The sequence below is a fragment of the Taudactylus pleione genome, unplaced genomic scaffold, assembly GCF_031769625.1.
Source record: "Taudactylus pleione unplaced genomic scaffold, aTauple2 ptg000223l, whole genome shotgun sequence".
Lineage (NCBI taxonomy): Eukaryota > Metazoa > Chordata > Amphibia > Anura > Myobatrachidae > Taudactylus > Taudactylus pleione.
The window spans coordinates 1205640-1277728 of NW_028284625.1; positions in this window are offsets into that span (position 1 = coordinate 1205640).

Below are 72089 nucleotides of genomic sequence, written 5' to 3' on the forward strand. Positions count from 1 at the left end.
TTATCCACAAAGAACAAATCCCAAACTAATTCACTATTTACTATTGAGATTCAGTTCTCAACAGGTAATAAGAATCTAATTAAACCCAGAACTAATCTAAAAGAAGACACCATAGTTTAATACATCATTAAGGCCCCTTGGTTTAATGGTGTCCAAATGATGTATCCATTTTGCCTCTAATTTCAAAAGTTTCTTATTTCTATCTCCTGCCCTGCCATCATCAGGTGTATGGCCTATTATCATGTGTCTAAAACTAGAAAGATTATGTTTAGAATCAGCGAAATGGCGAGCAATAGGCTGATCGGGACCTTTTCCATTTGATGCCGATCTAATAGCTGATCTGTGCAGTGCCACGCGCTCCCTAAAAGAACGCATGGTCTTACCCACATAGCATAGTCCACATGGACATTTCACTAAATAGACAACATGAGTGCTGGTACAGGACAATCTGAATCTAATTTCATATTTCCGTCCTGAATGTGGATGTAAAAAATACTTTCCCACGATCATATGGCTACATGTCAGGCAGCCAGTACATTTGTAGCATCCATTTGTTGGTCTACAAGTAATTCCAAGTGTTTTAGAATGTCCCGTAAAATCAGAGTGTACTACCCAGTCCCGCAAGTTCTTTCCTCTCTTATAACACGATCTGATCTTAGTTCTTTTTAAACTCTGAAGATCACGGTCATTCCGTATTATCGGCCAATGATTATCACTGGTCGGATGTATCGTATTGTGGGCAGTATTGTACGTATAAACCCAATTTAGAGTGTTAGTCTGTACTGATTTCTTCCTCTGTACCAAAGTTGCTTCCCTCGGAATCGTATCCACCTTCTGACGAGCCATTAAGAGGGATTTCTCTGTATATCCTCTCTGTCTGAACTTGTGCATCATCTTATCAAGTTCTTCATCAAGAACTTCTGTTTCGCTTGTTATCCTCTTGACACTCAGTAGTTGTGAATAGTGTAAGCTGTTAATCATTGGTTGTGGGTGAAAGCTATCTGCCCGTAATAGGGTGTTTCTGTCCGTTGGCTTAGTATACATCTTGGTGGACAGCTTATTCTCTATCACTCTGATATGTACATCCAAAAAGGAAACCTCCTCCTTACTGGCTTGATAGGTGAACTTAATGGGATGATCTAATTTGTTAATATCCTCAACAAGCTCAATTAGATCCTCATATTTGCCACTCCAGAAGAGAATAACATCGTCAATGTATCTTCTATAAAATATTTTTTTTTCTCTGGATTCTCTGTTAAAGAAGAAATCTCTCTCGACCTTCGCCCTATAGGCATTGGCATACGTGGGTGCCACATGTGAGCCCATGGCACAACCACTTTTCTGGGCATAATAGTGACCGTCAAAGTAAAAATAATTCCTCCTAAGGGTAAGCTCAAGTATCCAAATGAAGAATTCTACCGATGGACCAAGATACAAATCATTATTCGTAATCAGCTCTCGTACTGCCTGTATACCTCCTTCATGTGGAATGTTGGTATACAGGCTAGATATATCCAACGTACATAGCCAAATGTTTGAGGGAATATCTCCCAACTCCATCAAACAATTTAACAGATCCGTTGTGTCTTTCAGATATGTGTTTCCAGACTGTACACATGGCTGGAGAAAGTGATCTAGAAATTTAGAGATGTTAATATATAGAGATTCCCTTTACGAAACTATAGGGCGATCGGGCGGGTGGGTAAGGCTCTTGTGGATCTTCGGTAAGGTGTAAAACAATGGAACCCTTGGATAATCAGTTTTAAGATAGTTGAAAATCTATTCATCTATAGTGCCTCCATTTAGAGCAATCACAAGAAGATGATCCAATTCTGCTTTGAATTTATTTGTAGGGTCACTCTTCAATTTTTCATATACAGATATATCAGATAATTCGTTGTATATTTCACCGTGGTATTTTTCCACATCAAGAACAATAATCCCACCCCCCTTATCTGCCAGTCTGATAATGATATCCTTATAGGAGCTTAAATTCCTCAAGGCTCTCCATTCATCCTTCATCAGATTGTTATGATAAGGCTTATTATTTTTAATTTGTTCAATTACACCAACATCTAGCGATCTCATAAATCTGTGATAGCCATATTAGTAGATGGTGGGTCAAAGTTAGATCTGCGTTTGAATGGATTAACTGTATCTGAACATGAATCCATCTTCTTTTTATCAAGAAATCTTTTAGTTTGAGTTGTCTGTTGAGGAAGTATTGGTCGATTTTCCATTCAAGGGAATTGAAGTTGTTTGTTGGTACATAACCCAGTCCCTTATTTAGGACCTTATTCTCTGTTGTTGTCAAGATCCTGTTAGAGAGATTATAGATAATATTTACCTCCTCCGGCTTCTGCCCTTGCCTCCTTTTGTGGCACCTCTGCCCTCCCCTCCTAGTGTAACTCCTGTGGCTCCACGTCCTGCGCGGGTACTGACCCCTAAAGGGGGTCTTTGCATTGTTGCAGCAGTAATCTGGCTAACATTAGATTCATCTCCAGACGTTGAGGGTAGTTCACTAGAGGAGTAATCATTTTTAGAGTTCCTAGGTCTACGCTGAAATTGGTGGTGTGTTTTGCGGTCTGAAGCATCAGTACCCCCTGACAGCCACTTGTAAACCTTACGTTCCTCTTAATCTCTATTAACAATATCAAACTTGTGTTTCTTGAATAGAACCAGATTTTTTTTGTAAGCTTCCACCTGTGATTGAAGTTTATCTTGCCAATCAGTGGTATTATTGGCTAGAAATAATTCCTTATTGGAAGTTTCAAAATTAGTGATTTTCTGTTTAATCAAAGTCAGTTCTCTTGCTGCTTCTTCAACCACTAAGGTCATGAGGTCTAGAGAGCATTTGTTGAGAACGGCTATCCAACGTCTCACAAATTCTTTGTTAAATCTTCCTATAGTGGGAGTATTACGCACTATAAACCTCTAGGTATTTTTCTCTCTCTTAGATACTCAGATAGGGTCACTCCATGGAGTAAAAAATCCACTTCCTTTTTCTTGTACCTAAATAATAAGTTCAAAGCTTCTTCCATGGTAGTTTCTCCTAGTGTATCTAATAATCTTTCCTTAAACAGGACTGACTCCATTTCAGTTTCTGAAAAGCTTAAGGTTTCACCAATCAGAACCTCTGTCCAGGTGAATCCACTAGCATCATCCATGATGTCAAATCAATGAGTAAATAAATCCGTTACTCTATGTCTATTCTGGGTACTGTAATAAAAACACAATGTGCTGTCTCCAATGCTGTATGTCCCAAAAGTGAAAGAAGATACTGTCTTAGCATAGACAAGCTAATGTCCACATGTGGATATTATACAACACCACCTTATCCTTCATGGATTTTATTCCAACAGCATGTGTACAACACATAAAAAGGGTATCCAGAGGTTGTACTACGGGAGGTGCTGTATACCACTAAGATGTGCAGTCTGTGTAACACAGCCACGCCATCCATATATGTAATGTCCAAGGTAAAAGCACACTCCTTCCAAAATGTAGTATGCTGTGGTGCCCGCTACAGGGTAAATCAACAAAAGGCAGTACCTGGAATAGACATAGAGTAACGGATTTATTTACTCATTGATTTGACATCATGGTAAAACCTTAAGCTTTTCAGAAATTGAAATGGAGTCAGTCCTGTTTAAGGAAAGATTATTAGATACACTAGGAGAAACTACCAGGGAAGAAGCTTTGAACTTATTATTGAGGTACAATAAAAAGGAAGTGGATTTTTTACTCCATGGAGTGACCCTATCTGAGTATCTAAGAGAGAGAAAAATACCTAGAGTTTTAGAGTGCATAATACTCCCACTATAGGAAGATTTAACAAAGAATTTGTGAGATGGTGGATAGCCGTTCTCAACAAATGCTCTCTAGTCCTCATGACCTTAGTGGTTGAAGAAGCAGCAAGAGAACTGACTTTGATTAAACAGAAAATCTCTCATTTTGAAACTTCCAATAAGGAATTATTTCTAGCCAATAATACCACTGATTGGCAAGATAAACTTCAATCACAGGTGGAAGCTTACAAAAAAGATCTGGTTCTATTCAAGAAACACAAGTTTGATATTGTTAATAGAGATTATGAGGAACGTAAGGTTTACAAGTGGCTTTCAGGAGGTACTGACGCTTCAGACCGCAAAACACACCACCAATTTCAGCGTAGACCTAGGAACTCTAAAAATGATTACTCCTCTAGTGAACTACCCTCAACGTCTGGAGATGAATCTAATGTTAGCCAGATTACTGCTGCAACAACGCAAGGACCCCCTTTGGGGTCAGTACCCATGCAGGATGCGGAGCCACAGGAGTTACACTAGGAGGGGAGGGCAGAGGTGCCACAAAAGGAGGCAAGGGCAGAAGCCGGAGGAGGAAAATATTATCGATAATCTCTCTAACAGGATCTTGACAACAACAGAGATTAAGTTCCTAAATAACGGACTGGGTTATGTACCAACAAACAACTTCAATTCCCTTGAATGGAAAATTGACCAATACTTCCTCAACAGACAACTCAAACTAAAAGATTTCTTTGTTAAAAGAAGATGGATTCGTGTTCAGATACAGTTAATCCATTCAAACGCAGATCTAACTTTGACCCACCATCTACTAATATGGCTATTCACAGTTTTATGAGATCGCTAGATGTTGGTGTAATTGAACAAATTAAAAATAATAAGCCTTATCATAACAATCTGATGAAGGATGAATGGAGAGCCTTGAGGAATTTAAGCTCCTATAAGGATATCATTATCAGACTGGCAGATAAGGGGGGTGGGATTGTTGTTCTTGATGTGGAAAAATACTGCGGTGAAATATACAACCAATTATCTGATATATCTGTATATGAAAAATTGAAAAGTGACCCTACAAATAAATTCAAAGCAGAATTGGATCATCTTCTTGTGATTGCTCTAAATGGAGGCACTATAGATGAAGAGATTTTCAACTATCTTAAAACTGATTATCAAAGGGTTCCATTGTTTTACACCTTACCGAAGATCCACAAGAGCCTCACCCACCCGCCCGGTCACCTTATAGTTTCGGCAAGGGAATCTCTATATATTAACGTCTCTAAATTTCTAGATCACTTTCTCTAGCCATGTGTACAGTCTGGAAACACACATCTGAAAGACACAACGGATCTGTTAAATTGTTTGATGGAGTTAGGAGATATTCCCTCAAACATTTGGCTATGTACATTGGTGATATCTAGCCTGTATACCAACATTCCGCATGAAGGAGGTATACAGGCAGTACGAGAGCTGATTATGAATAATGATTTGAATCTTAGTCCATCGGTAGAATTCTTCATTTGGATACTTGAGCTTACCCTTAGGAGGAATTATTTTTACTTTGACGGTCACTATTATGCCCAGAAAAGTGGTTGTGTCATGGGCTCACATGTGGCACCCACGTATGCCAATGCCTATATGGCGAATGTCGAGAGAGATTTCTTCTTTAACAGAGAATCCAGAGAAAAAATGTTCTTTTATAGAAGATACATTGACGATGTTATTCTCTTCTGGAGTGGCAAATATGAGGATCTATTTGAGCTTTTTGAGGATATTAACAAATTAGATCATCCCATTAAGTTCACCTATCAAGCCAGTAAGGAGGAGGTTTCCTTTTTGGATGTACATATCAGAGTGATAGAGAATAAGCTGTCCACCAAGATGTATACTAAGCCAACGGACAGAAACACCCTATTATGGGCAGATAGTTTTCACCCACAACCAATGATTAACAGCTTACCCTATTCACAACTACTGAGGGTCAAGAGGATAACAAGCGAAACAGAAGTTCTTGATGAAGAACTTGATAAGATGATGCACAAGTTCAGACAGAGAGGATATACAGAGAAATCCCTCTTAATTGCTCATCAGAAGGTGGATTTGATTCCGAGGGAAGCAACTTTGGTACAGAGGAAGAAATCAGTACAGATTAACACTCTAAATTGGGTTTATACGTACAATAGAGCTCACAATACGATACGTCAGACCAGTAATAATCTATGGCCGATAATACGGAATGACCGTGATCTTCAGAGTTTAAAGAGAACTAAGATCAGATCGTGTTATAAGAGAGGAAAGAACTTGCGGGACTGGGTAGTACACTCTGATGTTACGGGACATTCTAAAACACTTGGAATTACTTGTAGACCAACAAATGGATGCTACAAATGTACTGGCTGCCTGACATGTAGCCATATGATCGTGGGAAAGTATTTTTTACATCCACATTCAGGACGGAAATATGAAATTAGATTCAGATTGTCCTGTACCAGCACTCATGTTGTCTATTTAGTGAAATGTCCATGTGGACTATGCTATGTGGGTAAGACCATGCATTCTTTTAGGGAGCGCATAGCACTGCACAGATCAGCTATTAGATCGGCATCAAATGGAAAAGGGCCCGATCAACCTATTGCTCGCCATTTCGCTGATTCTAAACATAATCTTTCTAGTTTTAGACACATGATAATAGACCATATACCTGATGATGGCAGGGGAGGAGATAGAAATAACAAACTTTTGAAATTAGAGGCAAAATGGATACATCATTTGGACACCATTAAAATAAGGGGCCTTAATGTTGTATTAAACTATGGTGTCTTCTTTTAGATTAGTTCTGGGTTTAATTAGATTCATATTACCTGTTGAGAACTGAATCTCAATAGTATATAGTGAATTAGTTTGGGATTTGTTCTTTGAGGATAACTAGATTTTGATATACTTAGAGTTTTTGAGCATTTATTGCTGCTAATATGTAGAGAGGGGTACTGTTTTTAATGTCTTTCGCAACACAATTTTTTGTATGTTGTGTTTTTTTGATTTATATACATTTTTGTATTTTTCCAGTTTTCCTTTGCAGTCGTCTGGTTGCTATGGTTACAACCTGACAGCAGTGTGATGAACTCCAACTTCACCGGATGTTCCTCGTGTTGCTGGAGAGAAGACCGAGTGTGCCAGGCATAGTAGAGGTGATTCATTCTCCTATACAGATGCTTGGTAACCATGGTTTCAGCCTGAACAACAATGAGGTGAGTTCCGGTTTTGCCAGAAGTCCACTGTGCGGTGGGGGAGGTGACCGGAGGTACCCGATGCGGCAATGGAGACTTCATGGGTATTTAAGGTAATTTGTGTATGTATTGTTTTTGATACATGTAGCCTGAGGACGGGCCATTAAAGCCCGAAAGCTTGCTTAAGAAATCTTGAATCGTGTTGATTAGACCACCGAGTGCCGCACTTTGCCTTTTGTTGATTTACCCTGTAGTGGGCACCGCGGCATACTACATTTTGGAAGGAGTGTGCTTTTACCTTGGACATTACATATATATATTTATATATATATATATATATATATACACACACATACACTGTATATACATTATATATATACACACATCTATATATATATATATATATATATATACACATAATTATGCAAACTTGGCACTCACTTGCTTTTCAAACTGCAACTCCTTTGAATACAGGGAATATTGGTTCCAAAATATTGCAACAATTTGTCAAGCTGACCACCACCTCATGGTCATTCCCATCTGGCCAGTCCCTAAACTGACTCTCAGATATATGATCTTGGTCTGCCACCTTTGGCTCAAGCTTGCACACATTTTAAACATGAATATGGGTCCTTGCATAAAGAGACAGGACCACACCCAGGGATATCAGTTAATAAACACCTGGGGATAGGCAGAAAAAGTTTGTCTTATATTTGAAAAACAGGGTGCCCAAGCAAGTGTGAACACAAAATTTAAATAAATGACAGGCTTAATCCACGGCACTCAACCATCTGGAATGCCCTTGGTATGTGACCACACCATCTACATAAAAAATATCATACAAACTCGGCACTTGCTTGCTTTTCAAACTGCAACTCCTTCGAATACAGGGAATGTTGGTTCCAAAATATTGCATTGTGTTTATTTTAGCAGCCAATGAGAGTCAGATAGACTCTCATTAGCCACTTTATTCATTGAGGGAGCCAGACGGAGCTCATCCATGAGCTCCACCTTCCGGCTCCCGCAGTGGTAATGGCAGAGATGTCATGATGTTTCTCCCATAGTGCTGTGCGAGAGAGGACAGTGGAGCAGATGTGGCAGGTGCAGGAATGGGGATTCAGGTAAGTAAGGGGCACTGCATAGGGGGGACCAACTACTGGGTGCATTACATAATGGGGCACAGCATAGGGGAAACCCACTACTGGGGGCACTACATAATGAGGCATTGCATAGGGCGGACCAACTACTGGGGGCATTACATAATGGGGCACTGTATAGGGGGGACCAACTACTGGGGGCACTACATAACGGGGCACTGCATAGGTAGGACCAGCTACTGGGGCATTACATAATGGGACACTGTATAAGGGGCACTGCATAGGAAGGGCCACTACTGAGGGCACTACATGGGGGACCACTACTGGGGGCACTGCTGGAGGTACTTCATAGGGGGACCACTACTGGGGGCACTTTATAAAGGGCACTACTAGAGGCACTGCTCAGGGGGACCATTACTGGGGGGCACTGTATAAGGGGCACTGCATAGAGAGACCACTACTGGGGCACTGAATATGGGGACCACTACTGGGGGCACTGCATAGGGGACCACTACTGGGGGTACTGCATAGGGGGACCACTACTGGGAGCACTGCATAGAGGGACCACTACTGGAGGCACTGCATAGGGGGACCATTACTGGAGAGCATTACATAGGCAGGCACTGCATAAGAGGCACTGCATAGGGGGACCACTACTGGGGGCACTGTATAAAATGAACTGAATAGGGGGGTGGCAGCAGCTGGGGCTGGCATAGGTGGTGGGAGGAGGTACATTTTTTATTTGTGGGGGACACCAACATTTATCTTGCCTCCGGGCACCTGGGAAGAAGTTATGCCACTGGGGAGACATGATCAATGATGATGGCTCAAATGGTTGCCACACCATGTTTAGCCTGAACTCAGTGTCTGGCTATAAGCTGATCACTGTGACCCAATTTCAAGGTTGATATAATGGTGCTACGTTGAAGTGTCATGCGTTCCTTGAATTGCCTCTAGGTTTTGCCGACATAACCCAAACTGCAGGGGCAACTCAACATGTTCACCACATATGTGGTCGTGCAGGTGACTGCATAAGGCATTTTGTAGCGTTTACCAGTATGTGGATGACTGAAGGTGTCCCCAGCCAATAGAGACCAGCAAGTGTAATATGTGTTTAATGTATCTATGTTTGTAGATATTTATAGACGCTCTTAGTAGCATTTGTCACGTATGTATCTCTGAAGTTGGGGGTTGGCCCCGAAACGTTGGATTAAAGGATTCTTATTATTACTAACAAGTCTGCTGAGTACCACCTCTTCTACCTCTATATATATATACAGTATATATATATATATATATATATATACAGTATATATATATATATATATATATATATATATATATGGATAGATAGATAGATACACCCAAAGCTATAGGACTCAGTGCCTTTAATTACATTTTACTCGGTACCAAATAAAAAAATTGTTCAATACTCTTACTTTTTTTCTCTTGTGATACTGACAGACAGGCTCAGCCTCACCCACCCTTAGCTGCAACGCTGTATGTTCCTCTCTCTCTCTCTTTCCGTATATTGCTGTGCTCACTGTGCCTGTACATGGCAACTGTCCCTCCCTTCCAACTTTCAAGTCCTTCCCTTTTCTTCAGTCACTGGGAGCTGCAGGCTGCAACCTGGAAACTCACTGGTCCACCAGCCCAGCAATCCAACCCTGCTCTGTGGCGCTGGCAGTGGGAGTGAAGACTGTTTAAGATAGTGGCTGCTACTGGGCTGGCTGTGCTGTGGATCGATTTGCGGCAGGTGGCCCTCTTGGAATGGTGGGCCCGGTGGTACTTGCCTCCAGTGCCACCCCTTAATCTGGGCCTGCTGGCGGCCCCAAAACACAGAAATTGTACCGGCCCTGCCCGCCCTTGCTTATGTCCTCATACTAAAAGATATGTGTCAGTAGATACAACCAGTTCTGCATCAGTTCCAAATGTACCAGGTCTACAGTATATAAGGTAAACATATACCCATATACACTTATACACTTATAGTAAACACATAACCAGGCCATAAGCATAAAAAAAAGTATTACATGTTTTAGAGCAAAAATGCTTTTATTGTTTGATTTTAATTAAAAACCTTTTATAAAACAGCAAATATATAATTCCATCATTTAAACTAATGAGAGTAGCATTAAAACTCATCTTAACACACGGTATGCACATAAAATCCATGATGAATAAAATAACACATTGTTGCCGTACCAAACCTATGATAAAATTATTTTTCTTACCAGCCTCCCCCACTAATAGTTATCATGGGAAACTGTGATTAGCTGTCATTGATGGAGAGTCTTAGGAATCACAGCTGTTATAAATATAGATGTGCTGTGTGAAGGAAGCATGTTTTAACAAGCATAAAGATCATTTGTACGTATACCCTGCTCCATGTGATGATTACATTACATGTAATGTAGCAAAAATAAATTTTTACTTTCTTAAAGCTCCTTCTGTGGTGCAGAAATTACAGAACACTGGGAATTGTTTCCATAAAGCTGCATATGGGTATATTGTCATTTAGAATGAACAATTTCTCCCACATTGTTGACTGCACTGGTAACTTTATATTTTTCAGATTGGACATCAGTTCATGCATACAGTAGATTAACATGATGTGTCATGATAAAATTAATCTCCTGGTCTCATTTAATCAGAGCCAAAGCAGGGTGCAAGGGCAACTTGGGCTAACACCTCTCATAATGTCTCAGAACTGGAGACGGGGGAGTGAAGGAGGATTCGTGCTGGGCACTTTCTTTCTTACATACCTTGTTCCTTTCTAGGTAGCAAAAGGCCACTCCAGGCTGCTGCATGCTACAAAGGGTACCAGCAGTGCAACAACTTGCTGTCTCCTTAGCCTTGCATCCTGGGCAGCAGCAACAGTCACACACCCCTAGTTATGGCCCTGCATTTATTCATAGTATGGATTAGGCAATTGAATTAATGTAGTGAAAAAGCATATACAGTAATAGTGATCCTCTCCAAAACACCACCCTGCCTCACCTGTATCCTTCAAATATGGCTCATTTAACAGAAAATCTTTTATCAGCATAATTAACTGAGAAACATTTTGTGAGAGAGCTGTGTGATACTTTCCAGTGAACTGTCTTGCAGCAGTAAATGTCCAAGTTCACAAATGCACAGTAGTATTCCAGTTCCACTTTCAATGGAAAAAAAAGTTTTAAAAAAGGTTATAAAAAATTAACAATAGATTTGTGTGCAATACAGTCTGCATATGGAACTCCATTGTCACTGATGTACATTACCGAGCGATAACTGGTCATTTGCACATAAGGAAATTCCATGTCGTAGAAGTGCTGTCAGAAGTGCAAGCTACTGTATTTAGAAATAAGCTTATACAGAGATCCCACTGCTGTCAGTTGGATCTCCTGCACCAAGAAAAGGGCTGGTGTAATTGTGTATTGATGATAATGATGATTAGGACTGCTTTACCAGATGGGGATAATACAGTTGCATAAATATGGAGATCCACAGTGTTTTCCGAACATGTAAAGCTGCTGAAATTGCTGCTAGTTAATGTTCAACTCTAAATTAGGTCCTCGTTGTAAAAAAAATGCTTAAATCAGATTTTTCTGTTACCTCTCCTATTATCGCCATCCCGAGATGATGATTGCAATAACAATATTGCAGTGATACATTTACTTAGTATTCAGAAACATTTCACCAGAGAATTGCTTCTCTGGCAGGTTGCCATGGGATAGAATCACTTTAGTAGAAAATGTATAGCCTTAATTGGTTAAAGGTTTCTAAATATAACCCCTATCATCTTGGTTGGACAGAATAACACCTGTTGTCATATCTGCTTAAACTTTGATCTTAAATAATTCATTATAAATAGAAATGTCGAGCTCCAATCTGGTGAGACCCCCACTATTACCTTGTTTGTTATGCATTGCTAACCCTATTTACAGAGCAATTATATCTATATGTACTGCATCCATGACTGCTTAAATAATTACAATTAGAGCTGTATCAATTACATTCAGTGAATTAGCATGACAACACCCGATGTGCTGACTCTGCAATGTGACACTTTAGCTTTGCCCTGGTCTTGATTTGTAAAGACTATTATGAAATTTCTAATGACTGTTATGAGAAACTAGATCTAGACTTCACTTAGATAACAATTCAATCTACATGTGTTGTATCCATGACTGCTTAAATACTCACCAATAGAGCAGCATAATTTGAATGTAGAGAATCAGCACTGCAATGACTGATTTTCTGGTGCTGCACTAATAATAAACCTTTGATTCTACTTGGTCTCTATTTATAACATGTAGTACAGCAATGACTTATATACTTAAATCAGATGTATGTACAAAGGTGTGTGATTGAGTTCTACTGAAAACTGAACACACATGAAAATTAGGGTTCAGAGTCGAATCTGGTCCCGGCTTGGATCACTTTTGAGATTTTGAGTAGAACAGAGTCCTGGCTGGGTCTGTTGTAAGTTTCAAACTCCGATTTAAAAAAACTGAATCTCGGTTTTTGGATTGCATGTTAACGGGTCCAAAATACATGATTAAAAAAAAAAAAAAAACAAAGCAGAAAATAACCAAAACACTTGAGGGTGGTTTTACCAAAACAAAAAAACAGGGGTCCGCGCACATCTCTAGTATGCACATGCTAATACTACATTAATGAAACATTCACTGTCGCAATCTAATGATTTATAAATGTGTTCATCTGGTTAAAACTTAAACATGGCAATATATATATACAGAGTAATCAACTAACATTTGGGTCATCTGCTAATATATAAATTATTGTTATGAATCAACCACTTTCCAAGCTAAAGTTAAATTTACTAATAGGTGAAACTATATCCACTCTACTTGTCCAATGGATCTTTGCTCTCATTAATATGAAACTACTATAACAGTGATAATTATTATACTTAATAATTAATCTTTGTATAAAGAGTACATCAAATCACTCAACATTACTTTTTATCTGATGCAATAAACTTACTCTATTTGAACAAAAATTACATTCATAATTTAGCTATGTACCATCTACTGTATGTCTAGCATGTTAACTCAGCACAAATACTGTATTTACCTACTAAGGGCATTTTTTATTCCCCTTATTTCTGATAGCTATACTTGCTATTTACATTATGGATAATTAGATCTGAATTAACTTGTCTTAAGAGTTTTCACTTGAGAATAAATACATTTTGGTAAAATACAAAAGGAAAAGAACTCTCAATAGGTGCTAAAAATCAAAACAGATCTGTAGCAGCTGTGAGGAGAGATGTCAAGTCTCCTATTAATTCACAAAGGAAAAATAGGCTAATGGGGAAGGAACACGGCGCTTGGATGTCAACAATAAATAACAAATGATTAATCCTGAACTCAGGTATTTTAATTAAAACATATAAAATATAAATCATACATATATAAAAAAATTGGAGTATTGCATCAATAAGTAATGTGATTCAACACACATTGGCAAAAGAAAACAATGTAACAACAATCAGTATAGAGCCAAAAAGAGAAATCACTAATAGCTGTAGTCCAGAATCGTTGCCCTCTAGACTGGAGGTCTCCTATTATGCTTAGTGAATAAAAAAAAAACTGATAGTAATAAGAACCGGATCCACGGTTACTATAATGAAGTCAATGATAATGGCTCTGTATTGACGGTGATAATTCCAGTGGAAAATGACTAATAATTAGCTCACCCTCTGTTGGGAGTCCCGCGTCATGAGAAAAGCTGGAAAGTGAATGATGCAGGCTGGTGGGAACCCCAAACAGGGAAGCCTGTCTGTATCTGTTTAGGAGAGTTCGGCATGCAGCTAGGGAACTCCGACAGGATGTCTGACTCACACGGCAAGTGAGTATGGTAATATATGAGAGCTCACCGTGTGATCAATGATGCTCTGACAGGACGTCCAACTCACACAGCAAGTGAGTGATGATTCAGATGGGCAGGTGGAAGATCGGTTAGCCCTCACTGGGGACACAATAATGCAGCCAGGTGGCTGAATCCATACTGTTGGGAACTCCAAATAGATAGCAGCAAGAGAGTAGGAAAGTCTGACGCGTTTCCCTGTGGCTCAACCCACGGTTTCATCAGAGGCTAATGCCACTCTCTCAGATAAACAGTTGTATATAGGGCTTCCCATTAAGTCAAAGGTTTTCAGTTGATACTTTGTAATTGATCAAATAGAAACAATATAAAAAAGCCTTAGATGGCAATTAACAGCAATAGGAAATACCAATATATCTAAATAGAAGGCAATCTATTGTATTAAAAACAGCCATTTATGGCTTGACAAACGATAATTATTATATACTGTATATAAGAATAAAATTTATTCTATAAACCTGTATACAATTTATAATCACAGAGTACAAGTCATATTCAATCGGCAGACATAAAAGAAAGCAAAGGAGCTAGAGAGCAAGGAAGTGTAAATAAAAATCTTATTAGTATCAGAAAAAATATTTTTTTATTAATTAAATGATTTAAATAATATAATTAAGTTCTACATTTTCATTCAATCCTTCTGGATGTTCAAAACCAAGTCTAACCAGCCACATCACTTCAAGTTTACATAGTTTCTGGAATTTCGTACCCCCATGTGAATTGGGGGGGACGGATTCCAAGCCTATTAGCTTTAGGCAATTGGAATCCGCCCCATGTACCTCACAGAAGTGACTGGACAAACTATGTTTAGGGAACTTTTTTAAGATTTTCCAACGATGTTCCATAAAACATAGTTTTAAAGATCTAGTGGTGCGTCCAACATAAATGAGATTACAATCGCATTTTAACATGTAAATTACATATCTTGAATCGCAATTAATAAACGTTTCAATTTCATATGGTTTGAGGGCCTGATTCAGAGCCGGATGCTATTTGCGCTAACTCGTTCAGATAAAGGGGCCAGATATTTAAATTGAGCTCTCGCTCTTTGCGGTCTGTTGACGCCTCTATGTCTGAGCGAGCAAACGAAACATGCGCTCGCTATTTTGTAAAGACGCCCCCTGGCCGCTTGCATCCTATGTCATCTCCGCTATTTATTAGATTAATCGAGTACATTGAAAGGCGTCTGAACTGCTCGCAGTGCTTGTGGTAGGATTTTCCTACCGCAATCATGTGAACAGTTCAGGCTAAGAGACAACCAAGTGACGTGGCCGATGACGCTGCTTTGTTAATTATGTACACCCTTAAAATGCCCATTTTGACCGTTTGGCATGCCTACGTTCGGATCACCACTCCCCGTTTTGAATCACCTTCCCCTATTACCACCCACAAACGCCTCATCCTGTCACTCAAATAAGCTGGCCCTTTGCTATTTTGCGAGCGCTCGATTTCCGACCGCACTGACTGGCGCATGCGCATTACGACCCATATGCATGCGCAGTTGTGCGAACATCGCTCGGAGCGAACGAGCGGCTGCTTACGAGCGGCTCTGAATCAGGCCCTGAGTTCATTAGGACATTGGATAAACTTTGTTTTATTCAGAACAAATTGACAAGTAGTGCATCTCATTTTGCCACATTTAAAAAAACCTTTTGGTCTTGTCGTTAACCAATTTGTGCCACTTGGACTAGATTCTTTAAAAGGTCTCAAAAAACTTGGGGCCAGAAGAGTTTTAAGTGATCTGTTCTTTTTATATATTACTGAAGGTTTCTTTGGAATGAGTTTTCTTAAAATACTACCATGCTTCAGAATTTCATAGTTTTTATAAATGATTTTCTTAATATCCAAAGAGCATGTATTATATTTAGAGATAAATGCTAAATCATGTTTGGTGTTATGGCTTTTATTCAAATCCCTTTTCTTTATGGAAAAATTATTATTATCACTAGTTAGAAGGGACTTTCTATCCAAACATCTAACCTACTGTACAGCTTTGGATAGAAGATCCTCAGGGTAGACCCTTGTTCTAAAGGAGTCTAGGAGCGTCGATGCTTGGGTCTCAAAAGTGGCTAATGATAAACAATTGCGTCTAAGTCTCAACAGCTGACCCTTGGGGATATTGTTCTTCCATGGAAGGTAGTGTGCACTAGAATAGTGCAAATAGGAATTAGTATTGATCTCTTTCTGGTAATTAGAACAGACGATGTGGGACCCATCCATCTGGAGGGTCAGATCCAGATAGGATATGGTGTCCTCGTGATATGTGTGAGTGAAAGAAAGATTGAAAGTGTTAAAATTGAATTTTTATATATGTATGATTTATATTATATATTTTTATTAAAATACCTGAGTTCAGGATTAATCATTTGTTATTTATTGTTGATATCTAAGCGCTGTGTTCATTCCCCATTTTGGTAAAATAGTATATCTGACATATTCCTACACTCCAAATAACTACTTGAAGTGATTGCTCCTTTTTCAACTGGAAGTGTTTCCAATTTGTCTTATGCAATTTATACTCAATAATCATCTGGGGGAGATGTATTATAGCGGGATGTTATGTGCTACTATAACTCTTCCTGCTTCACCCCTTTACCGAGGTGAAGCAGGAAGCAATGCCAATGAGATGTAATAACATCTCATCTTTCAGAGTGGGGGAGTAATTCTCCACCATCCAGTGATCCCTTCCAGAGCCCCTAGTGCAGATGTGCTGTGTATTACCTTCCAGCCGGCTATACTGGGTATGCGCAAGAACTTGCAAGCATTGCAAGATCTCATGTGCAGCCCAAAGCAGGGCAGCCACCACAGCCAGGGACAGTGCTGTCTCTGCTGTGGTTATAGGGCAATGACAGCTGCAGTTATTGAAATCGATAGCTGCAGCTGTCGGAACAGTCAGTGTCACTGACCATTCATACATTGCCTAGCATATCTTGTAGATAGCAGCACCTATAATGACAAGGGCGAACAGCACCCTGGTCATCTAATACCCATCCCCACATTAATACATGAGGGAGAAGTAGTATCAGTGCCCATAATGGGCACTGATACCGCTAAACCCATATCACTGGGTGATACATTTTCCCCTGGTTACATAACATTCCCTGACAATTTAAGCAATACACCCTATTCAACTGTATTTCTCAATGTCTATTTCATGATAATTGGCAAAACATTTTTATGCTTAACTTGGATTTGGTACTATTACATCTATTTGACTTAGTTACTAATATTAGTATTTGAATAATGACTATTCAAGTCTGTGGTTTTAATTACTTTTCTGTTTATAAATTTTGATTTTAATTTACACTCATATTTAATTTGATTTTGCACCGTTTCAATCACAATTAGTATTTTGGTTATTTTTTATAGATATGTTTTAAATGTATATTAATAAATAATCTGTTTTTAGGGGGATCCCTTATATGTAATTAACCAATCAGAGGGCCTAATACAGAGTTGGGAATAGAGTAACGCTGTGCATACACTATACAATTATCTGTCAGATATCTGTCCAATCTGGCTGGTTGGAATGAAAACCTGGTAATGTATGGGAACAAATGACAGTCGATAATATGGTCTTAAACACTGGAAAATGGACAAAAACAATTATTCAAATTGGTTAAATTTGTGTGTTTTAACCAGTTTGTCTGAACGACCATTTTTGTCTGTTTTCCAGTGTTTGTGAGCAAATGGTCAATTGTTATTTGCTCCCATACATCACCAGGTTTTCAACCCAAATAGCCAGATTGGACAGATATCTAACAGATAATTGTATAGTGTATGCCCAGCATAAGAAAGACCAAGGAATTGTGCATCTTGGTAAAACCATGCTGCACTGCAGGTGGGGCAGATGTAAAATGTGCAGAGAGAGTTCGACTTGGGAAGGATGTGTTCAAACTGAAATCTAAATTACAGTGCAAAAACTAAACTGTCCAGCATTTGTGGGCTACATGCAAAAGCAGCCAGTAATTAACCCACATGAAAAAAATATTTTTATGTATTTGCACCCCTTGAATTGCAATATGGTTTGATGAGGTACACAAATTACTTGCTATTTATTACTCTATTCCCAACTCTGATTCAGGCACAGCGTGTGCTTTTTTTGGAGCACTTTTATTTTAGATTCTTTCCAGAATTTGTTCCTAGTCCTTCAATAATGGTTAATTTCACATTAAAAAACATAGACAATCTTTATTCCCTCAACAAAGTTGGCCACCACACATTATGTATTGACTGAATACAGCTGATACCTATAATGATACATACGCCACATCCAAGATGGCGCCTGTTAGAACTTCCCTATATATAGGGACACCACATGCAAGATGGCACACACTATCACTTCTTGAGAAAGGCCCGGAAGGCCGATACGCGTCAGAGTCACATACCTAGAGATCTAACACGGACCGCAGAAACCAACAGACGCCTAATAAGGAATCCGGTAGTCTCCTCGCGATAGAGATGACAATAGTGCTAAGAGAACTGCAGTGTTACATGTGCTTAGTATTGAGTTGTTTTTCCCCAGAGAATTGCTTCTCTGGCAGGTTGTTATTCGGTAGAGTCACTTTGGTAGAAAAGGTATAGCCTTAATGGGTTAAAGGTTTCTGAATATAACCCCTGTCACCTTGACTGGGAATAATACCACCTGCTATAACATGTGAAAACTTTCATCTTACATATTTACTGTGATTATAAATAGAAGTTTTCAGTTCCAAACTTGTCCCATTATAAAACTAATATGTAACAAACCACATTTTTTAATAATGTATACAAGCAAATTTACTTAATTTTATTAAGTAGGTTTCTGTCTTTTGGAATCAGTATATCAACATATTTAACCTTTACTAAACTGTATTTTAAAGTACAGATAACATTGTTAAGCAAATGACTTGTACAGGAGGATACTGTACAACTCCTTAATGCTTTTGATGGCCATTTAGCGGAATGCAGATGACTAGTTAAATAATGAAATTGGACTTGTCATGGATCAGAGGACACAAGTAGTGCTATTTGATGGACCACACAATAATTGCTCTGACAGATTTAATTTTGAGGTCATTCCCTATTCACATTCTTGCATTGTTTTTAGTTTAGCGTGGGGCAGGACTCACGTAATAAATATACTGTGCAGTATGAGTAAACATGTGCTGCATAATATATTAATGTTGTGTAATTTGATAACCAATTTAGGTTTACTGTATACATTATTTTTAATATTCTATTATTAGGACTTCTTACTCACTTTTTTTTCATATTTTCCTACATTTATATATACATACATATATATATATAGAGAGAGAGAGAGAGAGAGAGAGAGAGAGAGAGAGAGATCCTGTTTATAGACACTTAAGTTTTCCCTCAATACATTTGTTTAGAAAGTAACTTTCTAAGATTAGATACATACCCTCACACTTTCCATTACATACATTTCCATGTACTGTGACATCAAATACTAAGGGGGAGCTGTACTAAGCTCTGGAAAGTGATAAGCTACCAGTCAGTCAGTTCCCAATAGTCAAGTTACAGGCTGTTTTTGAAAAATGACAGTTAGGAACTGATTGGCTGGTAGTTTATTACTATCCAGTTTATCACTTTCCAGAGCTTAGTACATCTGCCCCCAATTGACATATTACTAGCAAAAGATGGTACAATAATATGTCACAGTAAGTAATCCACTCTAGTCTATTTCCCCTATGTGGTACACATACTGTAATATCAAAACAGTTCCATATCGATCAAGATAAATGTTGTCTATTCCTTTATGTACAGAACTAGAGATGTGCGCCGGGCCATTTTTGCTGGTTTTGGATCTGGATTTGTGTTTTGGTTTTGGATATGTTTTTTTTTTTCAAAAAAATAATTAAAACAGCTGAAATAAAATAATTTGGGCCTGTTTTTGTTCTTACTGTATTACTAACCTCAATAACATTTATTTCCAATCACTTTTGACCACATCACAGCTCACAATATTGATGACAGCAGTGGGCATCACAAACATGTGGCAGTTCAGCTTCCAAAATTGCACATCTAGGAAAAAGAGTAGCACTGCAGTGGCAGATAGGATGGCAGTTAATAAACTACTAAAACACACTAAGGTACGGCCTGTGGCATCACAGTACTTATATGGAATCTGGATACACTGGGGTATGACCAGCAGCATCACAGTACTTATATGGATACATTGGGATACAGCCTGCAGTGTTACAGTGCTTATATGGAATCTGGATACACTGGGGTACGGCCAGCAGCATCACAATACTTATATGGATACACTGGATAATGTCCTACAGCATCACAGGGCTTATATGGATACACTGGGGTATGGCCAGCAGAGTCACAGTACTTATGTGGGTACACAGGGGTATGGAAGCATACACTGGAGTATGGCCTGCAGCGGCAAAGTGCTTATACGATTACACTGGGGTATGGCCTACAGTGTTTCAGTGCTTATATGGACACACAGGGGTATGGAAGCTTACACTGAGGTAAGGCCTGCAGCACCACAGTGCTTATATGGATACACTGGGGTATGGCCTGCAGCACCACAGTGCTTATATGGATACACTTGGGTATGGTCTGCAGCATCACAGTGCTTATATGGATACACTAGGGTACAGAAGCATACACTTGGGTACGGCCTGCAGCATCACAGTGCTCACATGGATACACTGGGGGTATGGCCTGCAGCGTCATAGTGCTAATATGGATACACTGAGCGGGGTATGTCCTACAGCGTCACAGAGTTTATATATGGGACACTGTGTTACAGCACAAAAAAAATCTACTTTTTTTTTTTATTATTATTTAAAAACATTTTTTTCAAACTTTTCTTGAATTTTTTTTACAGCCCCTGGATGGATAGCACACTCCTGGGTGGACAGCACACTTGATAGCAGCACACCCCTGGATGGACAGTACAGCCCACCCCTGGATGGACAGCACAGCCCTCCCCTTGAAGGAAAGCACACCCCTGGATGGACAGCACGGCACACTGGATGGCAGCACACCCCTGGATGGACAGCACAGCCCACACCTGTATGGACAACACAGCCCACTCCTTGAAGGACAGCACACCCCTGGATGGACAGCACAGCACACTGGATGGACAGCACACCCTTGGATGAACAGTGCAGCACACCCCTGGATAGACAGCACACTGAATGGACAGCACACATCTGGATGGACACCACATCACTGGATGGACAGCACACCCCTGGATTTACAGCAGAGCACACCCCTGGATGGATGGACGGATGAATGGATGGAGGATGGATGGATGGATGGATGGACAGCACACTGAATGGATGGATAGCACACCCTGAATGACAGCAGCCCCTGGATGGGCAGCACAGCCCTCCCTGCATGGACACAGCAATATAAATGTCACCAATCACTAAAGGGTGGGACAATCCAAAACCAGCGAGAATCCAACACAGGATTGATGACGTTTTGCCTCGTATTGGATTCTGAGTCAGGTGGGAAAACCCAAACCGGACGTGGTTCCGGCTTGGAATACCGATGTTCGGGCAGGTCCTGTTATCTGAGAACCGGACCTGCTCATCTCTATACAGAACATTTTATGTATGTCACAATACATTAAATGCAAAGTAAGTGTAATAACTGTCTACTTCTACATCTTATAGCCCAAAATTCATATGTCTCCATTTATACTTGAGGTTCACTAGTGCTATTTCAATTATTTTAGCATTCTTGGTGGCTAACACTGACCAGTGACTTGAAACAAAGGGCCTGATTCAGACCCGCTTGCAAGCGCTATGCGCTTGCAAGCGGGTCGATGGCCGGGCAGTGCGCATGTGCGGCATGCACACTGTGCCTGCGCGAGCCCTGGAGTGAGCGAGATATCACTCGCTCCGGTGCTCGAATTCAAAAGGGGCAGCTGTCGATGTTGATCGACAGCTCGCCCCGTTTGGTAGGTGGTTCGGGGGGGTGGCCTGAAGGAAAGCCTGCCATTTGAGGGTGGCTCCACTGACATCACGAGTGATGTCACTGGTGAGCTTGTGGCAGACAAGATCCTACCACAAGGGTCTCGTCGCAAGCCCCAATGGTCGCGATGGTTGCTACCATCACCTGGCCACTCGCTAAAGCTGTGGGTGGTCACCCACAGCTTAGCAAGCGGCCAGGAGACCGGACTGGAAAAAAGAAATGCCCTTCAGACCTGTGAGCTGCCTCTTGGTCTGAATCAGGTCCAAAAGCCCATATTTTGTTTTTGTGATTTTCACTGGTCAACATGAAGTATGAATTATACAAGCAGTTTACTGTGTGCTTCAAATGTACAATTATTTTTATGACGGCTATTATGGAGAAACTATATCAACTAATACCACAAAACATCTTCGCCACCTGTGATTGGCTGTGGTGAATCATCTGTAGCTCCATGCTGGATACAGGACTAGATCAGAGTCTTGATAAAGTTTCCATCATTGAGGACATCACTCTCTTATAATTTCTGTATCCAGCATGCAACTACTGTACTAAGGGCTCACTGCTGCCTATCATCGGTGAAATCACATGTCTGGACCTGCATCTCAGGTGACCATCTATAACACTGTGCACTGTAAACTCCACACCGATATCATCAGACTGCATGGCAGTCAGAATCCTTCATTACAAGCTAAAGGCAAGCTCGCATTTGGACTTTCTAACAACTTTGGAGGATTTCTACTTCCTCAAATTGCATAATTTCCTATACAGTTGTTGAAGTCAAATAATTGGATGTAGTCTTTTCCAATTAATATTCATTAATACTGTTGTCTTTGTCTAAAAATATGCGAATAGCACGATACGGCATGGAAGGACATATTTAACCACAACACATGCAAACACTTCTACATACATGTACACTTCCACATTCAATTATAAAATAGTTCACCTTAACTAGTTCCAACACACAGTCATTTATAACCAAGGTTAATAGAGTTTGTAGTTAAATATAATAATGTTAAATATACTTTAGGGAGATCTAAGGTTCAGAATACAGAGAACATATGTTTGGTATCATTCTAATCCCCTATTTATCCTCAGAGATCCATTCCTAACGGTTAAGAGATCGCACCTTGCGTATGCGAGTTATGGATGATAGGGAATTAATGATCAGAATGGTGTTGTGTGTGTAATGTAAATATACCAGTTTGAACTAGCTTTTCGGCGGGAAGATATGTACAGTATGCAGCTGTTGGAGAGCTGACCCCCACCCTTGGAGGGCATCGTTTGAACTGACCTATGTCCTGCATTATACCAGACTGACCTGAAGCCTGAACCAATAGAAACATGCCCAATCGTCTCTACTGTTTTCAATGTAACACCAACTGTATATAAACTGAGCTCTGGGACTAGCATACAGTCTTTTTGTTGACCACAGAATTCAGGATTGAATGACTTTATGCTGGATCCAGAGCGCCTGCGTTTGTTACTCTGCTACCTTTTGCTATTAAATTTCTTTATGAGCTGGAACCACACTATTGGAATTGGAAAGCAGTCACTGAATAGTGACTAAACGGTCATAATACAGTATATGCTTCTTAATTACCGTATATACTTGAGTATAAGCCGAGTTTTTCAGCACATTTTTTGTGCTGAAAAAGCACCCCCTCTGCTTATACTCGAGTCATGCCCGCATGGTACGCTGCTGAGTAGCGTACCATGCGGGCCGCGGTGCAGACTGTGTCATTGTGACACAGCCTGCACCGCGTGTGTAGCGCTGACCGGACGGAGTTCGGTCAGCACTACACACTGCTAAACACACAGCCACCGGAGCCGGCAGCTATGTGTTTGGTGTAATCAGCAGCCGATGAGAGTCTGTCAGACTCTCAGCGGCTACTGCTGCTCCTGCTGCGGGAGCCATCTTCCGGCTCCCGCAGTGGGTAATGGGAGAGACGTTGTCATGACGACGTCTCTCCTATTATGCAAAGCGGCGGAGGAGCCTGTAGCAGCGTCGGGACCAGGAGCGGGGTTACAGGTAAGTGTTTGGTTTTTTTTACATTTCTTTCTACTGGGGGGGCAACTACCGGGGGGTACTACCAGGGGGGAAATCGCTACTGGGGGCACTACCAGAGGGGGGGATTAATAATGGGGGAACTACCAGGGGGGATGTTGCTACTGGGGGCACTACCAGGGAGGGGGGGAATACTGGGGGCACTACCAGGGGGGATGTTGCTACTGGGGGCACTACCAGGGGGGGTTAATACTGGGGGCACTACCAGGGGGGGATATTGCTACTGGGGGCACTACCAGGGGGGGGATTAATATTGGGGGCACTACCAGGGGGGATGTTGCTGCTGGGGGCACTACCAGGGGGGGATTAATACTGGGGGCACTACCAGGGGGGGATATTGCTACTGGGGGCACTACCAGGGGGGGATATTACTACTGGGGGCACTACCAGGGGGGGATATTACTACTGGGGGCACTGCCAGGGGGGGATAGTACTACTGGGGGCACTACCAGGGGGGGATTACTACTGGGGGCACTACCAGGGGGGGATTACTACTGGGGACAGTACCAGAGGGGGGATTACTACCAGTAGCTGCTGCATTTCCCACCCTAGGCTTATACTCGAGTCAATAAGTTTTCCCATTTTTTTGTGGTAAAATTAGGTACCTCGGCTTATATTCGGGTCGACTTATACTCGAGTATATACGGTATATTATCCAAGTTGAGTCAGTCATAATCTGCTACTATACAACAACTAAGGCCGGGTACACATCAGAAGCATCTGTTCCAGGACGGTCCGCTGGCCAAGTAGCGCAATGTACAATGTTATGCTGTATTTAGCCGCATGGCATCATACACAATATCTTCTGATTGACAGTGCTGCATGGTCAACCAGAAAATATTGCAAAGGACCCGTTTGGGTACACACTGTGTGATCAACACGATATGTCATTCCAATTTGCCTGGAAACAACATATCGTGCTGATATTGTTCAAGTGTGCACCCAGATTAACTTTGTTATAATTGGCTGGCATATAAATGCTTTTTCTAAACTAATATCTGCCATATTAACATCTTAGCTTTACTCCAACTACTGTGAACCATCTATACAGTTTGTTTCCATTAACCCACCTGCATGCAGAAACATTATAAGAAACTAATATCAGCTGGTGCTTACAGAAACTTATAAATCTTTTTTAGATTTGCTTCTTTTTATCTTTTTAATGCATTATATTGCTCAATTAATGTTTTTCCATATTTTTCTTTTAGTTTAGAACATTTGTGTTACTGTATTTGTTTTTTATATGTATTTAAATTGTAAATAAAAATGTGTCCCACAGTGGTGCATACACAAGTTCACACAACAGATATTGTTTGCCAAAATTCTTACACAAAAAACTGTTAAAAGAAGAAAAATCCTCCAATAATGCTTGTATCTCAAAGAAGAAGATAATAAAACAAATAGTGCAATATTGCCATATAACAAATACAAATTTATTTCACAACTTGCATTCATATTTAAAAAAAAGAAAACAGCATATATCACCATAACCAAAGGTGAAGTCTTTAGGCAGTCATCAGCATACAGGGAAATTACTGGATACCTATTCGTGTTGGTAATTTGGAGTCCACTGCCAGAGATATAGTGCAGGTAGATCTGCAATACTGCCCTCTATTAAAATTTCACCTCCAGATATCACTGGGAATATATATCCTGATTGAGTATATTCTCACGGCCATGTCCAAAACTGGGAGAACTTAATAACCATTCCCACCTATACCCGACACCGGAAATCAATTTTTTGCATTCCATATACAGATGTGTCCTGCTAAATCTTTGCTGATCATGCTACAAATTTGCGCACGTATCGTGACATCCGATTATCCGCAGCAGCATTCCTACGGTGGCACGGGTGCAAATGCAGTATGCATATGCGCTCGCGAGCACACAACTTGCACCATGCATGGCGCTATTTGCACCGTACGCAGCAAAGATGTAGCAGGACACATCTGTAACTAAAGATCCTTCCTTGTTGTGCATTCCAAAGGGTAAAAGTCACATGGGAAATCCAATAAATATTGTTCTCCATTTACATCGAATAAATCCATTTTGTAAAAGAGTCCAACAGAGTCCAGGCACCATAAAATATAAATAGACATGAATAACATTTAAAAGAACATAAAACAAATTACAATAAACCTTTGGTTATGGTGGTATATGCTATTTTCTCTTTTTGAAATATGAGTGCAAGATGTGAAATACATTTTTATTTGTTATATGGCAATATTGCACTATTTGTTTTATCACCTTCTTTGAGATACAAGCATTATTGGAGGATTTTTCTTCTTTTCAACAAATGAAAATTAAAGTGTACAGGTATATTGAATATAGTACAAGGAGAAAGATTGGTATACAATATCTGCGGTGTGAACTCGTGTATGCGCCAATGTGGGACACATTTTTATTTATAATTTTGACTTTAGAAATGTGGTGAAAGCATTTAAGTGTCACACGGGCAGCTGACAACAAGAGTTTTGCACACTCCGGATCATTTCAATTTAATTATTTATATTTAAAATATTTTGTGATTTAGGGTCCTGATTCACTATGGATCACAACTGTGAATGCAATTGTGGTTACGCATGCAGTTTAACTGTGACAGTATGCTAATTCTTTGTGATTGCAATGCCGCTGCAGCACAACACAAGGATGCCCACTTTACCTTGCACACATCCATAAGGTTTAGAAAGACTGCGAAAACATCGGTACAATCGAGTACCATTGCAGCCTCACGCACACTTGCACAAGCTCTCACCTTACTCATAAATTGCTAACTTCATCACACACTATGATTCCCTCCAGCTACTTATGTTGTCGCAGTGGCTAATTTATGCACGCCCATGTCACAGCATTCAAATGCACTGGCACGTTTGCATTTCTCCGACCACCCCCATCACCACCCACAAACGGCACTTCCTGCCAATCACTCTGCGATGTTTCTGTGTAGCCACTGTGATTGCAGTCTTGATCACAGCAGAGCGTTCACGCATGCAAACTGCAACATATACGCATGCGCAGTGCGTAACAATCGGCCAATTGCATGCATATTCGCAGTTACGATCTTTGCTGAATCAGGGCCTAGAATCCTTCTTATTTGTCATGTCAAGAAGCACACAGACCAATAGGTTTATTTAATAATGACAATTTTATTGGTTATAATTTAATGTACTGATTACCATTTATATTCATACAGTTTCCTTTCTTGCGTAAGTTCCTTCAATTGAGTGGTTGATACCACTTCTTCAAAATAAATTGTTTATTGATGATTTGTAGTATGGCATTCATACTAATGTGTCTTCATTGTCTGGTACAGCATGTAAAAAACTGCAGAAATCTGGTTACGTGTCTCAATGGACTGCTGCCAATAGATAGTTTATGCCTATTTTTTTCAGACAGTCCTATTGCTGGTAAATAAACATTCTAATTTTCCTTGCAGAGTGCCAGCATCTAGCTTGTTCTGCGTTGGGGATTTTTAGCTTAGCGACTCACTCTGCTAGAAAAGACATTGGGCCTTTATAATTACGGATCTCAATTGCAATCGCAGCTGCGATTACGCACACAGACCCACCGGAAAATATGCTAATGTTTGCAATTGCAGTGCCGTTGCAGCCCAATATAAGGATGCCAACTTTCCCTTACTCACATCCGTAATACTTAGCAAAACAGCAAAACCATCGATAACATCGAGTACTATCGGAGCCTCTTGATCAATTGCACAAAGTCAGACCGTTCTCAGAATTTGTTAACCTCATCGCACACAGTGGGAGCTCAAGCTGCGTATGCTCTCGCAGTGGGTAATTTATACACGCCCTTGTAACAGTGTTCCAATGCACTGACATGTCTGCATTTTGCTGACCATCCCCCGTCACCATCCCCAAATGGGTCACTTCCTGTCAATCACTCTGTGATGGGTCTGCTTAGTGTCTGTGGTCGCAGTGAGACCTTTGCGTACATGCAATGCGATCCATAAGCATGTGCAGAACACAAACATCGTCCGCCTGTATTCGTAATCGCAGTTGCGATCCATAATGAATCAGGCCCATTATTTCCATTTGGATTCTGTTGGAGAATTTCTGTAACATTATTCTCCTTTCATGGCAGCAGAAACCACCAATTGTTTGGACCTAATTCCCCATTTAGAGCGCTGGTCCACATATTTTCACTCATTACCATTTATATACCTACCTTTAGATTTTTTTCCCTTATTTGAGGCATTTTCATTATTGGCCTGATTCTGATTTTCATTCAGTTGAGTGAACTTTTTCTAGTCACTAATAAGTCACACTGCATATGTGTCCCATGCTGTGTATGAACACCTCACAGCTCATAATATTGGTTTCGCCAATAATAGCCAAACGGCATCAGCGAGTAGGCTGGCTAGATTAAGCAACAGATCAGCAGCACAAACACCTGGCAATTTAAAACAATATATGAAACATAGTGGCACAGCAGTGGCAGACAACATGGAAGTTTAATAAACTATACAACCATATAGAATGTTTTAATTAATTAAGATCTAAAAGTTTAAATGTAAAAGCCTAGTAGAAAATAATATATTACCAAAACACTTCTCCAAAGCCGCTAGTTTAGATGCTGCTAGTAGCAGTCAAATATTTTTTTTTTTTAAATGCATCAGTACCCTCAAAATCAATTTTCCAGCCATGAAACTCTGAAGTCTTGTATTGAAATATTGAGGAACAAAATGGAGTTAGGTGCCCCCTATTTTCCAATAACCAGCACCATCCTGAACCAGCCTGAGGGTTAATTTAATAGCAGAAAGACACACAGCATGGGGTTCACCTGCCATAATATTAACCAGCCCCAAACTCAGCCGGCAGGAAACCCTCAGAAAGTTGGAACCCCAAATAAAATAGGGTCTCCCTCTTGAGAGACAACCCTGGGATTTGGGTACATGGGTAATAGTTATTTAATAGTTAATAATATTGTACTTTACAAGTGGACTACACTTTTAGAACAGCAAGTGCCAGCATGCCTAGACATTAAGGGCCACTGGCACCTATAGTCTACCTGTACAAAAAATATTAAATATAATACATGATACACACACATTGAATATTGTATACTTTTATTAAAAAACACTCCCACTCACATCCCTCTTTTACCAATTTATTACTTTCAAAATGCATAAATCACATCTTCTTCAGGGCATGTAGCATCTGACACTTGACAATAGGAAAATATCCCATAGGACTGGCCTGCTGTACAGCGTGCAGCAGACTGCAGTAAAGTGTAACCAGGTCACTCCCCATCACTCCAAAGAAATTAATGGGGAAGCACTGATTGGCTGAGAGTGAATGACTGCTATGGCAGTGTCCGCTCTTAGCCAATCGGCGATTCCCCATTAATTTATATGGCAGTGTCCACAAATGACCTGTTGGGATGGCTGTGCTAGCAGCCTGTCCAGTGAGCTCTGTGTAGTTTGTTACTTTGCTAATATCCTTGGATGCCTTTTTGGAATTAAGAGGAGCCCATCCAAGGATTTCGTCAGTATTAAATTTGTTGGAATTAGGATGTGTGTGTGGGATTTTTTTTAGTAAAGAATTACAATATGCAGTGTTTATTTTTATATTTTGGTGGACTACAGGTGCCAGTGGGCTTTAATATCTAGTGCATGGAATCCTGGGTGCATGGAAACCAAAAGCTGGTTGTCCCTTCTCCAAAGGGATGCCATTTTTTTGGAGGTGCTGACTCTGAGTGATTCCAGCCCTGGGCTAACCAGTCTGGGGCTTGTTGCTGTTATAGCAGGGGGACCCCATGCAGTGTAACCTCCTGCCATAGAGACAGCCTTCCTCCTAGTACAGCCTGGTGCTGGTTATTGGAAAATAGGGTAACCCCACAATGATTTTCCTCCTATTTTTCCATACCAAACTAGGCTCAGAGGTCCAGGGCTGGTCACTGATTTTGGTGGGGAACCCACACATTCTATTTAAATTAACCTTTATTAAACTTTTCCACATAATGAAGTCTGTACAGATCGAACTGATCTGTACAGGGCTTTTAGCCCACCCACAAAGGTGAACCTGCTTCAATGAGGAATAGCAACTAGGAAGTAAAATTGAAATATGACAGAGAGGGACTTATATGCAATGCAAAACATAAAAGATCAGATATTTCCAGAATGATTACATTTGGCCTAGTTTTGAAACCCAAATTTGGCGGGGAAACCGAGACATAATTTTATGGGTAAGCACAGATGGTGTAATGGTTAGCATTACAGCCTCACAGCATTGAGGTCATGGGTTTGATTCCCATTATGGCTCTAACTGTGAGGAGTTTGTATATTCTCCCTGTGCTTGTTTGGGTTTCCTCTGGGTACTCTGATTTCCTCACACACTCAGGGGAGTATCTGGAATGGGTGCAGGGTGTGTGGGGCACACAGGCCCCCAAGTCCAGGGGGGTCCTGCACTGCACACACTGCACTCTTATCATTTAAAACTCACCTGTCCGTGGTTCTAAGTCGGGTGCCAGCGCTGCACAGAACATGGAAAAATGGTCGGCGCGGCCATATTTTTGGTGATCTGCGCATGCGCAGTAGACTCTGGGCACACTCGAGTGCCCAGAGTCTACTGCTTCTGCGGTGGCCGGCCAGCAGTGTCAGTCGGCTGCTGGCCACTGGGGAGAAAGGAGGGGGCCATGCACAGAGAATGCATATGAGCCCCCTCTTCTCTTAAGATGCCCCTGCCCACACTCCAAAAATATACTGGTAGGTTAATTGGCTCCCAACGAAAATTACCCCTAGTGTGTATGTGTGCGATGTGTGTGTACATGTGATAGAGAATATAGATTGTAAGCTCCATTGGGCCAGGGACTGATGTGAATGGACAAATTATTATTTTTAATTTGTTCCTTACTCAAGGTATTGTTCCAGGTTGTTCTAAGACTACCAAAATTATTCCAGTCCCTAGAACCATGTCTATTTCTGGTTTAAATGATTTTCACCCTATATTGCCCTTACTTCATTAATTATGAAGTGCTTTGAGCATTTGATTGTAGTACGCCTTAGGGGTCGCATCCCAGATGCTTTTGATCATTATCAATTTGCATATAGATCTAATAGATCTACCTAAGATGCGGCTCTTATGGTTCTTCATAAAGTACTGTGTCATCTAGAGAACAAAGATTTGTATGTCAGACTGTTGTTCATAGACTACAGTTCTGCTTTTAACACTGTAGTACCATCTTTACTCATTGCAAAACTCCTAGCAATCGGTTTTGATGTGTCTATCTGCAATTGGTTGTTGGATTTTTTGTCTGACCGTTCGCAGTCGGTTAGGTTGGGAGATCTGTTTTCATCACCAATTGTTGTGAATAAAGGAGTACCTCAAGGTTGCGTTCTTAGTCTATTCCTTTACTCCTTGTATACTTCAGACTGTGTTTCCAGTTCTGAATCTAATTCAATCGTGAAATTTGCTGACGATACCACAATTGTGGGTTAGATTACTAATGAGGATGAGGATAGCTATATCAACTTCTTAGATGGGGTGAGGATAAAAAGTTACTGTTAAACAGCAAAAAAACTAAAGAGGTGGTGGATGATTTTAGAAGGTCCAGGAAAAGTGCTCCCCGTCCCTTATTTTTGGATGGTGTCGAAGTGGAGAGGGTAGGTGGTTTTAAGTTTCTTGGTATTAATTTCTCAGAGGACCTGTCATGGTCGTCACATGTTTTTTCAGTGGTAGGAAAGGCACAGTAATGCCTGTATTTCCTTAGGAAATTAAAAGCAAGTGGATTATCTAGGCCGTTGCTGGTAAATTTCTACCACGGTATAACTGAGAGCCTTTTAACTAATTCGATCACTGTTTGGTATGGGAATTCTACATGTTTGTAGCATAGATCGTTGTCTAGAGTGATTAGGGAAACTGAAATAATTATTGGTCAGTCTTTACCTAGGCTTGAAGACATTTATATTAAAAGGTGTGCTTCTAAAGCAAATAAGATGGTTGTCGATCATAGCCATCCTTGCCATTCTCTGTTCTCTCTTTTGCCTTTTGGAAAGTGTTTTAGATGTCTCAGGTGTCGTACTAGTAGGATGTGGAATAGTTTCTTCCCTGCTGCTATAGTTTAAACATTTTAAACTGTTTTATGTCATTTTCATTGTGAGTATCTTGCATTTCATTTACGCTGACGCATTTATGTGGATGTGACAATAAAATTGATTTAATTTGAAATACTACGTAAAGTTCTGCAGAATATGTGTGCACTATATAAATAACTGGTAATAAACAAATTAAAAAATTTGACTCTGTGTTTGCAAGTTTGGGTGTGTTTATTTTTTTTTAAAAACAGAATCACTCATCTCTATTAAAAGTACAGTAATGTTACTTCATATAGGACAGGTGCTTGATGGATATCTACACCAGCAATTGTGAAAAATAAAAAAAAATACAAATGACACATTTGTCAAAATAAGATTTATTCTGCCTGTTGAATTATATTGTATGAAACATGCGCAAAACCAGTATACAACATTTGGCGTACCTTTACAAAATTTATTGTTTGTCGGGTTTACATATTTTTCACAGAACCAACAAATAAACATTTTAATGGTAAGTATACTGTTATGTAAACTTAATGTCAGCAAATAAATGGACATTATTGTTTCCTTTTAGGAAATGAGTCTGGGGATGGTTCCTCAGGGTTAGTGTGTGTGGGTCTTCTCTGCTCCTTCTACTGTCATCCTCCACCTAAATGAGTAACAAAGAACATAATGAAGATAGATAAGACAAACAAATACTGAAAAATAATCCTACACTAACACTATGTTCCTCACAAACACACCACATGCACACACAAACACTGACTAGATGGAAAATAAAAATGACACCAGACAAAAAATAATACAAGCTTTAAGCTCAGGCAAGACTAGTCAGAAAACATTAAGACTACTTTTAGAAATTGCAGCAATACTCACCAATTTCTGTAACAAATAACCTCTCACCTACTAAAAATATTAGCTAGTTAAATGGTTAAATGAAAAGATGTCAGAGCCAAAAGCCGATCCCTGTGATGTGTTAGTAGTGAAGTGATCACTAATGTAATCACTTCATTTCTTCTTTGGAAGCCAGACATGGTACAATGCATGAATGGCTTGCTGGCCATGCATCTGTGAGTGCCTTGCAGAGTGTAGTCCATAGGAGGGTGGCCATTGCAGAGTGTAGACCATAGGCAGTAGCTACAAGCAGGGCCAGATTAAGGTCTGTGGGGGCCCCTGGGCAACAAATGTGTGGGGCCCCTATCAATAAAAGTTTATATATATATATATATATATATATATATTTTTTTTTTTTTTTTTTTTTATTATTTTTTTCAAAAAGTGGCTGGCACTCAGTACTTTACATGTCCATCTCACCTGTGTGCCTCCCAAACTTGCATAATACAATATCAGTCCAAAATGGTGGCACTCACAGGGTTTGTTAAACAGATAAAGGATTGTGTAAATACACCTAACTCACAGCATGAACCTTACTCAGGTCAACGTTTCATTCGTCCTGACGAAATTTTTCAATAAATAAAACGTTGACCTGAGTAGGTTCCTGCTGTGAGTTAGGTGTATTTACACCACCCTTTATCTGTTTAACAAACCCTGTGAGAGCCACCATTTTGGACTGATTATATATATATATATATATATATACACATGCATATATGTATATATATAATATATATATATATATATATATATATATATATATAGTAAGACATATACACACACATATACAATGGGCTGCCTGCCTGATGTGTGTATGTGTATATATATACTTATACATATATATATATATATATATATATATATATACATACGATGTCAATGATGTGGCACTCACGGCATATTAGAGAAGAATAAATGCCACACACAGAAGATGTGTCTCCAACGTTTCATTCTGTATTAACAATTTTGTCAGGAAGTATAAACAAAATACTTAATCGCATCCCGCGGAAGGCAGCTCCGATAAAAAAACCTGTTCATCTTGGGGAAGGGGCCAGCCGGGGACAGTGTGTGGGGGCCCCAGGACGACCGCCCCAGTCACCCTCCCTATAATCCGGCCCTGGCTACAAGGGCAAAGCTCTGCATTTTTTTGCATTCCAGATATTGGTAAATTAAGAAGCCCTCTTAGAAGCCTATGTGGGCTGCTTTTACAGTTGAAAATTGAGATATCTCCACTATATTCTGTGTTTCTCTTTAGGTAAATCACAGGGAAACTTCATATTTGCGGTGGTAAGCCCAAACATTTGTTGATAAATTGGCCTCTACGTTCATTCTTTTTTAACATACCACATAAAATATACAAAATGAGGCAATTTAGTTTTCAGTGTTACTAAAACATTGTCAAATTTATAAAATGAATCGATTGTTTCTTTATTCTGTCTTTTTAAATATTAAGGGATACTTTGATGACTACCAACCCTTTTAATTAGTTAGAACATTACAAACTAATGGTTTGCCTAGTATTGAAACACATTGCTTTTGTAAGGGAACCATTTTTCAGTTAATAAAGTACTCTTTTTACAGTATCAGATGACACAATTGTCAGATTTTGATTATAGGTATAGTGGGAGCCTTTATTTCAGTACTATTGTTTTTATTAAGTTTTACAAACAAAAAAAATGTTTTCTTCAGGTACATTTTAATGAAAAATTATCTTAATGGACATTCCAAATACTTACCTTTGGGAGGATATGAGATAATTTCTGTTTTACACAACTTCTGATTTTACTCATATGCATTTTGTTTTTAATTACAATATTAAACATGAAAAAGTGTGTTCATCTCACCTGTCTTATAAATTAAATTGCAGTATTTAAAAACTTGCAGTTTAATAATATCACTGCCACTATCCAACTAAAATAACCTGATTATATTACATTTCACAGACAATGAATCGCTTCAGTGAATGGCACTTTTTACATTCAACACAGACTTTGTTACTAGAATATCGAAATGTGCTACAACTCTTATTGGAATATAGTGGGAATCTGTGATGTTCTGACATTTTCATTGTCTATTAGATTGATTTTCTATTCATTATTCTTGTCATCTGTCTGCAAGTCCAAATGTAAGGCTGTAACAACAAATCAACTCATAAGAAATATTGAGTTGTCTATCTTTTCTTATTTGTAGAGTAACAACGCTATTGTCAGATAAAAAGAAAGAAAACTAACTAAGATTGTATCCCAATATGTGGGTGAAGTCAATAAAATATAAAATACAAATCACAAAAATAATAAAATACATATTTATATTAGAAATGAGCGGGTCCGGTGCTCTTAGAACCGGACCCACCCGAACAATGCAAATACGAACCAGATCCAAGTCGGGCTCAGGTTTTCCCACCTGACTCGGATCTGAAAATGAGGAAAAATGTAATCAATCCCTAAATGGATTCTCACGGGTTTTAGATTGCATGTAAGTCCATCTCCGCGGTGATCAACACCATTTGTTTAACTCCAGCTGTGCTGTATGGGCTGTGCTGAGTCTGTCCAGGGGCTGTGCTATGGGCTGTGCTGTTTGTCCAGGGGCTGTGGTGTCCATCCAGGGGTTGTGCTGAGTTCATCCAGGGGCTGTGCTGTCCATCCAGGGGCTGTGCTATGTCCATCCAGTGGCTGTGCTGTGCTCTGTCCATACATTTCAGTGGCTGCTTCTTTGGTCAGTGGTGTGCTTTGTCCATCCACTTCTTTGCTGCTGATGCACCTGTCCAGTGTCCTCCTCTCCAGTGCTGCCGATGCTCTTGTCCAATGTCCATCTGCTCCAGTACTGTCGACGCACCTGTCCGGTGTCCATTCGCTCCAGTGCTGCCGACGCCCCTGTCCAGTGTCCATGTGCTCCAGTGCTGCTGACATACCTGTCCTGGGTCAATCTGCTCCAGTGCTGCCAATGCACCTGTCCAGTGTCCATCTGCTCCAGTGCTGCTGACATACCTGTCCTGGGTCCATCTGCTCCAGTGCTGCAAATGCACCTGTCCGGTGTCCATCTGCTCCAGTGCTGCTGATATACCTGTCCTGGGTCCATCTGCTCCAGTGCTGCCAATGCACCAGTCCAGTGTCCATCTGCTCTAGTGCTGCTGACATACCTGTCCTGGGTCCATCTGCTCCAGTGCTGCCAATGCACCTGTCCGGTGTCTATCTGCTCCAGTGTTAAAACATTTTTTTTAAAGTTTCAAAAATAAAAAATTAAAAACAAGTAAAAAAACTTTTAAAAATGTCAAGAACATTGTTAAATAGTTACAAAATAGTTGTTGTTTTATGCTTTATCCCACTGTATCCATATAAGTACTATGATGCTTCAGGCCATACCCCATTGTATAAATAGAAGTACTGTGATGCTGCAGGCCAAACCCCAGTGTATCCATACAATTTCTTGATGCTGCAGGCCGTAACCCAGTGTATCCATATAAGTACTGTGACCCTGCTGGCCATACCCCAGTGTATCCAGATTCTATAAAAGTTCTGTGATGCTGCAGGACGTACTCCAGTTTATCCATATAAGTACTGTGACACTGCTGGCTGTGCCACAGTGTATCCATATTCTATATATATAGTACTGTGACACTGCAGGCCGTACCCCATTGTATCCATGCAAGTACTGTGTTGCTGCAGGTTGTACCCCAGTGTATCCATACAAGTACTGTAATGCTGCAGACTGTACCCCAGTGTATCCATGCAAGTACTGTGATGATGCAGGTCATACCCCTGTGTATCCATATAAGTACTGTGACACTGCTGGCTGTACCCCAATGTATCCAGATTCCATATAAGTACTGTTACTCTGCAGACCATAATCCAGTGTATCCATACAAGTACTGTGATGCTTCAGGCCATACCCCAGTGTATCAATATAAGTACTGTGATGCTGCAGGACGTACCCCAGTGTATCCATATACTGTAAGTACTGTAACGCTGAAGGCCATACCCCAGTGTATCCATGCAAGTACTTTGAAGATGCAGGCCGTACCTCAGTGTATCCATATAAGTACTGTGACACTGCTGACCATACCCAAGTGTATCCAGATTCCATATAAGTACTGTGATGCTGCAGGCCATACCCCAGTGTATCCATATAAGTACTGTGATGCTGCTGGCCATACCAAGTGTATCCATGTAAGTACTGTGATGCTGCTGGCCATAACCTGTGTATCCATATAAGTATGGTGTTGCTAAGGCCATACCCCAGTGTATCCTTACAAGTACTGTGATGCTGCAAGCCATACCCCAGTGTATCCATATAAGTACTGTGATGCCGCTGGCCATACCAAGTGTATCCATGTAAGTACTGTGATGTTGCTGGCCATAACCTGTGTATCCATATAAGTATGGCGTTGCTAAAGCCATACCCCAGTGTATCCTTACAAGTACTGTGATGCTGCAGACCATACCCAAGTTTGTATACCTAACACACAAGTACAGTGACACTGCAGGCCATATCCCAATGAATCCATACATGGTACTGTTATGCTGCAGACTGTACCTTACTGCATTCACATAAGTGGTGTGACTCTGCAGTGACATTTGCAAACAAAGTTTAAAAAATAATTAATGAAAAATATATATATATATATTTGTTGTTATACTGTTCCATCCAGTGGAGGTGCTGTGTTGTCCATCAACTTCCTGTCCTGTCACAGACTGGTGCTGCAGTGACTCCACAGGCCCTTGGGCCTGATTCAGCAAGGAATGCAGATGCTAATACGCAAACAATTGTTTGATTGTTGTGTACTGCACAAGCGTTTGCATCGCAGTGCGCATGCGGGAACTAGCAATTGCATTCGGAACTGCTATTGAAGAGGCTACCCAAAGCAGAGTGATTGAAAGGAAGAGCCATTTGTGGGTGGTGATGGGGGGGTGGTCAGGCGAATGCAGGCATTCCAGTGCATTGCAACGCCATTGGAGGGGCTTGCATAAATTATCCACTGCATGTCTTAAGCAGCCATAGCACTGGTAGTGTGCATGGTTGTTAGCAATTTCTGAGTAAGGTCAAGGCTTGTGCAAGTGTGCATATGGGTCTGATGTTACTCGATGTTACTGATTGTTTTGCTATGTTGCCCTAGTATACAGATGTGAGTAAAAGGAAGTGGGTGTCCTTATGTCTGCCTGTAATCGCAATGTGAATGCAAATATTTAAATAGCAACGCTGATATTAGCAACTGTGGTGCGTGTGTATAAGCAGAATTGTGATCCGTAGTGAATCAGACCCATTGCCCACTATGCTCACTAACTACTTGCTCCCTAGAATTGGGTAGAGCACGTTCTCCATCTATAACAGACTGGTTACCTCCAAGACCAAACACTGAAATGATCTAACTATCGTGACAGGACCAGCTCCAATCCCATTGCCATGGATACTTTATTAAATCAACACTTCCTGCGCTCCGGTTGTTGGAGCTGCTACTAACTTAGAGCGGGACATCTACAACTTACGCTGAACATACGGTGCCCCATTTCCCGAGTGAGTCCCCCAAAGACTGTGTTGCTGCGGCCTCACTGACGACATTTTGTCCCCGCATTGCTACAGCCGGAGCTGCAGTGCACCTGGAGTGAGAACATCTCGAGCCTCACAACCGACTATACACTCCACAGAAGCAGCAATCGTAACACCCCTCTCTCCTGTTTCAACGGGCCCTTCAATAACCATCTTTTTTGTCCCGAACTAAATACTGCAGCACCATCAGCTATTTTGCCACTTTGATGGTATTAACAACAGAAGCTTGCAGGTAAATTTACCGGTACTCCATCTATTGTATACATGACACAGGTAGAACAATGTATAATACGATACATTATACTATTGGAAAAGTGACTCATACCATCTTACTGTTTACATTGTATCTGCCTGTGTTCTCCTGTGGACCACCTTTTTAATATTAGGACAATTATCCTATTTTTACATGTTGTTGATGCAGTTATTAGCTATTATCTATGCATCTTTTATGCTGATGTTGAGATAACCATTTAAATAAATGTCCATTTGTCATTTTTGAAACACCTGTTTTGATTACTCTATTAACTTACCCCAGACTTTATGGTTGCCTGTTTTTCTATTTCACGTTCACTAAATTCGCCTAAGCACTGTGACTCCAAGCAATGTTAGTTGAAAAAAAACTATTACAAAAGTAAAGACTATATATATTTGGTTATATTGTTGATTTTACGCTTCTGTGTGCTGTACCACAGTGAATTTGTTCACATACAATGCCCTTTGAATACCTGCAGTGTGAGCTGAGCTGCAAATTGATAAATTAATAATGATCAGGTTAGAAGAGAAGAGCAGAAGTAACAACTAAATACTATTGCTGCAGCTGCTGCCACCAGTCATGATGACACTAGTCCTTCAACATCATCTATTAAAGCCGATTTGCAAGGGCATAGAGGGTTTAAGTCAGGGCATCTAAAATCAAAGAACCAATATTTTACAGTGGTAAACACCTCTAATAAAGGGAAAGTTTAGTGCAGAAAAACATAAAATTTACAATATGCCATTCACCACATGAAGTGGCAAGGAAAGTGCACCAGGATGATGGGGATATTTATGTAGCTCACACTGGTACTAATAAGGATGTTGATGAAGATGTTGATGAGTATGTTATTGAAGAGGTTGTTTGTGTAAGTAAGGCACCAGTGGAAACAGTTGTTGCCCATTATAAAAAAAAGTCCATTGGCACGCCTGGGCAAATGATGTAAAAATTAACCTCTTATGTGTGGATTTATTTCTACCCAAATTTATACAATTTACAAGCCATCTGTAGCATTTCCAAAGCCACAGTAAGTAGAGGTAGGGACTTTAACCATCTAGAAACCTCCTCCCTGTTATATCAGTTGCGGCGAGTTCATGGAATGTTTTTGAGAAAATAAGAAATGTGCTAAAAAATAACAACACAGTCCAGCATCAGTTAGCTCCCTGCCCTCAGCTAGATCCCAGCACCTTCAGTCTCTACCACCAACACCTTAATCATCAATATCCTCACTACTAATCTTAGATAGTTCTGCATCCAGGATAAGACTAGGTGACTCCTCCCTTATCCAGGATTCTTCAGAAAAATCCTTGAGCTCTAGGCCTGCTGATGCTGCTTGGGGTGTATCTTCAGGTACCAAGAAGACTACTACTAGTAGTCGTTTAAAAAAACAATTGACTGGTAGACAAGCCTTTGATAAAGGAAGCAATAATGACAGCTGTTATCTGTTGCACAACGGATCACTGACGCCATGACAGCTATGCTAGTATTAGATGGTGAAATAATACAAATTGAGGATGATAGTTTAAAGAAGTGCAAAAGGAGGATGAGGGGGATATTTGCATCTTATATAAAACGCTAATGAGGATGTTGATAAAGAGGATGTTGTTTGTGTAAAACAGCCACCGGTGGCAGCAGTTCTTGCTCGTGATAAAAAGAAAGCCATTGTCTGGCCTGGGCATAAGACCTGAAAAGCCACGTCTTGGGTGTGGAATTATTTTAACCCACATCCTGACAACAGTTGTGAAGGCATCTATACCATATGTGAATCCAAAGTTGATAGAGGTAAGGATGTTAACCATCTTGGCACCTCCTCCCTGTTACATCATTTGCAGGGAGTTCATGCAATTTATTTAACAAAATTATAATCATTTGTAACTTAATACCAAGCAGTCCAGTATCAGCTACCAGCAGTTTGGACCAGCACATGCAGTCTCCACCACCAACACCATCATCAACTTCCTTTTTAATGATTGGAGGTAGTCCTTCCAAAAAATTGTTTTGTGTGGGCCCAAACAAACCAAGAACTTCAGCCACAAAAGAGTCAGTGCTTGTCGCTAAAGTGCTTGGCTTGTTAAACTGTGCATGTCCTTATTAATATCACACATAAGAGTGGGTTGGAATGCCCAAGTTACAGGATCAGACGGCACTGGTATCGGCGGTGCCATATTGACTGCTATAGATAAAGTTTTATAGAGGTGGCATCATTTCTCATGTGACCAAGTGCATATAAGCAATAAAGTTTTATTCAAAAAGAAAACTAACTTTGCTTACATCGTATGAAGACTGTAGCTTCCCAATAATTTATTATGAAACAGGTCAATAGTCTAAAGTGACCTTTTTAATGATTAATTTACCCCGGTCACATGACCCTGTCATGTTATTGATATGTAGCATGGAGCACCTGAATTCTATATCTAGACTGGAGCAAAGCATGTTAATCATGCTACATTGATAAAATATTATGAATACAGAAATGAGTATGAATAAAAAAATATACGTATATAGAAAATATATATAAACAAATATAAGCAAAAAAGAGTACATATAAACTCTATACCTCAACACAGACTAAAAAGTTATGTATATCAGGAACAATATAATCCACCATAGCAAATATTTAAAATAAACAGATATAGAGACATGGAGAGTACGTAAAATCTCTACACTTAAATTTTTTTTTAATCAATAAACCATTTGACCTCAAAATCGACATTTAGGCCTTTAGGTTTCATGGTGTTTAAGTTATAAATATACCTCATTTCAGTTTGGGCCAATCTTTTGTCTCTATCATTATTTCTCCAGTTTGCCTTAACTAATGATCTAGCTGCAAAGCTCTTAAAACCTGTAATCGAACAATTATGTTTATCTTTGAAATGCTGTGAGAAGGGATGCGTCTCCAAACACCTCACAGCATTTCTTACATGCTCCGCCCATCTAATTTTAGCTGCTCTAGTGGTTTTACCAATATAAACAAGTGAACAACTACACTCAATTGCATAGATGATGGGTTTAGTATGACTGGTAATAAAATCGGTAATTTTTATAGTCTGTCCAATGGTATGGAATTCTGTGATTTTTCATTCACCTGGGCAAGACTTACACATTTTACACTCTCCACACCTATAAAATCCCTTATTTCTGGGTAATAATCTATTCCCATCCATAGGGAGGGCACTTGCAACTAAGTTGTTTCTTACATTTGCAGCCTTTCTATAGATGAAAGTTGGGGTTAAGACTTTTTTCAAACACTCATCCTTCAAAAGTATCCTCCAATTTTTCTTGATGATGTGTTCAATATGTTTATATCTTTTATTATACCTAGTACAGAAATACTTTTGAAGAACGCGTGTTTGAAAAATGTCTTAACCCCAACTTAAATATCATCTATGGAAAGACTGCAAATGTAAGAAACAGCTTAGTCGCAAATTGCCTCCCTATGGATGGGAGTAGATTATTACCCAGAAAAAAGGGATTTTATAGGTCTGGAGAGTGTAAAATGTATAAGTCTTGCCCAAGTGAATGAAAAATCACAAAATTCCATACCATTGGACAGACTATAAAAATTACAGAATTTATTAACTGTCATACTAAATACATCATCTGTGCAATTGAGTGTAGTTGTTTGCTTGTTTATATTGGTAAAACCACTAGAGCAGTTAAAATTAGATGGGCGGAGCATGTAAGAAATGCTGTGAGATGTTTGGAGACGCATCCCTTCGCACGGCATTTCAAAGATAAACATAATTGTTCGATTACAGGTTTTAAGAGCTTTGCAGCTATATCGTTAGTTAAGGCAAACTGGAGAAATAATGATAGAGACAAAAGATTGACCGAAACTGAAATGAGGTATATTTATAACTTAAACACCATCAAACCTAAGCGTCTAAATGTCAATTTTGAGGTCAAATGGTTTATTGATTAAATAATTATTTTAAATTTGTTTCTGTATAGAGATTTTATGTACTCTCCATGTTTCTATATCTGTTTATTTTAAATATTTGCTATGATGGGTTATATTGTTCCTGATATACATTATTTTTTATTCTGTGTTGAGGTATAGAGTTTATATGTACTATTTTTTGCTTATATTTGTTTATATATGTTTTTTATATACATATATTTTTTATTCATACTCATTTCTGTATTCATAATATTTGGATTAACATGCTTTGCAACTGTCAAGATATAGAATTTGGGTGCTCCGTGAAACATAGCAATAATATGACAGGGTCATGTGACCGGGTTAAATTAATCTTTAAAAAGGTCACTCTAGACTAGTGACCTGTTTCATAATAAATTTTTGGGAAGCTACAGTCTTCCTATGATTTTAAACAAAGTTAGTTTTCTTTTTGAATAAAACTTTATTGCTTATGAGCATTTGGTCACATGAGAAATGATGTCACCTCTATAAAACTTTACCCAAAGTGGTCAATATGGTGCCACGGATACCAGTGCCATCTGATCCTGTAACAGGGGTAAGTCTGCTCTACGATGTAGATTTGTATTATTATGATTACAGTAGGAGACTCATACTCTACCTGTTTTTATAGTCACTCTACTTGATAAAGACGCCAGCGAGCGTTGAAATGCATTGTGAGTGACAGTCAGAATACACTCCATGCCTGTAAAGCCAGCCTTTTACGCCTCTTTAGAGCACCCGGGTTCTCTACCATCTGAAGAGTGTACTTTCTAGGCTTGTTACCATCTGGTATGGATGTATTATTCCACACTTTTTAATTTATGTATTACAATTAAATGGTGATATTTATCAACATCCTGAGTTTTTTTCATTTCACATATATGATCCATGGGAAGTTAAATGAAATATAAGGAGGAAAGTAACCTTTATGTGCCTGCAATATGCTTTTTTGATGTAAGCTTCTATCATGAGAAAATAGGACAGCTATGTTGAGACATTACAGCTGCACCTTTGGGATTATTATCTTCTTTTGGACATTTACCTTTGAGCGTTTTTATAGTTTTTTCTGTTGTATTTATGTTCCTATATGAAGTGGCAGGGGCGGATTGGGCCGCCGGGAAAGCAGGAAGGTTCCCACTGGGCCGGTCCCTTGAACCCCTATGCTGGGCGGGCTGACACTGCCTGCCGGCTGCCGCGCTTCCAGGAATGCAAACCGGAGGCTCCCCGGCTACATCACTGTGCTGTGCAGTGTCCTTCTCTCAATCAAGATAAATTCCCTTATTGCTCAGCCCTAGCCGCCCGCCGTCAGCCCCCTCAGCTGCTCGCCATCAGCCCCCTCAGCTGGTCGCCGCCCACCATCAGCCCCCTCAGCCTTAGCCATCCTCTGTCAGTCCCCTCAACCCCAGCCCTAGCCACCCACCGTCAGCCGCCCGCCATCAGCCCCCTCAGCCACTCGCCGCCCGCCCCCTCAGCCGTCCTCTAGCCAACCGCAGTCAGCCACTCAGCCGCCCGCCCCCTCAACCATCCGCCATCAGCTCCCTTGTCTTAAGGAAATGACAAGGTCTGGCCATCCTCCGGGGCTTCGGTAGCCGAGGTGAGCCATGCAGGCCTGAAAGGGCAAGGGATGACTGCAGGCTGCAGGTGACTGTGTATAGTAGGAGCCGCAGGAGCTATCCACTCATGTGAACACTGTCTGGTGTCAGCGTGAGTGGTAGACCCATGCGGATAGGTGACCCTGGCCTGAGTGAAGGTAATTAGTGTTCAGTTTTCATCTTCACAGCCCATTCTGCGCACTTCACTTCACTTTCCCACCCTGCTCCTCACTACTACTCCCATCTTGCCCCTGCTGACCAATTTTACTCCCATCCTGCCCTGAACTACTACTCCTCCAACCTTGTCCCCTGCTTCACACTACTCCCATCCTGCCCCCTGCTCCACACTACCACTCCAACCCTGCCCCTGCTCCACACTACTCCAACCCTGCCCCCTGGCTCTACACTACCACTACAACCCTGCCACCTGCTCCACACTACACCCACCCTGCCCCCTGCTCCACACTACCACTCCAACCCTGCCCCCTGCTCTACACTACCACTCCAACCCTGCCGCCTGCTCCACACAACTACTACCTCCCTACCCCCTGGCTCTACACTACCACTCCAACCCTGCCCCCTGCTCCACACTACTCCCACCCTGCCCCCTTCTCCACACTACCACTCCAAACCTGCCCCCTGATCCAACCCTGCCCCCTGCTCCACAAAACTACTACCTCCCTAACCCCTGGCTCTACACTACCACCCCATCCCTGCCACCTGCTCCACACTACTCCCACCCTGCCCCCTGCTCTACACTACAACTCCAACCCTGCCCCCTGCTCCACACTACTACTACCTCCCTACCCCCTGCTCCACACTACCACTCCAACCCTGCCCCTTGCTCCACACTACTCCCACCCTGCCCCCTGCTCTACACTACCACTCCAACCCTGCTCCCTGCTCCACACTACTCCCACCCTGCCCCTTGGCTCTACACTACCACTTCAACCCTGCCCCTGCCCCACACAACTACTTCCTCTCTACCCCCTTGCTATACACTACCACTCCAACCCTGCCCCTGCTCCACACTACTCCCACCCTGCCCCCTACTCTACACTACCACTCCAACCCTGCCCCCTGCTCCATACTATTCCCACACTGCCCCTTGGCTCTACAATACCACTCCAACTCTGCCCCTGTTCCACACTACTTCCACCCTGCCCCCTGCTCTACACTACCACTCCAACCCTGCCCCCTGATCCACACTACTCCCACCCTGCCCCCTGGCTCTACACTACCACTCCAACCCTGCCCCTGCTCCACACTACTCCCACCCTGCCCCCTGGCTCTACACTACCACTCCAACCATGCTCCACACAACTACTACCTCCCTACCCCCTGATTCTACACTACCACTCCAACCTGCCCCCTGCTCAACACTACTCCCACCCTGCCCGCTGCTCTACACTACCACTACAACCCTGCCCCCTGCTCCACACTACTCCCACCCTGACCCTGGCTCTACACTACCACTCCAACAATGCCCCCTGCTCCACACTACTCCCACCCTGCCCCCTGCTCTACACTACCACTACAACCCTGCCCCCTGCTCCACACTACTCCCACCCTGCCCCTGGCTCTACACTACCACTCCAACAATGCCCCCTGCTCCACACTACTCCCACCATGCCCCCTGCTCCACACTACCACTCCAACCCTGCCCCTGCTACACACTACTCCCACCCTGACCCCTGGCTCTAAACTACCACTCCCACCCTGCCCCACACTACTCCCACCCTGCCCCCTTCTCTACACTACCACTCCCACCCTGCCTCTACACTACCACTCCCACTCTTCCCCCTGGCTCTACACTACCACTTCAACCCTGCCCCTGCTCCACACTACTCCAACCCTGCCCCCTGGCTCTACACTACCACTCCAACTCTGCCCCCTGCTCCACACAACTACTACCTCCCTACCCCCTGCTCCACACTACTCCAACCCTGCCCCCTGCTCTACACTACCACTCCAACCCTGTCCCACACTACTCCCACCCTGCCCCCTGGCTCTACACTACCACTCCAACCCTGCTCCACACAACTACTACCTCCCTACCCCCTGGCTCTACACTACCACTCCAACCTGCCCCCTGCTCCAAACTACTCCCACCCTGCCCCCTGCTCTACACTACCACTCCAACCCTGCCCCCTGCTCCACACAACTACTACCTCCTTACCCCCTGGCTCTGCACTACCACTCCAACCCTTTCCCCTGCTCCACACTACTACTACCTCCCTACCCCCTGTCTCTACACTACCACTCCAACCCTGCCCCCTGCTCTACACTACTCCCACCATGCCCCCTGCTCCACACTACCACTCCAACCCTGCCCCTGCTACACACTACTCCCACCCTGCCCCCTGCTCCACACTACCACTCCAACCCTGCCCCTGCTCCACACTACTCGCATCCTGCCCCCTGGCTCAACACTACCACTACAACCCTGCCCCCTGCTCCACACTACTACAACCTCCCTACCCCCTGCTCCACACTACCACTCCAACCCAGCCCCTTGTTCCACACTACTCCCACCCTGCCCCCTGCTCTACACTACCACTCCAACCCTGCTCCCTGCTCCACACTACTCCCACCCTGCCCCTTGGCTCTACACTACCACTTCAACCCTGCCCCTGCCCCACACAACTACTTCCTCCCTACCCCCTTGCTATACACTACCACTCCAACCCTGCCCCTGCTCCACACTACTCCCACCCTGCCCCCTACTCTACACTACCACTACAACCCTGCCCCCTGCTCCATACTACTCCCACACTGCCCCTTGGCTCTACAATACCACTCCAACTCTGCCCCTGCTCCACACTACTTCCACCCTGCCCCCTGCTCTACACTACCACTCCAACCCTGCCCCCTGATCCACACTACTCCCACCCTGCCCCCTGCTCTACACTACTACTCCAACCCTGCCCCCTGGTTCTACACTATCACTCCCACCCTGCCCCCTGGCTCTAAACTACCACTCCCACCCTGCCCCACACTATTCCCACCCTGCCCCCTGCTCTACACTACCACTCCCACCCTGCCCCCTGTCTCTACACTACCACTCCCACCTTGCCCCCTGGCTCTACACTACCACTCCCACCTTGCCCCCTGGCTCTACACTACCACTCCAACCCTGCCCCCTGCTCCACACAACTACTACCTCCCTACCCCCTGCTCCACACTACTCCCACCCTGCCCCCTGCTCTACACTACCACTCCCACCCTGCTCCCTGGCTCTACACTACCACTCCCACCCTGCCCCTACTCCACACAACTCCCACCCTTCCCCCTGCTCTACACTACCACTCCAACCCTGCCCCACTCTACTCCCACCCTGCCCCCTGGCTCTACACTACCACTCCAACCCTGCCTCTGCTCCACACTACTCCCACCCTGCCCCCTGGCTCTACACTACCACTCCAACCATGCTCCACACAACTACTACCTCCCTACCCCCTGATTCTACACTAAAACTCCAACCTGCCCCCTGCTCCACACTACTTCCACCCTGCCCCCTGCTCTACACTACCACTACAACCCTGCCCCCTGCTCCACACTACTCCCACCCTGACCCTTGCTCTACACTACCACTCCAACAATGCCCCCTGCTCCACACTACTCCCACCCTGCCCCCTGCTCTACACTACCACTACAACCCTGCCCCCTGCTCCACACTACTCCCACCCTTCCCCTGGCTCTACACTACCACTCCAACAATGCCCCCTGCTCCACACTACTCCCACCATGCCCCCTGCTCCACACTACCACTCCAACGCTGCCCCTGCTACACACTACTCCCACCCTGACCCCTGGCTCTAAACTACCACTCCCACCCTGCCCCCCACTACTCCCACCCTGCCCCCTTCTCTACACTACCACTCCCACCCTGCCTCTACACTACCACTCCCACTCTTCCCCCTGGCTCTACACTACCACTTCAACCCTGCCCCTGCTCCACACTACTCCAACCCTGCCCCCTGGCTCTACACTACCACTCCAACACTGCCCCCGTGCTCCACACAACTACTACCTCCCTACCCCCTGCTCCACACTACTCCCACCCTGCCCCCTGCTCTACAGTACCACTCCAACCCTTCCCCACACTACTCCCACCCTGCCCCCTGGCTCTACACTACCACTCCAACCCTGCTCCACACAACTACTACCTCCCTACCCCCTGGCTCTACACTACCACTCCTACCTGCCGCCTGCTCCACACTACTCCCACCCTGCCCCCTGCTCTACACTACCACTCCAACCCTGCCCCCTGCTCCACACAACTACTACCTCCTTACCCCCTGGCTCTGCACTACCACTCCAACCCTGTCCCCTGCTCCACACTACTACTACCTCCCTACCCCCTGTCTCTACACTACCACTCCAACCCTGCCCCCTGCTCTACACTACTCCCACCATGCCCCCTGCTCCACACTACCACTCCAACCCTGCCCCTGCTACACACTACTCCCACCCTGCCCCCTGCTCCACACTACCACTCCAACCCTGCGGCTGCTCCACACTACTCCCATCCTGCCCCCTGGCTCTACACTACCACTCCAACCCTGCCCCCTGCTCTACACTACCACTCCAACCCTGCCCCTGCTCCACACTACTCCCACCCTGCCCCCTACTCTACACTACCACTCCAACCCTGGCCCCTGCTCCACACAACTACTACCTTCCTACCCCCTACTCCACACTACTACTCTCATTCTGCCCCTGCTTTCCACAATTACATCCTGTCCCTACTATTATTCTCAGCCTGCCCCCTTCTCTGCACTACTACTATTCCAAGCCTGCCCCACATTACTAATACTCCCATGCTGCTCCCACTTCCCACTACTATTCTCATCCTGCCCCTGATCTGCACTACTACTACTCCCATCCAACCCCCCTGCTTCCCACTATTACTACTCCCATCCTGCCCTTGCAACCCGCTACAGTACCCACCATAACTACCATCCCTGCCTCTGGAACTTACCAGTAACCCTCCCTACCCCCAGACCTCCCGAGCTTACCCTACTCCCTGGCCCATTAGACATACAATATCCCCCCAGGCCAGGGACATACACTACCCACCATACCTCCTGGCCACACGGACGTACACTGCTCACCATATTTTTACTTGTGGAGGCCAGTTTGTTTTAATTTTTTTCCTGCGGGGCCAATGATTTTTTTTTAATCTGTGGGGGCTAATGTGTATTTTGTTTTCTTGTGGGGGCCAATGTCATTTTATTGCTTTCTGTTAGGGCCACTGTGATTGTTTTTTTTTTCTGTGGGAGCCAATGTGTGTTTTTTTTTTTTGTGCATTGCTTTTCCTCAGCACATGTGTCTGAGTTACACTGCGCATGCGTCATGATGATGTTCATACAGTGTTGCTGTATGGATTCATACGCATGCACCAAGAAGTATATAAGAAATGTTTTGGGGGTTTGAGGGTGGTTGCAGGGGTTTGGCTATAGAGACGCTGAATTGCTCACATTGGAGACCATACACAGACGGATGATCTGCATATAGTGTAGTGCTGGTGAAAGTTTAAATGGCGCTACCGATGGTGGTGTCTAAAGACGCATAAAGCATAATTGCAGCATCTGTAGACACTGACAATGGGCGTCTTAGTCCTTACATATTCAAAAGCACGTATGTGCACCAGGGAAGGGCATTGTAGTGTAATTAGCAAAGAGTCGCAGGCCCAACTGCAAAAGACGCAAGAAAGCCTGCAACTGCGTCCAATGCAACAAGTCAGGCCATTTGAGGAGGGGTCCTACCCCGATCGACAGATGCCAGCCCTAAACAAACTAGGCTTATATTGGCCACTCTCAGGTGGAAAACTAACAATCCTGTTACCAGGCTGCGAGAACCAAAACCTGGAGTGGCCGTGGGTGGAGCCCTCCCTCTCCTCTCACCCACAACCCCCAGGTCCCAAACCGGCTTTTCAAAAAGCCGAAACTCAAGCCTGCTACACTGCACACAAAAGACAGGAATCTGGGACAAATGTACCAGCCACAGACCACTTTACCAGTGATCCTATCACATATCCCCCTCTTTGTTTCGACCTGTGGGGCGGAACAACTGAAGCTCCCAAACAATGAACGCGTGACAACGCATCAGCATTGGCCAGCTGGCTTCCTGGCCTGTGTTCCTCTGAAAATTTAAAAGTTTGTAACACCAAGAACCATCTTGTAATTCTCGCATTACTGTCCTTATTTTCAGACATCCACTTCAGAGGGGCATGGTCAGTGATCAATTTGAACTTTCTTCCGACCAAGTAGTACATGAGAGCCTCTAATGCCCACTTTATGGCCAACGCCTCCTTCTCCACTGTGGCATAGTTTCTCTCATGTACATTCAACTTTATGCTAAGATAGAACATTGGGTGTTCCTCACCCTCCTTGTTCTGGGACAGGACCGCTCCTATACCTACTTCTGATGCATTGGTTAGGTTCTTTCCAGGGCTTTAACAGATTTATATGGTATATCTGTTCCGGCTTTCTTTTCCCCGGCTGGTAAACTTTGTAATTGACTTGCCCCACTCTTTCTAAGATTTCAAAGGGCCCTTGCCATTTTGCCAAAAGTTTATTTTCCACAGTGGGAACCAATACTAACACTCTGTCCCCAGGAGCAAAGCTGCGTAACCGAGCATTGCGGTTGTATACCCTCTGCTGTGCCTGTTGAGCCTGTTCCAGGTGCTCTCTCACTATCGGCACTACCGCAGCAATTCTCTCCTGCATTTGAGAAACATACTCAATCACCGTTTTGTAAGGACTAGACTGCCCCTCCCATGTCTCTTTGGCAATGTCTAGTAACCCCCTTGGGTGTCTCCCATACAACAAGTCGAAGGGTGAAAACCCGGTGGAGGACTGGGGAACTTCTCTTATGGCCAACAATAAATACGGCAATAAGTAGTCCCAATCCCTACCATCCTTGTCGACCACTTTCCTAAGCATGTGTTTTAACGTCTTGTTAAACCTCTCGACCAGCCCATCGGTTTGGGGGTGATAAACCGAAGTTCGTAACTGTTCGGCATAACTCTTTCATGACTTTGGACATAAACGGTGTACCCTGGTCAGTTAGTATCTCCTTAGGTATACCCAGCCTGCTAAAGACATGAACTAGCTCTCTGGCAATGGTCTTGGTTGACGTATTGCGCAACGGGATCGCTTCCGGGTACCTGGTAGCGTAATCCATTATGACCAGAATATACTGGTGTCCCCTGGCAGACTTCATTAAGGGTCCAACCAAATCCATCGCTATTCTTTCAAACGGCACCTCTATGATAGGCAATGGAACTAGTGGACCCTTAAAATGTGGCCTGGGAGCATGATACTGACACTCAGGGCAGGATGCGCAAAAGTCAGATACCTCTTTATGAAGCCCGGGCCAGAAAAACCTCTGCATTATTCGCTCAGTGGTTTTCTCTACCCCTAGATGGCCTGCCATTATATGACCATGGGCCAGATCCAACACTGTTCTTCTGTAGGCTTTGGGAACTATTAGTTGTTCCACAACATTTTCCCCCTTCTTAGTCACCTGATATAACAAATCCTGACACATTGCCATGTGGGGATAGGACAAAGGACTATCAGGGTCTACGGGTTTACCATCAACTACTTTTACATTCTCCCTGACTTTTACCAAAGTAGGGTCATTCAACTGCTCGACGGCAAAGACCTCTCTTCTGACCTCTAAATCAGGCAGACGATCACCTGGCTCAACAACACTTCCCACCTCAATGGGAGGCACATCAGTTGGTGGGCCACCGTCACGTTCCGCATTCTCTAGTTCGCCAACCATAGAAGAAAAAGGGAATAACTCTGACTCAGAAGAAACTCCCTCCTCCACTACATCGACAACCTTCTCAAATGGATCGGGGTTGTTCACCTCTGGAACAAAACGGCTTTCCCACAACTTCCAGAAGTGAGCAAAGTCTCTCCCCAATATTGCATCGTACACCAGACCATGCACCAAACCCACAGAAACTATAGCAGAGCCACATGGTGTCTCGATGTTCACCTCGGCCGTAACATAATATCGAGTATCCCCATGTATGCAGGTCACACCAACAGTTTTCCCTGTATGCCTCAAGGGGTTCACCAGCTCAGCTTTTATAAGTGTCACCAAGCTACCAGAGTCTAACAGTGCCTCTACTCGGTTGCCATCTACAGTGAGTACACACATGTGCTTATCAGTCTCAGCCTGCCGGTCAGCCGTACAGGCTATCTGTGCAAAGAAAGACCCCCTGCGGTAGACATGAGCAGTATCACATTGCATAGGTTCAGTTGTAAGTGCACAATTAGCGGCAATATGGCCGAAGCCACCACATCAGAAACACTGAGTCATATTAATGTCTAGTCGTTTACGGGGCAAGAACCTTCTTGGCCTGGCAGGCCTGTCTCCAGGTTCTACACCCTCAGTCTTAGGTACATTCCACCGCCCAGCACCCTTCTCCCCTGGAACAGTCTTACCAGTGTCTCTGGGAGTTCGCCGGTGTGCCATCAAGGCTTGGTGGGGCATACTCATCAGCTCCTCAGCCGCCACGTACCTCTCCACCAGCTCGACCAACTGGTCCGCGGACTTAGGGTCTGCATGGCTCACCCACTTGCGCAGAGTCACAGGTAATGATCGCAGGTACCGGTCCATCATGACCCTTTCCACGATCTGGGGTCCCGTCAGTGTCTCGGGCTGTAGCCATTTTGAGGACAGATGGACGAGGTCATGCATCTGTGAACATGGAGGCTTGTCCTTATGGAACTCCCAGTGGTGGACCCGTTGGGCACGAACAAAGGTGGTGACTCCCAAGCGAGTTAGGATCTCCTGTTTTAGTTTTTTATAGTCCTTGGCATCAGCCAGGCATAAGTCGAAATATGCATTTTGTGGCTCCCCAGACAAAAAAGGTGCCACCAGACTTGCCCACTGCTCCTTGGGCCAACTCTCCCTTTCGGCCGTTCTTTCAAATGCGGCGAGATAGGCCTCCACATTATCGCCTGAAGTCATCTTTTGGAGGAAGTGACTGGCTCGTACGGAGTGAGTGGTGGTGGGAGGACCAGTAGTAACATCTCTGGGCCGGGCGACCAGGTGCTGTACCACCTCTCTTATGGCCTGGCTGTTTTCCGCTAAGGCCTGGCGGGTTTCCTCTATGGCGACCTGTTGTTGCCTCTGGGCTGTCTCCAAGGCCAACAGTTGCACCCTGGTGGATTCCTGCTGAGCTGCTGTAGCTTCCTGCTGAGCCCTGGTAGATTCCTGCTGAAGTTTGTTTGTCTCCTGCTGAGCTGCTGTAGCTTGGAGCAAGGCTTTAATAATGTCCTCCATTTTGTCCTGGGGTGTAGGTTGGAATCTGAACCTTGCCTCTCTGAGCATTGGCTGATGCCTCCTCTATGGGACCCCAAGGACACAGCATTATTTCCACACTCACAAATTAGGTGTCTGTCCCTTTAATTTTTAAACGGAAAGTTTTCCTCTTGCTGCAACTTCAGTGTGTGTGGGTGCCCGCATTCTCCACCATATTGTGACACAGTCAGAATAGGAGGTCCCTCTCCTGGGTAGGGGACTCCTTCCCTACACACACACACAGCAACAGGGAAGCAGCACACCAGTCTGGATGCGAGTACAAGCTAGTTGGCGCCAGTCTTTATTGTACAAATGTCAGAAATAACATAAAGAAAACATAAACATAAATCCTAGCCCTGTCGGGGCACTAACTTCACAGGTGGTTCCCTCACTACCAGAACCTGGCAGGGCCTAATGCCCTCGCCAGCAACAAAGCACAGCACAGTACTCACAGATAGGTTTTCCAAGTGTCTCTGAGCAAACTCCCTGTCTGCTCTCCCAGGTGAGACACTCAGCCCTAAACAAACTAGGCTTATATTGGCCACTCTCAGGTGGAAAACTAACAATCCTGTTACCAGGCTGCGAGAACCAAAACCTGGAGTGGCCGTGGGAGGAGCCCTCCCTCTCCTCTCACCCACAACCCCCAGGTCCCAAACCGGCTTTTCAAAAAGCCGAAACTCAAGCCTGCTACACTGCAGACTTTCTTCTGGGGGTTTAAAACACAAAAGACAGGAATCTGGGACAAATGTACCTGCCACAGACCACTTTACCAGTGATCCTATCACATTACCCAATGTTGCATCGATGGTGTATTCTCAACACCCTCTGTATCTACACACAATGTACATTTACATGGTCCGTCGCACATTATTTCAGCCGGGGGGGCTGTTGGTTTGCTTTAGCATGTTTTTGCACATAAATTGCAAGTGATATCACAGCTTTGAATTCAATAGTGTACAACTCTGAATCAGGACCATAGTCATCAGGAATTTAATAGACAGAGGTGTAGTGGGGAGCCATAAAGCCTGGAGTAAGCATATGACACCCCCTAGTGATGATGTGCTCCTGACTCTGACATCGTCACCTATGTCTGTAGAAAATCTTTTTACTGTTCTTAAAGCATATTGTGATATCTTGGCTACAAAATCAACCTCTCTAAAACTGAATCTCATGCTCCTTAATCCATCTGTCCATCACCTCTTGCACCACTAAAAATGGAGGCAAATGGTGTGTCACAGCTGTGTTAGGCCAGAGTAAAAATGGAGAAACTACACCTGCCATAGGACTGGTGCAAGTGATCATGGTACAAGCAATGGTGCATCGATGGTAACGGTGGAATTACACCGTGAAGAGATGCTGAAAGTGGGTATCTCAGTCGTTGCACATTCAGATGCATTCTTGTATACCAGGGGAAGCAAATAAAATGAATTATCACAATGGGAACTCTTCCTGATTTCTGTATACAACCAGAGTGGTAACAAGGATATGGAGGCTCCAGGAACCTCCTCCTTTCATCTGGAGTGCTTACAGGGTAAAAAAGTTCTTTAGACCATCCACAAGCCAATGCTTTACCAGTAAAACTCTTTCTCAGGGGAGTTTCAGTGTCCCTTCACTGTGCATAGTGCAATATTGTAAGTCAAAGAAAACAAGTAAATAGCATAAAAATTGCACAGTAGTCCATTCTGTCCAAATACAAGTGTTACTTTGGAGGAGGAGTATTGTTTTTTTTTTACTGTCCAAACTCTTTCATTTATTTCTAATTTATTCTGTAAACAGAAGTATACAGTTGAGAATGTGAAGTTAGTCAATTATCCATGTGTTCTCTGCTTGTGCTTATTTTCCTCATGCAAATGTTACCCATCACACAATACTCAAGGTATCCAACTCCTCTCTTAATGACACATAGAGAAGGTCCACCTGGGTTGGTGGTGCCACTGACCCCAGTAGGGTAGATATGAGCCTAACCCATCCATTGGTGGTGAGAGCGCCTCAAAAATGAATGCAGGACAAGAACAGTTGCCGTCCTTTCTGAAAAATGAGGTTCAAAGAACTGAAGCTGCCTTGACACTGCTAAACCAACACCCTTCATCACTCAACAGAAACAAACCATCTACATAAAGGTGGACACCATCAGATCTATACTGATGGGAATCCTTGAAACAGATCATAGGATAACACACTACATAACCACCCAAGGCCAAAAAAACAGAATGAGTCACCACAGAGTTAAGACACCATCAGGCACTATCCAAAGCCACTACACTCCGCCGATAGTGCCATACACATATGTGAATAATGTGTGGACAAATTAGATGATAAAAGAGGCTACAAAGCCAGCATGTAGTCTAAATAATGTGTAATTTCCAAATGTAAATCCAGGGAGGTGAGATCTGCTAAATCATTTCCATCCAAATTAATTTCAAGAAAAAATGGATAACAATAAACTTCAACAAGGTAAAACAACTCAAAAATGAAAACAGATGACCTGAGCACAAAGCCAATGAATGGAAGATAACTGTGGAAAAAAGGTCAAAACTAGAGGCAAAGGAATACTTAGCAACCCAAATATAAATTAATGACCAGAAAACCAAATGCAAGATGAAAGTTAATTAAATCCAGCAGAAGTCCTCAAAGATCCCCATCAAAGGTGACTAGTGACTATTCCTTATGTAAGGACACAAATAAAACTAGCAATATTTATAACCATTAGATTTCCAATGCCCAATTACTTTAATCTCGGAAATGGATAAACCAACAGCAGCCACTGACATAGCAGCACCAATTCTAACAGATTGGGTACCAAAGTTCACAGGAGACAGGCAAGAATGTGAATGCAGTGCTTTAAAACAAACTCAGAAAGGCACCAGTGAGATAGGTAAGAATTCTATCACACCTACCAAACCAGTATGTGGAATCACCAAAGAAAACAATAGAAAAATGCAAATTAGGAGAAGACAGCTTTGCGGAGGCCTTTAACTAGGAGACTCTGAAGACCCCTTGAAAAGCCACAGAATAGGCCAAACAAAAAAACAGTGATTCAAAAACTGAACAAAAAACTGAGGAAACAACTACAAGCAACATATGGAGAAGTGGGAGGTTGATAGGATGTCCAGAGGGTCATACAAAGCCTGCCCTTCAAGACCTTGGCCCAATGAGCTAAGCTCTCCATGCTGGTTTGACAACCTGCCAGACATAAAAAGGGCATAACTCATCATCCAAGCTCAAACTAGGCACCAGGATATGGAAACTCTGCAATAAAAACAAGAAAGCACATTGGCAATACTCTTCTCCATGCCCGGCAAGAGCTTGGCACAAAAATAAATATTGTATTGCAAGCAATTAAGGACAATTTCGGACAACAACTAGATCACAGACAAACAAGCTTCACACGTGCAGTTTATGTCATGAACTAGAACAAGCTTATTGCAACAAATATTATCTTCTTATCCTATTATCCCACAATTTGGCCCCCCACAGCTCCAAAGCCACCATGATGTGAAACAATTCAAGCAACAGGAGGTTTTGAGTATAACCTCATGATACCCAGTCCGCAGGCAAACTGTCTGTTTAGAACTCAGAGAAAAGTGTTAAGGTTTGGGGCTATTCCTTTCAATAGTGCCACTTGGCGCCCTGTGCAGTACTTTTGGACAAACAGCTACTGCTGAACAGACCAAACTGCTGTGCTGCCAATATACTGAGCCAATTCACTTGGATTTTGGCAGCCTCTATTTACTATCAGACTCATTCTGAATATGAAATAATACTGCTCTAAAGAGCTCAGCTTCTGGATACACCGAGGTGCTCTGTTTGAATCAAGGCAGCTTCCATTAACCAGCGGGCTGTCCTCTGACTTGCTGGAGAATCTTATAGCTGCATTTAACTGCACATATCTCTGCCTAACTAATGTAATCTTGGTGGCATCAACCTTTACAGTCTTTTATAATGCAGTAAAATCTGTTTACATAGAGAATGGGATGTCTATATTAAGCTATAAAGGCAATAATTTCTCCAACTTTACTCTACTTTGCACATTTTATATATGTGCCCACAGACTTTATGGGGAAGGTGACCTAATACTATTTCTCAAGCAGCAAATAGTCTATCTTTTCCCTGCTAGGTAATGCCATTTGAGACAACATTACCTATTCTCAGCAAAGGGGACCATCAAAAAGGCTTATCTGGCACTCCACAGGGTTAAACAACAAAAGAAGAGATGTATCAAGCCTCCTAAAGAAAGGAGTAATGGAGAAGTTTCCCATGGCAACTAACCAGATTCTAGCTAGCAATTATAGAGTGCATTCAATAAATGGTAGGTAGAGCTGATTAGTTACTATGGTCGACTTGTCCACTTTTACACACTTTAGAAGGCTTGGAACATCTCCCAATATGTGCATGAGAATGCAGTTATATCACCGGCAGCCAGAATGCCGGCTATCGAAATCCCGATGCCTATCTTTATCCCAACACCAAAATCCCAACAGGCAGCATCCCGAACGAAGGTAAGGAAGTTTAGGTTTAGGAACCTACGGGGGGGGGGATTTAGGGTTAGGCTCCCTCCGGGAGGGTTAAGCTACAGGGAGTGAGGGTAGGATAGGGTTAGGCATTCACCTGGGTTAGGTTTAGGGTGCGGGAAGGGGGTTAAAGTTATGCAACACCAGGGGAAGGTAAGGGTTAGGCACTAGGGGGGAGGATATGGTTAGGTACCACTAAGGGAGGGTTACGGTTAAGGGGGGAGAGGGAGAGGGATAGCATACTTACCACCCCTGTTGGGATCTTCATCAATCTGGATGCCGCTGTCAGATATGAACCGGCCACCGGTATTTCATACCCAACCCTGTGCATGTGATGATGTTTGCTGTACAAGCACATTTTGCGTTAAACTTAGACAAGAAGAATGCCAGGAGGAGATACCCAGGATTAATGATAACTTTACTTTTAACACATCACATGGATTGGCTCCTTTCAGAGCCTACGTCCCTGCATTTGTTTAATGGTACATCCGATTGATGCATAATTTCTTATTACCTCAAAAAACAACAATAAGAAATTATTATTAGGTCTAGAACCCGATAAATAATAAATATGCCTCATTAGAACCTTAGAAGTGATGGCTTTTAGCTATCAACATGATGCTTATAATTGTAGCAGCCCTCAGGCACCCAAAAGCAATATAAAATCTAGTATAGCTGCATCAGCATCCAGGATTAATCTGCATAAGCCTATGGTGTTTGAAAGGTAATTTCAGTTTACTTGAACACTCTGGAGAGTCAGAAATTGTACAGGAATTTCCAACAAAAATACTGTTTCCAGTCTACAAAAATACAAGTCATCGTACCAACAACCATAATCTTTACATTGCGGCCATGGGTTTCACTTACAACTCTCATTTCACCACCAACAGCCCAGTATAGTATCCCTCCATTTTGCAGTTTAAAGAGCTGAGCATGAAATCAAATATATCTGGTTGCTGTTTTTGTCTACATACAGCATGAGTAAAAAGAAACAAGCCTTAAATTAGTTTGCAATGGCAAAGCTGGACTGAAACACTCAGATAGGATGCGGCTATAATGCCGGCCGTGGGGATACTGGTGCTCAGTATGCAGGTACCGGAATCCCAAAACCAGATTTCCAGCACTGCATCTCAAAGGTAAGCTGTGGAGTTAGGTGAGGGGTTACGGGTTAGGCACTAGGGGGAGTGTTAGGGTTAGGAACTAAAGAGGGTTAGGTTTAGGGTGCAGTGAGCAGGATGTTAGGTTTAGGCACTAGTGGAGAGATTAGGTTTAGTCACTGGGGAGGAAGGGTTAGGGGTAAGGAGAGACAACATTACCTGTGCCCAGCTACAGGTATGCGCACCATCAAAAAGGCTTATCTGGCTCTCCACAGGGTAAAAAAAAACAATAGAAGAAATGTACCAAGCATCCGAAAGAGAGAAGTAATGGAGAAGTTTCCTATGATAACCAATCAGATTCTAGCTAGCAATTATCAAGTACATTCAATAAAATGATAGTTAGAAACTGATTAGTTACTATGGTAAATTTGTCCACTTTTACACTCTTTAGAAGGCTTGGAACATCTCCCATATGTGCATGAGGATATAGTTATATTGCTGGCAGCCGGAATGCCAGCTGTCAAAATCCTGAAGCCGATCTTTATCCTGATGCTAAAATCCTGAAAGCCAGCATCCCGAACGAAGTTAAGGAGTGTTAGGAACCCACGGTAGGAGATTTAAAGTTAGGCTCTCTCTGGGGAGGGTTAGGGTTAGACTATGGGGAGTGAGTATGTGGGTTAGGCACCACCGTGGGTGGTTGTTAGGGTTGGGCACCCACCTGGGAGGATTAATTTTAGGGTGCTAGGCACTAGGGGTGGAGGAGGGTTAGGGTTAAGTGGGGAGAGGGGTCGGGATAGCACACTTACCACCGCTGTCAGGATCTTCATCAATCTGTATGCCGCTGTCGGATTTGAAATGGCCACCGGTATTTCATACCCAACCCTGTGCATTTAATGATGTTTGCTGTACATGCACATTTTGTGTTAAACTGAGACAAGAAGAATGCCAGGGGAGATAACCAGGATTAATGATAACTTCACTTCTAACATATCACAGGAATTGGCTCCTTTCAGAGACTATGGCCTTCATTCAGAGGCGGCCATATGGTCTATGACCGCACGGCCGCCTCGATGTTTGTCAAGTGCGCATGCGCACGAGGGAGCCGGCTCCTTCGTGCGCATGCGTGAGACCCGCTATGACCGACAGCGCCGGTCGTAGCGGGTCTCTTTCCAAAGGGGGCAAGCTCTGGATGTTGATTGACAGCTCGCCCCGTTTGGAAGGCGGGCTGGGGGGGTGGCAGCCCAAACGGAGGTGTTCCCATGGGAACGCCTACCATTTGGGGGAGGCCCCACTGACATCACTAGTGATTTCAGTGGAGAGCTTCCGGCTCTGACAGAGCCAGAAGCTCTCCAGGGCTTACGACAACTGAGACCCTACCCTAGGGTCTCGTCGTAAGCCCCGATGGTCGCGATGGTCTCTGACCATCGCGACCATCACCCTAGCAGTCGTTAGAGGCAGGCGGTCAGGATGCAAGCGGCTGCCCAGTTTCTGAGTGACCGCTTGCATCCTCCGACCTCCTCTGAATGAGGCCCTATGTCCCTGCAATTGTTTAATGGTAAATCTAGTTGATCCATCATTTCTTATTACTGCAAAATGTGACAATAAGAAATTATAATTATGGGGTCTAGAACCCGATAATTAATAAATATGTCTCATTAGAACCCTAAATGTGATGGCTTACAGCTATCAACATTATTGCTTATAACTGTACCAGTCCTCAAGCACCCACAAGCAATATGAAATCTAGTGTAGCTTATTCAGCATCCAGGATTAATCAGCATAAGCCTATTGTGTTTGAAAAGTAATTTCAGTATACTTGAACACTCTGGAGAGTCTGAAATTGTACAGGAATTTCCAACAAAAATACTGTTTCCAGTCTACAAAAATCCAGGTCATCGTACCAACAAGCATAAATTTTACTTTGCTGCCATGGGTTTCACTTACAACTCTCATTTCACCACCAACAGCCCAGTAGAATATCCTGTCACGCTGGGAGGCAGTTTTCTGGAAGCTGAGGCCTGAGGCTGCGGGAGGAAACGGAGGCGAGGGGCCTGAATGTACGACCTCCACATCCACGGGTCTTGGTCGTTGGCGAGACCTAGTCAAAGGTGCGGAATCTAACCCACGAGATGGTGTTCGCCAGTGACCCCACCAATCGCGATATGGGCTTGAGCTGCACCTCGTAAGCAGGTCGCGGTCCATTGACTAGGTGACCAAAGCCTGCGGGAAAAAGGAGAGACGAACACTCGTGGCCCAAAGGGTCAGTGCCAGTAAGGGGCATGTAGGGACACTGTACTTGAAGTACAAGGAAGTGTGCTCTGCGGACACACTCTACCGGGTTGCCGGTCAGAAAGAGTGCACCACGGTTCAATACTGTAACACGTAGGTAGGGACCACAGAGTCCAGTAACGAGGTGGGTAGTAGTACTGGAGCCAGCCAGAGATTATAACGCTGGAGATTTTGGTACGTATAACTACACTCAGGCTGTGATGGTAACGCACTGGTGAAATGGAGGTATACTGCACACAGGCGAGGTGGTAACGCACTGATGAGATGAATGATATAGCTGCACACAGGCTGGGGTGGAAAAGCACAGGTGAGATGAATGATATAGCTGCACACAGGCTGAGGTGGTAAAGCACTGATGATATAGCTGCAAACAGGCTGAGGTGGTTAAGCACTGGTGAAATGGACGATATAGCTGCACACAGGCTGAGGTGGTAAAGCACTGGTGAGATGGACAATATAGCTGCACACAAGAATAGATCACAGGAAGCAAGGGTACCTGGAACGAGAGACCACTAGTAACACTAGCAGCGACAATGGTTGTTCAGGCAACTACCTGATACACAGGAGCCGGATATATATCCCTGGAAGCCCACTGATTGGTCCACAGCATCAGCTGACCGCCCAGACTGTCAGGGGAGGAAGGACAGTCTGAAAAGGAAGTGTCATGGCGGCGCCTATGACAGGGACTCCGATCCCCGCGCACCATGCCGCCCGAAACACCAGCATCAGGGAGAATGCTCAGCACCTCCCACATCGCCGCACCAGCCGCCTGACTGCCCGGGAAGTCAGAGGAAGCCGGCAGAATGGTAAGAGACGGCCGATCCCTGGCTGAACTCTGACAGTATCCCTCCTTTGTGCAGTTTAAAGAGTGGAGGAGGGAATCAACTATATCTGGTTGCTGTTTTTATCTACATACTGTATGAGCAAAAATAAACAAGCTTAAAATTAGTTTGCAATGGAAAAGCTGGACTGAAAGACTCAGATGGGATGCAGCCATAATGCCAGACGCGGCAATACTGGCGCTCAGTATGCAGGTGCTGGCATCCCAAAACCTGTCAGATTAGTGGCACTGCATCACAAAGGTAAGTAGGGTTAGGGGAGGGGTTAGAACTAGGGGGAAGGTTAGGGTTGGACACCAAGGGTTGGTTAGGTTTAGGGTGCAGTGAAAAGGAAGTTAAGTTTAGGCACTAGGGGAGAGGTTAGAGTTAGGGGTAGGGAGAGGGATATGCTGGCCATACACTAGCACGATTTATGGCCGATTACCCAATTTTTCAACACGTCGTACGATGAATCTTGTAGAAATCGTGTTTTTATTAAGTAGGATACGATCAAATGCACACTCCCGCAGCTCCTAAAACATATATTATGGTCAGATGTGCAGCCCATATGATCTTTCGTAATCGTATGCTGGTCATTCTGTGTATATCAGCATGCGATGAATCATGCGTCCGAGCGATGTCATTTGTTAAAAAAAAAAAACTGATGCATGCATGGGGAGATCCGTGATGCATGCATCTGTCTGTAATAAAATAAGCACAGATGCAGGGTTGGTTCAGTGAAAACTATCCATGCATCTGTGAAAAAAAAATTGTTTAAAAAAAAAAAAGTCATGCCCCCCCCAAAGATCAACCAGCCCTGGGCTTTAGTGACCCAGCGCTGGTTGGGCAACATACGGGGACAAACGACATATGGGTTTGTCAGAACCAGCCCTGGATGCCAAAATATGGGGAATAAATGACGTAGGGGTCTCCCGTATTCTGCTTAACCAGCACTGGGCTCTGATCTAGTCCTGGAAATACAGGGGGAAAATATGCATAGGGTCCCCTTGTAATATCCAGGACCAGCACTGGACTTTTTATAGCGGGGGGTTAATGCCACAGTCTGGGAAGCCCTTTCACCGGGCCCCCCAGCCAAAACATTAACCCTGACCACTAGTCAGCCAAGACCAGGGATCCCTGGGGACTCCCCAATAAAGGGGTCCCCCCCAGGCCCCAGCTGATAGCCCGGGTGATCCCCGCCACTTGTGGGAGGTGGGTGCTGGGTTATGTAGTGTAGTGCATTTCAAATAGCTAAAATTATTGTCTTTTGCTGTGGACACACATCGTACACAGTGTAAGTTTATTAAACATACATGCACTCACACATGTACACACATATACACACATGTACACATACTCACCTATGTATCCCTGTAGCTATCTCTCCCCTTCTGCAGAAGTTTATCCATATGATACCTGTGAAAAAAAGATTATACTCACCATCTCCTATGCAAAGTTTCGTCCTCTTCGGTCTAAAGTAGGCATCCAGGGACTTGGCAAAATAAAAAAGATCAGTGCGGAGCCAAGAACTGAAGTACCATTCTATAAGAACGGTACTTCCCAAATGAGAGCTTAGCAGCGGGATTTCACCACCCTCCACCTCTCAGCCAATGAACAGTTCCCACCATTGTAGTCAAAGGTGGGTGCCGTTCATTGGCAGAGAGAGGTGGGGGCTGACCTCTCTCAGCCAATGAACACTCAGAAATGGCTCTACAAAGGCAAGAGCCGTGTCTGAGCTCTTCATTCGGGAGGTAACAACCATCATGGTTGTTGCCTGTTGCGTCGATTGCGTTACTTCTTTTTTTGTTTTACCAAGACCATGGAGGCCTACCGGGAGAAGTGGACCAGTCCAGGTAATGTAATTGAGTATGTGTGAGTGTGTATGTATGTAATAAAACTTTACTGTCACGGTGTTTGTGTATTGTGTTTAATTAAACATTTCTTTACATGTGAACTACAGGTACCAGCGGGCTCTAAATGCCCCGCATGCTGGTACTTGTGGTTGTCCAAGTACCAGAATCCAGAGGATGCTTGCTGGGACCTGCAGTTCTTCTCATATAGACAATGTTTACTATTCTTTTTTTACACTATACCGCATAATCTACCCGGCACCCACCGCCCAGGGGTGCTGGGGATAGCCCCAGACTATCTACCTGGGCCTGGGTGCCTTGTAGGGGTGCACCCCTTTATTGGGGGGATCCACAGCTCCACAGGGATCCCCGGCCTTTGCTGACTAGCGGTCAGGGTTAATGATTCGGCTGGGGGACCCAGTGAAAGGGCTCCCCTGGCTGTGGCATTAGCCCCCCGCTACAAAAACTTTGGTGCTGGTTCTGGAAAATACAAGGGGTCTCTTTTTTCCCCTGTATTTCCAGAACCAGGACTGGATCAAAGCCAGTTGCTCGTTGCGCAGAATACGGGGGACCCCTCCAACATTTGTTCCCCTGTTTGTTGCCCAACCAGTACTGGGTCCCTAAAGCCCAGGGCTAGTTGGTCTTTGGGGGGGGGGGCACAACATTTTTTCTTTTTAACAGCACTTTTTAAAAAAATATTCACACATGTATGGGTGGTTCTCACTGAACCATCCATGTATCTGTGTTTATTTTAATAAAGTCAGATTCATGCATCACAGATCTCCCCGGGCGTGCATCAGTCTTTTTTCTACATATGACGCCGCTCGGATGTTGGGCGCACGATGCATTGTATCGTGAGATTGCATGTACATCATGTGTCAAACGTGTGGCCGGGACTGCCAGGGAGCTGCCAGGGAGTTCAAGGTAAATCGTAAGTTGAATCTAGTTTATGGCCAGCATTAGGATACTGACCGACAGGTATTGGTATCCTAACCCTGTTGGGATTCCGGTGTCAGGATTCTGACCACCAGGATCTTGAGTGTTGGCAACCCATACCCAACCCACTCTGACGTAGTGTAGAGAAATACTTTGCTGCAATTTATATTTTTGTTAGATTTTGTGTTTTTGAATGAGGGTAGAGTATGAAATAAAAAATCCATGTGTATTTTCTAAGTATCCTGAATATATATATTAATGGCATATTTAAATATGTATAGTAGCTACATATTTAAATTAGAAATGTGTGCAGACGCAGTGTTTTGGTTCTAAATATTTGCCATGTTTTGGTCTTGGCAAAACCACCCTCAAATGTTTTGGTTTCGGTTTTGGATCTGTATTTCTTTAAAAATTTATAAAAACAGCTAAAATCATGTAACTTTGGCCTGATTTTGATCCTATAGTATTATTAAAATCAAAAACATTTGATTGCAGTAATTGCTAATTAATTTTGACCACCTAATAGCTCACAGGCTTGCTAAAGTAAGCGACAGCAGCAGCAGAAACACATGGCAGTTTAAAAAAATATAGCACATCTATGAAACATTGTGTAACAGTAGTGGCAGACAGGATAATAAACTATCCGACCCTATAGAATGTTTTAATTAGTAAAAAGCAAACAGCCTAAAAGTAAAAGAATACAACAAAATAACTTGCGCTAAATGAGGCACGTGTACTGGCTGATTTGAGTATCTCTAGCAGCCACTAGAACAAGACATGTGAAGAATGCCAATCTCCACACACAAGAAAATTGAACCAAAAGAAATGTGTAGTGCTTAGTGGCGCTCAAAAATACAAGAAATAAATATTCCAATAAAATATATATGATAATAGTAATAATAATAATAGTAATTTTTAATAATTCATATTTAGAAATCAAAATAGATGTAACCCCCCTTCAGTGTGCGGTGTGGTACATAGGTGCATTTGGAGTGATACACCTCCTATTGCCTCAGGCTAGCTCTCCAGGGTGTGGGCAATACCTGAGAAGGGGGTCCCTGACCATGCAGGCTTTATAACAGTCACACATATAGATACAGGTATAGATAGACACATGCAGCTACAGTTCTTTTGAATAACTTGGGCGCCAGATCTTCTCTTATAAAAATAAACCATTTTATTTCTCTCCTCCTGCACATGACTTTACAGGACAAGAATATGGTTACAGCAGCTTCTCCTCTCCCTCCAGCTCAGATACTTGGCATGTCAGATGGTGTATGACAATCTTATGGATATGGTTACATTACATCACACTCTTCTTCACCAGCACAGTCTTTAAGCACAGTCACAATGAATGTTTTGCATTTTACACACACAGGTCGACCTGGCCCTTTGCTGGCTGGTGCCTGTAGTTCTCCACTTCATACATGCAGGTCCACCTGGCCCTATGCTGGCTGGTGCCTGAAGTTCTCCACTTCATACATGCAGGTCCGCCTAGCCCTTCACTGGTTGGTGCCTGTAGTTCTCCACTTCATACAAGCAGGTCCACCTGGCCCTATGCTGGCTGGTGCCTGTAGTTCTCCTCTTCATACATGCAGGTCCACCTAGCCCTTCACTGGATGGTGCCTGTAGTTCTCCACTTCATACATGCAGGTCCACCTGGCCCTATACTGGCTGGTGCCTGTAGTTCTCCACTTCATACATGCAGATCCACCTAGCCCTTCGCTGGCTGGTGCCTGTAGTTCTCCACTTTATACGTGCAGGTCCACCTAGCCCTATGCTGGCTGGTGCCTGTAGTTCCACAGCTTCACACACATCTCACATAACTTATTTTGCACTCTGCCTCTCTTTTGTCTCTTCTAAGACAATATACAGAGTGTCTCATACCCAGTCTGCCTCTCTCCGCTCCCCTTCTCTTTCACATGGGACAGCAATCTACAGACTTTTCTATTGCAGCTATCAGACTCTCAGCTGCCGCCCATCCCTATCCTACAGGAATGGCTCCTATAGCCACACTGCTACCACAGTGACCCCCCCCTTTAATGGCTGCTGGGGGGCTTTTATGCATAAGGGACTCCTCTGGTACCTTAACAGTAAAAGCTCCTGGGAAATTCATCTTCCCCATCTCTTCAACACATATACTTGTGTCTCTTACCCCTCTCATGGGTGCTGAATACTTCACTGAGTGGCTCACACTGCAACCTTCCAGCTCTTTCTCTGGTCTCTCACAGACTTTATCTCAGTGGTCTCACTCCAGACCTATTTCTCCTTTGGCGTTAGATGGGCATCGTGGCAGTCACCACGGCCCCGCCAATCTCCCCCTGCCAGGGGAGCACAAGGGCTACATTTCTGCTTCCAGCTCTGAAGCTTCCCAAAGATGTCTGCACTCTCCCAAATTCTTCTTCTCAACTCCCTTTGTTCTCTCCCCCTCCTCCCTCTGCTCTGCCAGCTACACACCCAGTCTTCCCACCCATGCGTGTCTATCTCTCCAGCCCCTCCTTTACCTGAAAACTGATCCCAGGGTCTCAGGCATGTAATATCTACAACAGGAAGCAAGCCCTAACACTGAGAGGGGTGTATTTACAAATACCATCCCTTAGAGGGTGTTACATACTCCCCCCATTAGGTAGGTATGCTTTAAAATATATACATTATTTTGGTATACCTGGCTAATCACTTGCACATGCAGGCAGACCCGACTTACACTAGTGCACACATGTAAAACCTTGCAATTTCGTATGTCACCCCACATAATAAAAAAAAATCTCAGTGGTGAAAATCACATTAGATCACATTTGCATGGAAAAAAACATTAGCAGTGAACAGTATGCAATTATGCAGTGAACATTTCCAGCAATATATCCCACTACCCCCAATGTGTATAATAACACAAGAGTCACGGGTGTCCTCAAACACATTTGTTCATACATGAGGTATACATGACAATTTTACTGTCATACAACGAAGTACCTGCCAGGCCTGCCCGTTGAGTCTCCTCCCCTCCTCGGGTCAAAAGGAGACAGGTGGCTCTAGTGGCCCCTCCCAATACCCCCAAACTTTTGCGGGTGCAGGGTGCACTCCCCCCAGCTCTTCTCTCATGCTGGGCAACTTTTTACATGTGCTCCTCCCAACTCCTGGAGGAACATACAACAATTCCTCTGAGCTCGCTTCCCACGCATATGGGATGAACAACACTACAAGTCCCAGGAATACTTCACACATGTGCTTCTGCTTTTAAACAGTCTCTGAAACACTTTGGCACTACCACCACTTTGTACTTGACACTTTTTCCTACTGCAGATTTACTCTGGTAACTTTAAACAATGGGGTCAATCTCCATCTCCTGAACCCTTGGTCTCGCTGGGACACCCAGAGAAGATCAGACATGGTGTCTACCAAGGGGTTTGCTCCAGCTGGATTTACTGCATTTAGTGTCTGTATCCTGCGAGCACTTCTTCCATCTTACTGTGCTCGAGCCCCACATTGGGCGCCTTTTTGTAACCCCCCTTCAGTGTGCGGTGTGGTACATAGGTGCATTTGGAGTGATACACCTCCTATTGCCTCAGGTTAGCTCTCCAGGGTGTAGGCAATACCTGAGAAGGGGGTCCCTGACCATGCAGGCTTTATAACAGTCACACATATAGATACAGGTATAGATAGACACATGCAGCAACAGTTCTTTTGAATAACTTGGGCGCCAGACCTTCTCTTATAAAAATAAACCATTTTATTTCTCTCCTCCTGCACATGACTTTACAGGACAAGAATATGGTTACAGCAGCTTCTCCTCTCCCTCCAGCTCAGATACTTGGCATGTCAGATGGTGTATGACAATCTTATGGATATGGTTACATTACATCACACTCTTCTTCACCAGCACAGTCTTTAAGCACAGTCACAATGAATGTTTTGCATTTTACATACACAGGTCCACCTGGCCGTTTGCTGGCTGGTGCCTGTAGTTCTCCTCTTCATACATGCAGGTCCACCTAGCCCTTCACTGGTTGGTGCCTGTAGTTCTCCACTTCATACATGCAGGTCCACCTAGCCCTTCACTGGCTGGTGCCTGTAGTTCTCCACTTTATACGTGCAGGTCCACCTAGCCCTATGCTGGCTGGTGCCTGTAGTTCTCCACTTTATACGTGCAGGTCCACCTAGCCTTATGCTGGCTGGTGCCTGTAGTTCCACAGCTTCACACACATCTCACATAACTTCTTTTGCACTCTGCTTCTCCTTTGTCTCTTCTATGACAATATACAGAGTGTCTCATACCCAGTCTGCTTCTCTCTGCTCCCCTTCTCTTTCACATGGGACAGCAATCTACAGACTTTTCTATTGCAACTATCAGACTCTCAGCTGCCGCCCATCCCTATCCTACAGGAATGGCTTCTATAGCCACACTGCTACCACAGTGACCCCCCCCTTTAATGGCTGCTGGGAGGCTTTTATGCATAAGGGACTCCTCTGGTACATTAACAGTAAAAGCTCCTGGGAAATTCATCTTCCCCATCTCTTCAACACATATACTTGTGTCTCTTACCCCTCTCATGTCTGCTGAATACTTCACTGAGCGACTCACACTGCAACCTTCCAGCTCTTTCTCTGGTCTCTCACAGACTTTATCTCAGTGGTCTCACTCCAGACCTATTTCTCCTTTGGCGTTAGATGGGCATCGTGGCAGTCACCACGGCCCCGCCAATCTCCCCCTGCCAGGGGAGCACAAGGGCTACATTTCTGCTTCCAGCTCTGAAGCTTCCCAAAGATGTCTGCGCTCTTCCAAATTCTTCTTCTCAACTCCCTTTGTTCTCTCCCCCTCCTCCCTCTGCTCTGCCAGCTACACACCCAGTCTTCCCACCCATGCGTGTCTATCTCTCCAGCCCCTCCTTTACCTGAAAACTGATCCCAGGGTCTCAGGCATGTAATATCTACAACAGGAAGCAAGCTCTAACACTGAGAGGGGTGTATTTACAAATACCATCCCTTAGAGGGTGTTACATAGAGAATTATAAATTCATCCACAATATAAATGGCTCCCGGAGTACATATAATAGATACAATTTAAACAGTACACATCAAATAAAAAATAAAAGCAATCAAAGCGCATGTGCGTATGAAACTTTGTGATCTCAAAAGCCCTCGCTTGTACGGCTTGTGAGTTGGAAGTGACTCATGATAGTTGATTGACAGGAATGGCTGTTTGTGGGTGTGTACGGGGGTGTGGTCAAAAAACGTAGGCATGTCCAAGCATTCGAACGGCGTTTTAGGGGCGTCCATACATTACCTGCTGCGAGCAACATAGAAGGCTGGAAGTTGTAATACATCACTCTGCACGCAGGTTTGAGGTCTGGATGATCGCACAACTTGGGGTAGGGTATGGGCTCCCACAAGCCCCATAGTACAATCAATACTATCTAATGTTACTGATGTTTGGAGTGATGTTTCTATTTGTAACCACACAATGCAAGCTCCTAATAATCATCTCATTTGTTACTAATAACATGGCTAATTGCCTGTCAAATTATTCAGATACGTTAGCATTTGCGAATCTTTCAATTAATGTCTTTTGCTATGGATGCCTTAGTAAACGTGTATAAATTGTAGTGGTCCCGTAACTTTTGCATTTTTTAGCAAGCAGCAGTTTTGTGCTTTACAATGGCTTTTTCCTGGATTGACTAACCATTTTTTAGTTGTTTTCTTAATAAATGAGATCATTTTTTTTTGTTTTGTTTTTTTTTTAAATTAAATTCCTGTTTTTTTTTACATAAAATGTTGATGCATTTACAATCATGCTTTTTATTTTTCTTGTTAAAACAAAAATGCAAAGGGTAACTTAAACTAATACAATTATTAAAAATCACGAGAAAGGAGTTGGAGGTATTGGTTACAACAAAAATGGGGACTGCACAGGAATGGTTAAAGGTGGAGATAGGCAGGACTACTTGCGGCATTTTGGCCTGCTCGACTGAAGATTCTGCTCCACAACAGTCGACTGGCGTGTAACATGCCGACTGGCCTGGCCAGAGCTTGATGGTCTTGGCTCTGGCCTAGGCATAGGGCTCGCCATAGTTTGGGGGGTGGCTGTTGGGTTGCCAGAGGTGATGGTCCTTGGTGGTAAATCTGGAAATTATGTTAAGCTCCAGCATGGCAATTCGGTTTGCCTGCTCCTGGGCATCAGCCATCCGAATCAGGGCCGCAGCACATATGTCCATGTTATCGGCCACCCTCAGCAAATTGCCATCTATCCTCATCAGAGTGGTCTCCAGCCTCAGGAGAGAAGTTGTATTCTCTTGAGCCTGGTTGACCAGCTCTGTGAAGAGAGGCAATGCCAGGGCGGGTGGTGATGCAGGAGTGGGCTCCACAGGGTCCCCTGATGGAAAATGTGGTTCCTCCCCTGCAGAGCCTCCATATTTGCTGGGCCCTGACCTCACCTCAGGAGCAGGCACTTCCTCCGCTGGTTCTGTAAAAAATAAAAAATAAATATTTATGGGTTTTTTTTTAAGGTGGTTGTCTTGTTTTTGTATTGAACAATCTTACCTTCTCTACCATGTGGAGAGCCAAAGTCGGCCATGTCAGTGTCTGTATTGGACACACCGACTACCTCCTCTTCCTCAATACACCTCTGAGCCAACTCTTCCAAAGAAGTTAATGTGAGTGACTCAGAGGTGGAACCACCACCTGTCCCCAAGGCATGGTCTGTCCTATTTGCAAGCTTCCTCTTCAGCTGATACTTGAAGTCTTTCCAACTGTTTTTTGGAGCATAAAAAATTCAAAAAGAACTTACATACATTTTACACAACATTTTTGGAAACACATTCATAATATCAATTTCGTACCATCTTCGCACCTGTCCAATGGTTCGGTGCCTGTTCCCCGCAAGATTCACAGCCCTGCCTATCTCGTCCCATAACCGTTCCTTTTGTGCAGCCCCCATATTTCTTAGTGGATGGACAATAGTGTCCATGCACATTG